The following is a 72,089-nucleotide window of genomic DNA, read 5'->3' on the forward strand; positions in this document are numbered from 1 at the left end:
GAAGACAAACATTGGGCCGCACGACGTTTGACAAACAACTCATAACATGACCAAACGAACCAAACAAAAAATTGCCCACCAAAATCTTGTGTCGGTGACTACCGTTCCAATGTTCCAATGTACGAACGATCTATTGTCTAAGAAAAAAAAATCTCTGAAGGGTTTACAGAGTCGTCTACATTGTGAATCATGTTGGTGCTCGCCCGTTCTGCCAGTTGGGCCTGGCTTCGCTTGCCTGTCCGCCAACTGGATTCCTGGGGACAGGCGACTTGATGTCCGTCATCATCATTGATGATGGTGAGGGCGTGGCATTCGTCACCTCTTGAGACATTTCCTCGATCCAGAGTGGCGTCGCTAAAAAGGGACGACAGGCCATGTAGTAGTCCTTCTAGGTGGTTGCCTCGCCGGAAGGTAACCCCATTTGATCAACACTTGAAGAGAAGACGTCGATCCCGGGTGGAAAAGTCGGCGTTGTCGGATCGCCATCGGTAATTTGTCGCAGCTAAATAAATCCGATAGAGGGAGATCTTTAAAGACCGGGAATTAACCTACAATAAATGGTTTCAATTGGAAAGCATGAAAAACTGGGTGCACCTGTACAATAGATGGTAAATACACGAGGTACGCCACTTCACCAATGCGCTCCAGAATTGTGAAATGCTTGAGCTATCTGTAAGATAGCTTGCGACATTGTCGATTGACCTTTCAGAAGAATTTGCTCCCCAACAACAAACAATCATTTTGTACACTTTCTACCAGCTTGAGCTTTCATCCGAGCTTGCACCTTGAAGAGGTGTGCTTTCATCAAGTTGATGTGCGGCTGGTAATCCGCTAATCTTTCAGCTACTAATGACATTTCATTGACAGTGATGTTTGGCATACCTCCAAAGTTTGGCTCTCTTTTGTATAAAGCTTGGAATGTGAACCACCCAAAGCATTTTGTGGTGATTGGTGTTATACCAGAACTTGACCATGGTTAATGTCTTGGTAAATTCCCAACAACACCCATTTCAATATGGCGAATGCGTAAGAGATCCGGATGGTGCACACGAGAACGATTTACGCAGGTCCAGGCCCTCGGGTCGATGTAATACCCTACTACCTGGTTGTTGTATTGCTGGTCTAGCATCGTATGAGAACTAGGTTTTTGTGTTTACAAGGGGGTTGATATCAATATCGTCTCGGGGCTGAAGCCTCACATGTCTTGATAGAATAAGGTGCTAGGCATTGCAGGCCTTGCCATATTTGGGTGGGATCTTACACAATGATGGCTTTGGCTACATGCATGTTGGATAAACTCGCAACTTCCTTATGAAGAGACAGATGTGTCCCCATTTAGGGCTTCCACGGCGATCTCCTGCATCGATTGAAAAGATGCTTCTTTATAGCATGACAACTTGACCCATGACGACCCTTCACTGTCGTTGTCCACATATTTTCGGTGTTCCATCACGTAAGGATAATACGGTTCGCAATAAACTACACAACTGGATTCACTCAGTGCACATTTTAACAGGCCAAAACATGTATGGTAGCTCACTGACTTGGTATCCATCATCAGTTCAGTGGCCCTAGACCCCCGAAGGGCAGACTCCGTCACCAGGCTCTTGAATGAGTGGAGGAAACTTCCAGGGATGGTCCTGAGATTTCGAGGGCCCATGGAGAAACTAGAACCCAAGCCCTTATAATATAAATATCAAAATAATAATCAATGTATTTGTAACAACCCAGATGCTGATAAGGACCCAAATATATGTGCTCGTACCTGAACCAATCCCTTGCACGTGACGCCCCACCACGTGCCACACCCATGCCCAGGCCTCCGAAGCTTACACCATGCACTTCCCCACCGGCGATAGTCGAGGCGACATGCATGCCATGGCCCTCGTTGTCTCTGGGAGACTTGTAGTTACTCTGTAGCACCTCATCACTGATGCCACAGCCATACCACCGCACACCGATGATCTTTCAGCTGCAAGTTGCCGCGTTGAACTCCTGGCTTGTCTAGCATTTCCGTTTCCACCGTGCCAATATAGGGCCGTACCCGTTGTCATCAAAGCTTGGTAATTCAGGCCATATGCATATAGAGAAGCATACATATGCATGGATTTTAAGATTGAGGGTTTCTCATGCATATAGGATTTCTGATGTTTTGTATTTAAGCTTGAGGGTGGGATTGCCAACCTAAGTCAATCACCCCGACGATGACATCTTCACCGTACTTTTCTCTTTTGAGGAGTGCGGCCGGTTGTTGCGGTGGTTGGTTATGGTCCAGGCCAAGGAAGTCCCAGCTCCGAGTTGTGTGCGGTTGGTGAAAAGTGTTAGGCTTCACAATGACAACTTTAGGAAATTCTACATTTTGAGAATATGTTTATTAGCTTCTGCCAACCGTGCAAGTAGGTATGAAGATAGCCGGGCCTAGGCTTGACAATTACTTGCAATTGCCTCAGCTTGAGATTCAGTGAGCATCGCCGCGAACCCAGAAAATCCATGCTTGTAACTATAAAGAATCGGTCTCAAGGCTTCATCCCTTCTGTTGCAAGTAAAATAAAAGTTGAGCAAATCACAATTATTTCTTGCTAATATGTCTATGATGCGGCATGAACTCGTGGCTAGTAGTGCCTCTCGAAAACAGTTGTTAGTATGTCATGGTGTGTCGTGATGACCACGGACGGGTCAACATGCTTCTTCTCCCCCCATATACACGATGTAGAGCCGAAACCCATACTGTCTCATAAGTTTTCAACAAACAGTTAATATCTCAGCAAGTGGAGATAATTTATTTTTAGGACAGTAAAACTGAGCCTAATCCCTGCCCTCACAACATTTCACGTTTTTGGCCGTTCGTTTTGCTGATCTAGACGTTTCTGGCCGTTAGATCCGCTGCCCTAATAGGCTGCTGCTCCGGAAGAAAAAACTGAGCTCTCTGGTAAACCGGGCCGATCGTGCCGACGCGTCGTCGGGTTGATGATCCACCCGTCAGGCGATCCGCATGCGAGGATCTATGGTGACACCTCGTGTTCATGGCAGCTTCAGGCGACATTGACATCCCACCTCCCATAGCGGCGCGTACTTGCCGTCCTCTTCTCTCTTCTCTCGCCGCCACTTGTGCGTAGTGACGTGGTTGCAGTCTACGGAGCAAACAGCTGAGCGGAAACATTAGCTTCAGATGGAGTTTGTAAAAGAAGTGGATTTTGGTGATTGAGTTGTGGTGTTCTGAATACAGAGTTTATCTCGCCAAAACTATGGTGTGCCCGGAGAAGAAGAGCCACTCCAAGGTGATTATGTGCAGCCTCTCCATGGTGCTCATGCAAGTCAACTGTCATGTTTTTTTGTAGGGTGTAACAGCATTGATATATTGGTGCAAGCCGTTACTCTATGCCACTTTATTGGGGTTTACTCGCATTATATGTGTCATTAGCTTATTTACTCGCTCTATGCCACTTCTATCTTAGAGTGTTAATTCATATCCTTGTCCCTTTATCTTCACAAACATGTTCTTGAATTTTTGAGAAAAATCAAGTTGTTGTTGTTGTTGTTGTAAAAATGCGGTATACGGCATAGCATCAGTGTATTTGGGCAGTCTGGTTGAAGCATTTTGAACACAACAGATGTTGATACAACGATGGGGAATTTGACAAACGTATTTGGATGATGTGATGGATATAGGGCTAGTTTGGTTGGAGTCCACAGCTCCGTGCCTGGGAAAAAGTTGAGCCTGGCTTCGGCCTGAAAATTTGAAAAAAGGTGCCTGGCCAGGCTAGCCTGGTTGGCGTGTTTGGATGGAGTCCCGAGCCAGGCCAGCAATAATTTAAGTTGTCATCCATAAAAAACTGTTGACCCATCACTTCATCAAGTAGCAACTGATGAAAAGTGGATTCTAGCATCCCAGGCAACCCCCAGGCGACCACTTTTGAGCGCCTGGGCCAGGCTAATGACCCTGCCTGGTACTCCAGCCAGGCTAATTATCATGGCATGCTCCAGGCCAGGCTTATTCAGGACACCAAGCAAACAACCTTCAGGCAGATCCCAGGCAAGGTCCAGGCCAGGCAAATTTCTGCGAGGCCTCCAACCAAACTGGCCCATAGTTTTCGAAAGCCATATGCCTTCTTCAATACAAAATTACCATTAACTTGGACCGCCTTGAAGACTTGCTGATTCTTCTTGCTTGAAATTTCAGGAATTAATTCAGCACCTAAAGCATTGTTTACCACATAGGGTAGCTCCAACAACATACTAAGAGAGCCTTCTTTCCATTGCTTTCTGTCGCCCTTTTCAATCGGCCATATTGTTTTCATACCAAATACAACTTGGGATGTTATTTTTTGTTTGGGCCAGATGCTAAAAACTTGCACGTATCCGCCCGAACAATAGTTTCCTTTCATTGTTGGAGATCTTTATCTTAATAAAGATGCAAAGACATTCAAGGTTAGTTATATCTGGTTTGCTCGGTCAAACTACATTTTATTTCCATGTTGCCATCTATAAATGTCCTCTTGGCATAGACAACTCCTTCAAGTAAATAATATTTGCATTAGAATTCTGGTGCCTGCTTTCAGATCTGATCATCTGATTCTCTAATTTAGTTGTGGTTTCATGATGTTGCCTTAGACGGTTGGACTATGTCCTACTTAGTATCTTGACATAATTTTGGGTCTGCTCTGACCGTCTTGATTACATATTTATCTGCATCACCATGGCTCACCAATAGACGAGTCTGAGCTATTATTGTTGAAGTGTTTTATTTACAAATGAAATGTCAGTCATGCATGTAAAAAGAATACATAAAAAGAGACACGAAGATGTTGAGTGCTTTTGAGGTTATTGTTTAGCAGTGCTTGAACACATTCAGACTGTTATTTCTTAACACATTCTTCAATCTTTTTGCCGCACAATTTGGGAATGTAATACCCAGGGTCCTCGCTATCTGATTCATGAAAACTGTTCTTAATGGACATGAGTGGTTTCCATAAACACTCAGACCTATTTCAATACAGGTTGCTACGGCATATCTAATTCCAACTGGAACTGGTAGTAAATTGCAAGGTTGCATAGATCAAATACATCTTATACGTACATAGCATCAATGAAAGACCAAAGTTGGAATCGGGTCTCTTCCTATTGTGGTATACCTTTGATGATATACATTTCCAATAGAAGATTTCAACTCAATTACCATTTTTTTAGAACCTTCTTTAGTTACCAATGCAAATTTTTCTTAGCATGGCCTTTGATACTTCATGTTCACATATTATATTGTCAAAATAGATGGGCGCGGCAACGCGCGCCATCAGCGATCTAGTCTGGAAAGAAAGCAGATAGAAAGAGGACTCATGTATGCATCTTCTTTGCTCGACGCGTTAGCTGAAAGAGGCATCAGTGCCACCAGTAGCAGGACACCGCATAATGCTGTTCTAGAATCCATGTCCGGTATGGGGGGAAGAGTGCTATGTTCTGTTGTGTTCCCTGGCTTGTGTGTATATATCAGCCATGATCAAACATGGAGGTACAAGAATATTTTAAACGAATTTGCCGTCTGCGTGTGTTTTTTCTTTTCCAGGGATTATTCATTCATTTATTTGCATGTGTTGTTAGGTCACACACTTGAGGAAGTAAGGCTGGATCTCCTTGACTTCTAGGAAGCATTTTTTTTATAGAAATGAAAGTGGTTTTTCTAATCTTTTTTTGTGGGAAAGGTTTTTCTAATCTTTTTAATCTAAATAGCTAGCGCAACTAACTATTTCTTTTAACATGTAAGCGTGCCACAACATGCAAAATGTATGAAAAAGGCCCAGCGTAACATGCAATCACACATAGAAAAAAGATCATCACAATGTAAACATGCATGATAATTTTCACACTATTACACTATTTATATTTAATTAATACTTTACAACTGCACAATAATCAATCATAATAAGTAATAAGTATTTTCATTTTCAACTCTTATACCATTACTTAAAATATTCATGTTCCATACAACAAAATCTCGTTAAAATTTCTGTAACAACATGTGAGCTATCGTCTAGTATTATAATGAAGAAACATCGTGCATTGATCAGGTCCGCCAGGATTAATGAACTAGCACCAAACATGATATATATAAATGTTCATTTTGGTATCTGGCCTAGGGAACTGATCAAATTTCAAACAAGCATCCGAGACTCGTCACTAGTTACGCACAATACCGGGTAGGCGGCTTGGACGCATGCCTGGACATATTCTTTCTGGAACTCTTCGCAAGAAAAAACTTATTAGAACTTTCTATAAAAATGCGGCGCTTGGTGGCACGTAACAGAAAACTTGACTAACGTGAAGGGAGTTGGTAGGCACATTCAAAATATTCAATGGTTAAAGATTGGTGTGGCCGACACGTTTCTCCAATTGGTAAACTATATAAATCCTGTCATAATCAATATTTCCTTTGTAAAGAAATATAAGAGCGTTTAGATCATTATTATTAAAGTTAACCAGAAGTAAAAAACATAATGAACATAATAGAATTTATATCAAGGTTCCTGGACCATCGAACACCAACTACCTCCGCTAGAACAAGCCTCTCACACAATCACTGTTGTCGCTCCCCGGCCGGAGCCGGCCTGACCTTATCGACGATAGCCGGGCAGGATTCGTACACATGCCTCTATGGACCAGCGCCTCATAGCCGTAGTAGTTGGACCTTTGAATTGATCTAAAGAGCCTGATACCAAATCTCGCCATGGTGCATGCACGTCGAGAAATTTTAACCTCCCTGCCCCAAGGAGATGATAGAAATCTATGTCGGAGCTTCGTCGACTATACCCCGATGTACCGGCTAGAGGATGATCAAATCTCGGAAGACCAACTCGAAGATGAAGTGTCACCATCCGCCCGGGCACCGCCCTTGCGATGAATAAAAATCCTAACCTAAAATACTAGCCAGAGCCAAGGCACCGGTATTCTCCTCCCTACCACGGGCCATCGAAGCGACATGACATGCGGAGGAGAGGTCATTGTGGCACCCCGACCAGTGTCGGACAGATGCATGCACAAGCCGCCCAGAACAGGTCCAGGTTCTGGCACACGCCAGATGCTCGATACAAAATTCCAAACATGATTTTATTAATAATACAGAGTATACAACATAATTGCATATGACTATGGGCGTGTTCTGGAGCCCTCCAGAGCCATGAAATCCATGACCCCATAGCGAGCAGCTAGCTTCTCGCCTAAAATCCTGGAGCGAGCTAACCTTTCGGTTCACTAGCTTCTGCCCCAGAGGTCAAATCGAGGTTGTTCTGCACTCTCACCTTCAGAGAAATAGACGAGGTACTCGAGGAGGCAGAGGAGCTCGCGGACAAGCTCATCGATGCAGCCTGCGTGCTCCGGTGGTTGGGGACGGCGGGGTCGATCTCCGGCCGGGGACTGCTTAAGAACTCCGGTCGGGACGATGGGGAAGAGCTCTGGTCGTGGATGGCGGGGAAGAGCTCCGGTCGAGAGGGAGGCGGAGGAGGGTGAGCACGGTGGTGGGAGGGCGGCCGTCGGTTCCCATGCCGGTTGGGTGCTCGTGGTGGCGCGCTAGGGTTCGTCGCGGGGTGGAGGGAAACGAGCGTGCAATGGATCGAGTCGAGGGAGGAGACGAGCACTGCCTCGAAGCGGTACCTATGGTCGCTTCGCGGTGGCAATCAGTTGTAAATTCAGCAACTCTCACTTTCCAGCTTTTGTGGAGCTCGAGTTTTCCAACTCCTCAACTCCAGCAAATTTGCACGTAGCGAATCGCTAGCTTCTCGCTCCATAGCCATGATTTAGACTGTTCGGCTCGGGTCCTGACCTGTAGTCAAGGAGTCGAGGACCTGGAGGGCTACCGAACACGCTCTATGGTGTATAATCCCACAATATAACAAAACGGAAGTGGAAGACTACGTCCGGAGATGTTAGTGGCTTGGCTGGGCTTCACAACTCCCAAGACTGGCTGGGGCGGCGGTCTAGCTTGCTAATCATCTTCTGAATCTTGCCATGTGCAAGACCAGGTAAGTACTTTGAATGTACTCGCAAGATAGTCAAATACATAGCATCCAAACAAACAAGTAACAAAGTAATAACTAAACTTAAACACAAAATTACTCTACAGTAACAACTGAGCATGGCATTACTATAACAATATCCATCAATACATACACACCAACGTACCTACCACTAGGCTAGAGAGTAACTACACTTACCTTCCATGGCGACTAACAATACATGAGTTGTTCCATCAATCAATTCATTGCCCCTTTTGGGTGACCACATGATTTACCGAGACTCCTTCTCGTGACCATGTCAGAACAACACCGTGACCTCTTCAGGCCATCAGAATCCAACTTACTACAACAACTACGTAACCAAACAATCCAAGTGCTATCACTAAAGTCATTCCCCAACTTCGATCATTACTAATACTAAAGTCAGCATAATCCAAATGATCGTAATCCAATTCATCGCAATCCAAGTGGCCTTATAGTAAAGTCAGCATAATCCACTTGGCCATACAACTCGTTGCAAACCAAATCCAAATACTCTTCAAGTTACCAATTATAATTAAGTGAATTATTTCATTAGTGAAACCGTGTGTTAGTTTGTTCTTATCGAGAAGCCAAATAGTGACTTAAACAAGACTTTTCCTTAACTGTGAAAGCGGCTATTCGAACAGATTTGACACTCTGCAGAGCTTGTACACTTTTTCCATAACATGGACAACACATCCAGCAAACCCTGTCTTATTTTTTGGTTGCTTTACATGTTAGTTTTTTTTAGATGAACGTTACATGTTAGTTTGTCCTAAAAGTGGCAACTTCCCAGCTGGTGGCCTGGGTTTGTAACCCAGTTGTGTGATTCTTTCTCTTGGGTGCATTTAGAAACCTCTTCATGAAGAAAGAGAGTTATGGGAGTTTTAGATCCGTTACTGTCCCTGAGTCTATTCTTCTCATTAATTGCAACTTTTGTAAAAGTTTGAGAAAAGAACCATCGTTTTGTAAAGAAGAATCATACTGTATTATTTAAGTAGAACATTTCCTATATGATGTACAAATTTTATACTCTGCGTTTCCCCTCCATATTTTGTGTGAACTACATAAATAAATACAAAAGGTGTGATAACTACATGTAAGTTTAGGACGTGTCCGCAACAAAGTCTTGTATCACAGTTCGTACCGCAACAGGAATTCTCACTGAGCGGGTACTTCCGTCTGACCATGTCAAGCTCCCAAAAGTGTATCCTCCTTGCACTCTCTGCCTTGTTGTGAATGTCACCATAAATGTCGCGCTTCTACTGTTGCCTTGGGTGAAACTGATCACAGATGGTTCCACCGACACATCTATCCCCGCTGGAGCTTCAACCACTAAATGATATGTTGCTTCTGCTGGCCCAACGTTAGTCACAGTGCGCCTAAGAATGACATGGCCCTTAAGGTCTGGCACAGTGATTGACGGGAGGTTGAGGTTAAGATTGTAGGACTTGCAACCGTCTGATAATCCTTGGGTGCAGTTCAAGAACTTGTTGTACTCCCTTGCGTCAAGGTCATAAACCAGGCCAGGGTCAACAGCTCTGTCAGGGTCCATATGGCCACCGCCAAAGTCGAAAGGGTCGGCTAGTTTCCTTGGGACTCCGTTTGCTTGGATCGGCATACCAAACTGATCGGTCACAGATGCTGCAACCAATGCCAAGGAAGTTTATTAAGTTAGTTTTATATTGTGATGAGTTGCATATTTTTTGGTATTTCTATGTTCATACCCGTGGTGACAATGGCAGACTTGATCATGGCAGGTGACCAGTTAGGGTGAACTGACTTGAGCAACGCCGTCACCGCAGAGACATGTGGGCATGCCATGGATGTCCCAGAATGGAACACGTAGGAGTCACGCTCCGCTGCCAAGATGCCGACGCCAGGTGCAGCAATGTCGGGCTGTTGAAACATGTATATTGAAAATTAGGTATGCAAGTCTTGAGTTCAAAACCTAGAGAGGTTAGGAAAATTTTAACTACAAGTCCCAAGCTAAGTAGCTGATAATGATATACCTTGAGTATGCGAGGGAAAGCAAGGCTCGGGCCTCTTGACGAGAATGAGGCGACATACGGTGACAACACCCCATTTCCAACAACGCTTACAGCTGGCGATATCTTCACCACCGGACTCCTAGCATAACACACATGACAACCGACATGAATTTTCCATTGCATAATTAAGGAGAAGGCACATATACTCTCAAAACAATGTGACAGATTCTTACTCAGTCATTTTTGAGTAGGAGGCGATTCTTTGTGCGATCTCGAAATCCACCAGTGCACAAGACATAAATCCCTCGCAGCTGGTCAGGATTTCGAGAAGGTTGACAGTGTATTGTGCGAAGATGAGGCCCTTTGCGCCGGCCTCGATAGTACGATTGATGAGAGAATGAAGTTCTGCCCTGGGTGGCGTGATGGCCGCCTGCGCTGGTGCATAACAGAGGACGGTTTTGCCAGTGACATTGCTCAATGATAGTGATTCTGTGTCGCAGCTGCGCAAAAGTTTAAAATTTTAACATGGCTGTACAAAGCGCATGACATTTACTATCGATCAAGTGTCATCAAGCGACTGGTTTCTTTCACTACCTCTGCACATGAACAAGGTCCTGAAAGCCGCTGTTGTTCATAGCTGCGTTGTAGTTTAGAGATTGCCCCTGCGTTTCAAATCAATCACAGATTAATGAGCAAGTTAATTCAGGAATACATCATGCTTGGTTGATGCTACATTTTAAGTTAATAAAAGTGTCCTTTATCGAAAAAGGAAGGCTTGTGCAGGATATGATATAGTTGGCCGGCCAGAGAAAAAGGAATCCAGCTCGCATATATATACTGAAAGAATTATAAGGAAGCTTAAAGGAGGAGCTAAACATTTTATTTTGAGTTTGATCATCTTCTTAGTGTGCGCGCGTATGAAAGCTTATGTTCGTGAGTTTGTGTACGCTAGAGGGCAACAGCAACTTGACCAATCATATTGATCCTACCATATCGGGTTTGGAGTACGTCTATTAATATTTAAAAAAATCACTTGTTTTTTCTATTAATATTTTCGCTGGGATCTTTATCCCTTGAGAATAGGCATGAAGACAACACTTTGCTATAACATTTCTCAGCAGATGACAAAAAATGAAAAATAATGTACACATACATCTAAAATAAAGGAGAGATCGGTACGTACCACGAGCTTTTCTTTGTTTCCCAGCGATATCAAGGTCGGGAAAGACCGGTCAATCGTGCTAGCGGCCACCGTCGTAACCCACGGCAGGGCATTACCCACAGTTTGCGGCACAGGTCCATCGTTCCCTCCACTGAACACAACAGAGATCCCTCTTTGCACAGCATGGAGCGTCCCAGGGAACTGCTGACCAGCCCCTCCAATCGAGAGCGACAAGACGTCCACACCGTCGTGTATGGCATCATCAACAGCCGCAAGGACAGCCGCACCAGAGCAACTCCCGCCCACCCAGCACGCCTTGTAGATACTAAGCCGCGCACGTGGTGCCCCGCCTCGTGCCGTGCCCATGCCCAGTCCTCCATAGCTCACGCCCTGCACTTCCCCGCCGGCGATAGTTGAGGCGACGTGCGTGCCATGGCCGTTGTTGTCCCGAGCCGATTTGTAGTCGCCCTTTAGCAACTCAGCGCTGATGCCTCTGCCATACCACCGTGCACCAATGATCTTTTTGTTGCAACTTGTGGCGTTGAACTCCTCGCCAGTCTCGCATTTCCCTTTCCACCGTGCCGGCACAGGGCCATAACCGTTGTCGTCAAAGCTTCGTGATTCAGGCCATATGCCTACAAAGAAGCATGCATATTCATGGGCATGGATTGATTCGGTATTGGGATTCCTCATATTTAGGATTTAACCTTTCTTTGTATCATTTAGTTAAAAAATCAATGCAAAATACGCAGTAGAGTCCTGCTGTATCCCTCAAAAATATATTTAATATTTAAGCTTGAGGGTGGGGTGGCTGTGTGCATCATATGATGGAGAGGCCGCAATTATCCCTTTTCGGAAAAAAAGCTTGAGGGTGGGATTGCGAACCTGTATCGATCACACCCACGATGACATCTTCACCGTACTTTGCTTTTCTGAGTAGTCCCGGCTGTTGTGCTGGTTGGTTATGGTCAAGGCCAAGAAAGTCCCAACTCCGAGTTGTGTGTGTTTCGTGAAAAATGTTAGGCTCCACAGTGGCAACTTCAGGGAATTCTACATTCAAAATATGCTGATTAATTCAAGTTGGTCATGCAAGTAGATACGGCGATAGCTAGGACTGACAATTACTTACTTGCAATTGCCTCAGCCTGAGACTCAGTGAGCATCGCTGCGAAACCAGAAAATCCATGCTTGTAACTGTAAACTATCGACCTCAAGGCTTCATCCTTGCTGTTGCCAAATAAAATGAGGGTGAGAAAATCACGACTAAATGACTAATGCGTTTACGATGCAACATTAACTCCTCGTTGTTTTTTGCTTTGAACAAATGAATTTGTAGCTAGTTATAGTACCTCCCAAAAACAGAGGTTAGCATGTCATGGTGAGACGCGGTGACCATGGACGGGTCATCGTGCTTCTTCTCCCCCATATACACGATGTAGAGCTGAAATTCATTTTGCCGCGTAAGTTTTCAACAACAACAAAAAATAGTATCTGAGAAATTAGAGCCAATCCGGAAAGAAAGCAAATTGAAAGAGGGGCCTCGCCGCCTCGGGTGTGTATCTTACTTTGCTCGACGCGCTAGCTGAAAGAGGCAGCAGTGTCACGAGCAGTAGCAAAGCGCCGCAGAATGCTGTTCTGGAATCCATATCTATGTTCTTGTGTTTGTGTTCCCTCGTTAGGTTTGTATGTTTATATAGCAGTCAGGAGCGATAACCATGGGGGTGCAAGAACAGTTCAAACCAATTTGTTTTGCGCGTTGTTTTTTCTCCTTCGGGGCGGATTCTTTCCATATGTTGTTAGGTGACAGTGACACACGCGTGAGAAAGAAAGACTAGATCCTTGTCTATATACCAAGCACCGCCACCGCGTGCTTTTTCTAATGAGGAAGAAGCACCATGCTTAATTTGATCAGGTCCTGGCGGCTATTAGCACCAAACTGGATATATAGATATTAATTAATTATGATCTTTGATGTACTAGTGACCCTTTTTTTGACTGGTCTGATGTAATGACCTGATCGTCTTTGCACATGCGTCTTAATCGTTCCACATATGTCTTAATTGTTCTAAAAGCGCGGCGGTAGGTAATACGTAACAAAGTTGACAAACGTGACACATTCAAATATTCCATGGGTACGTAAGGGATAATGACCCGCCAACTTTCCTGTTATCGCATGTACTCAAAGATGTAACTTTGCCTGTTTTCAAATAAAGTGCCAAGTGACTTTTTCTTCAAAAAAATATTTACACCATGGGCAGATTGGTTTTACTGATTCGTTTCTCAAGCTGTTAAAATTATATAAATCCGGTAATTCGAGCCGACATGATGTGTTGTGGTCACCTTTTTAGATAGAAGGCGATTGCCCGACCTTAGAATAAGACCCTTAAGGTCGCAACAAAGCAAGGTTCTAAGAAGCTGCAAAGCAGAAGAGCGGAAAAACAAAAAGTTTGATACAAGGCCCACAATGAGCCATCATGTGATGCAGTGCAAGTGAACCAATAACAATCAATTATTTCGAGCCGTGGTGTGGTGACTTCTGTGAGCCCGTCTCTCGACTTTCTTTTCTTTTATGTTCTTAGCAAGAAAATGATGTCAGTGCCAATTAGGTCCGAAGATTATAGGCAAGCCTACCTCCCAGGTCATGGTGGCGATTCAAGGATAACAACTGGTGGAAACAGTAGCGGTAAGGGTGTATCAGAATGATGCGGCTAGACATATTCGCGTAGGAGTATGTGCTTTGTTGTGGGCAATTTGGAACTGCAGAAATGATTTGGCTTTTAACAGAACAACAAATATTCATTTTTTGCAGGTTTTATTCCAAGCTACTGCGCTGATCCGTACGTATTCCGACGGAGGCCAGAGAGCGTTTGGTTACTGGATCTGTCCGGTGGGAGATGGTAGCGCGGGATATCTTCAACCGGTTTGGATGGCGGTCATGTAATAGAATAGGCGATTAGTTTACCTATCTTTGTTATGCCAGCCGGTTGTGGCTTTTGGGCCTTTTGTTTTTGGCGTTGTGGCTCTTTGTGAGCTTGCCGTTATTTTGCTTTCAGACTATAAGACCTTGTTGAACCTATTTATTTATTTATAAATGTTGCCGTATGCATCGTTCTGATGCAGAGGCAAATCAGAATGATGCAGCTAGAAAAGGTGGCCCACACATTGACACGTATAGCATTATCATGCAGTTGTCTCTCTGGGTTTAGTGACCTCATCTTGGTTGCGAGATTTGATCTGGTGAGGCATCTTAGTCCGATGGTTGTATCCCCCCACCGTGGAGCACGTCCAGTCTTTCTACAAATGCATTCACTGTGGATACACGTCGGACTTGGGCAGTTATTAATGTGTGAGACAAATCCTAACTGCTAATGTGTGAAACAAAACTCAACTGCTTATGAGGTCGGGTGTTTTTGTGGTTCTCGCATGTCTTTTTTTTCTTTCAAGCATGCCAACTTATACATATTTTCCCTTCCTTATGAAAAGACAGCGTTATGCCACTTGCTTGGAAAAACATTCAATACTCCCAAATTGCTATATGTATTTAGGCTGACGCTGAAGGTAAGCATGTATTACCATAATTGTCATGTGTTTCATTACTTTTTACCCGGCTAAGAACCATGTATAGAGGAGTAGAATCACATGACATTGGGTGGTGGGGACAAAGAAATGAGAAACTGTGAAAATAAGGATGTTGAATTCTGGACCCCAGGAACACCGATGAATGAAAATCACGATAGTACAAAGGAATTGTGCAAAATCTGATAACAATGTAAACATAAGTTAACTTCCGTGTAGTAACACGAGCATTTTAGACATTAGCAGCCATCCATGAATTCAATGATATTCTCCTAGCAAAGAAAATTCAATTGTGTTCATTTCTTTTCACTTCCGGTTCAACAACCTTTTCATTGAGACAGAAAGGTTTGTGAGCTTTAGATCCGTCATTGAGCCTTAGTCTAGTTCATGTCAATGATATATATGATCTGAGATTTTCTTATTAATTGCAATTTTGTACAAGTTTGTGAAGAAACCATCCCTTTACAAAGAAGAATCATATTGTTTCTGTATAAAAAATATATTTATTACATACAAATTTGATACTGAGTGTTTCTCCTACATTGTTTATGCGACCTACATGAATACACAAAGGTGTACAATAACTAGATATAAGTTTAAGCTGTATCTGCAACAAAGTCTTGTATCACAGTCCGTATCGCAATAGGAATTCTCACTGAGTGGGTACTTCCGTTTGGCCATGTCAAGCTCCCGAAAGTGTATCCTCCTTGTACTCTCTGCCTTGTTGTGAATGTCACCATAAACGCCGCCATTTTACTACTGCTTTGGGTGAAATTGATCACAGATTGCTCCACGGACACATCTATCCCCGCCGGAGCTTCAACCACTAAGTGATATGTTGCTTCCACTGGCCCAACATTAGTCACAGTGCGCCGAAGCATGACACGGCCCTTGAGGTTCGGCACAACAATTGACGGAAGGTTGAGATTGAGGTAGTAGGCCTCACAACCGTCTACATATCCAAGGGTGCAGTTGAAAAACTTGTTGTACTCCCTTGCATCCACATCATAAACCAAGCTAGGGTCAACGGCTCTATCAGGGTCAATGTGTCCACCACTAAAGTCGAAGGGGTCGACAAGTTTCCTTGGGACTGCTTCTGCTTGGATTGGCATGCCAAAACGATCGGTCACAGATGCTTCAACCAATGACAAGGAGAAATCAAGTCAGTAATATATTCTAAAGACTAGTTTTGATAAATTTTTAGTATTTCAATATATGTACCTATGGTGACGATGGCAGACTTGATCATGGCAGGTGACCAGTCAGGATGAACCGACTTGAGCAGTGTGGTCACCGCGGAGACATGCGGGCACGCCATGGATGTCCCAGAACTGAACACGTAGGAGTCGCCCTCTGCTGCCAAGCTACTGACGCGAGGTGCAGCAATGTCGGGCTGTTCAAGCATGTGTACCAAGAATTATATATGCATGTCTTCTGTTCTAGAAAACTAGAGAGGCTATAGGTAAAAACGATTAATGGCAACAACACTCTCAAGTTAGGAATTTGAGAATAATATGTACCTTGAGTATGCTAGGGAACAACAGGCTTGGACCTCTCGATGAGAACGAGGCGACCCTCGGCGACAACACCCCTTTTCCGACAACGGTCATGGCAGGTGACACCTTGACCACCGCATTACTAGCACGACACATGACAATGACATGAGTTTCCGGAGAACAAGAAAACCCATTCACTCTGTTTCGGACAACACGACAGGCACTCACCCTTTGTCCGACCTCGAATAGGAGGCAATCCGGTGTGCGATCTCAAAATCCACCACTACACAGAGCATAATGCCCTTACACAAAGGCAGGAAGTCGAGGAGGTTAGTAGTGTACTGTGCAAATATGAGTCCCTTGGCGCCAGCCATGATGGTGAGATTGATGGCTATGGGAAGTGCTTGTGGAGGCGGCATACTATTCGCGGCTGCCGGTTGATAGCACAGGATGATTTTACCAGTGACGTTGCTCAATGCCAGTGAAGATTCGGTGTCACAGCTGTGCAGAAGTTTTAATTCAGTATAATTGACAAAATCACCGAAACGTGGTTAAAAAAGTGGACAACTACAAAAAATTCGTCAAGTGATCACAGTTCAAGAAGTACAAAAGTTTTATTTCATTACCTCCCGGCATTAACAAGGCCTTTAAAGTCAGCGTGCATGTACCACCAGCTTTTATTTGTTTCCGAGCGATATCAAGGTCGGGAAAGACCGGTCAATCGTGCTAGCGGCCACTGTGGTAAACGATTGTAAGGGTATTGGATACTGTTTGCGGCACAGGGCCATCATCCATTCCGGCAAACACGACAGAGATCCCTCTTTGCACAGCATGCAGCGTACCGGGTAACTCGTGACCAGCCCCTCCAAGCGAGAGTGACAAGATGTCAACACCGTCATATATGGCGTCATCGATAGCCGCGAGGACTGCTGCTTCAGGGAAATTCCCACCCAACCAACAAACCTTGTAGATACTGAGCCGTGCACGTGGCGACCCGCCGCATTCCACGCCCATGCCTAGGCCTCCGTAGCTCACGCCCTACACTTCCCCGCTGGCGACGGTCGAGGCGACGTGCGTGCCATAGCCATCAATGTCCCTAGGTGACTTGTAGTTGTTATTTAGCACCTCGTCACTGATCCCGAGACCATACCAGCGCGCACCAATGATCTTTCTGTTGCAACTTGTGGCGTTGAAATCCTGACCAGTCTGGCATTTCCCTTGCCACCGTGCCGGCACAGGGCCATACCCATTGTCATCAAAGCTTCGTGATAAAGGCATATGCCTATAAAGAAGCATGCATATTCATGGGCATGAATTGATTTGGTATTGGGATTCCTCATATTCATGGGCACTACCTGAAGAAGCAGCTGAACCGCCAGCATAACTGGCAATGGAAATTCAATTTCGTCGACAAGATGAACAAGTTTCTACTCTACTAGAGCACACAGAATAAATGCAACGGCAAATTGGAGAGATGCATCAAGTTCTCTTTTCTCAAGGAATCAGAAATGTGGAAACACCAGATATTATTCTTGTCACCTTTTTTCCATGAGATGACACTGCTATGTTTCTGTTGATGCTTGGGTCAAGAAGACATAGGTTCAGAATGGGGAAAATGGTCCTCAGTTTGAACTAAAAACTATTATTTTTCTTTTGGGCCATCTTTGTATTTTTCTTGTCAGGTTTCATGCTTCATAACTAAACACATACAGTGCAGTTTGTAGTGTCATTATAAATAGACGATGCATCAGGCTACTAGAGTATCTAGTTTCTATCAGAAATAGATAAGAATTAAGGGCATGATAAGGTGATACTGAATATGGGTTATAGCGGAAAATAGAATGTTTGGTGCAATGAAGCCGTTGACATTGAATGAGCCTGGTGTCGATGCAGTACCTAGGAACCTTGGTAGCCTTGGTTTTGGCTTCTGAACCTGAGGCCTGTGCTCAACATGATAGTCAAACTGAGGTCCAGGAGCAGGCAGAGGAATTAGAATTGGCCATCTGACAGGAACAAGCTCGCCTTGGTAGAATGCATGCTCAATTGTGTGGGGCCTTGGAGGCGGAATAGGAGCAGTGGCATTAGCAGAGGCTTCAAGCTGCACATTCGTTGCAGGTGCATCATTGGCGTCATTCACATTGTTAACTTGAGGCACGACATTGGCTTTAGTCATGACAGCATCATTGGCTTCAGGACGATGTTGGTGGCCGCCTCAGTATTCTCAACCTCCACTTGAGGAGCTGGAGGGTTGGGCACAGACACGTTCTCCTCGAGAACAACTTCTTGGGTGGTAGGGGGAGTAACAAGAAGCTCTTCTTGTCTTTCTTCGGAATCTCTTCAGAAGCATTAGCTTCGGACACAGGAACCGCTACAGAAGGATTGTCTTCGGGAAACACTTGACGTGCCACTGAGCTGGATTGGTGTGAATCCTCTTCTGTGATGGTTGTCATGGAGACCGATGGCCTCTGGCCTTTGCGAACCCGTTGATACACGGGCGACGCTTTCGGGGATGGTGTGGTCTCCATGTAATTGTCGTCATTGACAATTGGACTGGGACCTTGCGTTGGTGAAGTATGGGGTGTACTTGTTGAGTCTTGAACTGGGGTTGCTAGTTGGGGGCGATCAACCCATGAGGCATCTTGTGAGATTGGCGTCAGAGGATGACCAATACTGATGGTTTTGCTGTTTGTGTGAACAGGCGATGATACCGTGTGGCGCTGAATCTGAGGAAGGACTTCATCATCTTCTACATTGTCTTGGGGACCAATGTCTTCAGTCGTGATGGGGTCAACGACTGGAACCTCTTGAGCTTCAGGAGCCTCTGTGGAAGCAGGCTCATGAACAATCAATCGACGCTCTTGATTTGCAGATGGAGAGGGAGCAAAAGCAATGGGTTCAACAACAAAGGGCTCTTTGGGAGCAACCCGATCTCTTTTCTTGGTCTTCCTCTTCTTGAGGGGTGGTGCATCATCTGTGGTGTTCTTGGTTTTGCGCTTTCTGGCTTCGGCTTCAGCTTCCTTGGTTTTCTGCTGTTCTGAAGCCACTGTGGAGAATTTAGGCTTCGAGCTTGTCATGCTGGCTGGGAAGACAATGTGAGGTTCTTCCCGCTGTGGAGCTTCAGTCCGGGCCACAGTGTGCTTCTTCTTTTGCTTGGCAGCCATCTTGGGGTCAATGCCAGGACGCCCAAGAGCCTTGCGCTTTTTAGCTTCGTTGTAAGCCAGAGCACACTTAGCAGCAAGAGTTTTCATGCGCTCTCTTGAGCCTTTGGCTTCCTCATGTTTCTTGTGAAACGCCCCCTTGAGGTCATTGAGCATCACCTTGAATTTCTGGACATCAGCCACACTCAGCTTGGCTACATGCTTCTTGAACTGTTCCTTCTCAAAATCAATCTTGTGCTTCAGTTCAACAATTCGCTGAGCCATAGCCAGCTCAGGAGCAATGGCGCCTTGAAAGGAGACGCTGATGCCAATGGGGAGTTGAAGATCATCAAAGCTGAGGTCTTGATTGTCGAACCATTCATCAATGAAATTGTGCAAGATGTTCACATCGAAGAGGGCAGATCATTGAAGATCTCCGCCTCTTGCTTGCTCTTGATTAGCTTCTCAAGGGCATCATTGCCAAATTCTTCATCTGAAGACAAATCAATGGCTTCAGATTTGTTCCTTAGAACGGCAGCAGGTGTCAGTGCTTGACTGTGTCGCTGAATAGGTTTCTTCTGTGGCTTCTCACGCTTCTTGGAGATGCGAGAGAGATCTTCTGAGGTGTTACTGGGAGCAGGAGGGGCAGTTGCCAATGGCTTTACTCATGAAGCTTTTGGAGCAGCAGATGACTTTGAAGCTTTAGTCTTCTTTTGCTTCTGTGGCTTTGGAGTAGGAGCTGGAGCTTCATGAGTGTCAGCACCATCATCAGAATGATCCACCTTGGCACCTTGGACAGAAATGTGGGTGATGAGGCCAGCAAGGTTGTAGAAGGGGCCGATCCTATTCTGATTGGCTTCGCAGGTGCCATTGTCTCGAGGTGAGGATGGACCAGGGTTGAAGTCGAGCCCTAGAGCCTTCTTGTTCTTCGCAGCTGAGTCTTTGGCGAACTGATAGTTGCGCTTGAACAGATGGTCTTCACGGCACCACAATAGAGAAGAAGGATCAGCGTTCTCTGGCTGTGGTCCGCGAATCATGCACGGATAGAATTCTCGTTGGATGGCTTCAGGAAGGGACTGGGGTTGAAGATTTTTGTACACAATATCTCCCCAGGGTCCCTTGATGGCATTCTTCTCTGCATATTCTTCAGTGACGAAGCGGTATTTGAACCATTCTTCTGCCCAATATCTTTGAATCCACTGGATTCGATTCTTGCGGCCGGTATAGGTTTCCTCAGGGTCTGTTTTGTACAGCTCGTGCAAATCTCGAGGCAAATCCTTGGAAGTGTTACCACGGTGCTGTCTACCTCCCTTTCGTGCTAACTTCTCAGTTGCCATGAAGTTTAAACTAAAGGGCTTCAGTACGTGCAATGGCTTCAAACGGCTGGTCAGACAAGAACTGGCTTCAGGTGAATTGATGTGACTCTGCAAGAATTCTGCAAACGAATGCAGACTATGAGAACCAAGGGATTCTCCCACGGACATGTACCTGTGCCAGAATTAGAGGTGCGAGGGAAGGGGAAGAGGTCATATGCATCTCAGAAGATTTTGAAGATAAATCAGTTTGAAGACATTGACCTCATAACGCGAAGACATTCACTTATATGATGAGAGTTGGTTCCAGAGTTGTACAAATCCAAGAATAAGTACAAGTGAGGAATCTAACTTGTAAAGAAGCATAAGTGAATAGACTAGGCAAAATATGAGATGCAGAATGAGATAGACTCAAGTTTGGAGATCTAGAAACCACTTCTGGTAAAGACGGATGAATCTATCAGATCGAAAAGACAGTAAAAAGTAAAATTTAATTACCACACAAAGAACTGCTAGACGGAACGAAGGTGGAGGTCGAGTAGTTCAATCTCCTGTGTCCTAACTTGGCGACGGAAGACACCTACGACGACGGTGGAGAGGACAAGGTCCACGACCGGCGTGAGGACGGCGTCGAAGAAGTCGCGGCAGCTAAGCGCTTCATCGTCGGCGTCGTCGAGAGCTAGCAGAGGCGCTAGGGTTTGCGAGAGGTGGCGAGGAGGAAGAAGAATTTTGGACCGAGATGTGATGGGTATTTATAAGGACAGAGACGACACAACACAATTATAAATGTTTGTCAGATTGACTCCAACTGACAAGGTCTCAGTAAAGACAATCGACAGTTTTCAATAGAATGCATATGACTTGGACAAATAGAGTTGAGGTAGAAGCATAGATAGGTTTAGGGTCCGATCTCATTCACTTAGTTCAAAATATTCAACACGAAGCCATGGCTATAAGTGAATGCTGTAGAGGACAGAAAACAGATATATATATATAGTACTAGTCCAATTCAACCAATTGAAGATAAACTTGAATGTAAGCCAATGATGAATATGAATCCAATATGAAAACTATGCAAACATAACGCCAAGAGAAACACTTCAAACGAGAATTTGGTGGTGGTGTTACCCACCGTATAGGAAGTATTAGACCCAGACACGGCGCACAATTATCGTGGCGCTCTGAAGTCAAATTCCACATTAATGTATTCACACTTAGAGTGTATGTCTTCATTGATTGAAGATATACATTACTTCATGTGTTTCACATCTAAGTCATCAAAATGCATAAGTGTTAGGATGTGTGCCCATTCACAGGACATTTGAGGATTCCAAGATATTTAGCTCACACCGCAACTTGCAAAACCTTTTCTCATCCAAGGGCTTTGTGAAGATATCAGCCAACTGTTCTTCTGTCTTGACGTGAATGATATCAATATCTTCCTTCATAACATGATCTCTGAGAAAGTGATGACGAATTTCAATGTGCTTTGTCTTCGAGTGATGAACTGGGTTGTTGGCAATCTTGATGGCACTCTCATTATCGCAGTAGAGAGGCACATTCTTCAGATGGATTCCATAGTCCTTGAGAGTTTGCTTCATCCAGAGAAGTTGAGCACAGCAAGATCTAGCAGCAATGTATTCAGATTCAACAGTAGAGAGAGATACACAGTTCTGCTTCTTTGAAGACCAACAGACAAGAGATCGTCCCAGAAAGTGACATGTGCCTGATGTGGACTTGCGATCAAAGTTGTCACCAGCATAATCAGCATCTGAGAATCCAACTAGATCAAACTCTGAGCCCTTTGGATACCATAATCCAAGTGTTGGGGTGTAAGCCAAATATCTAAGAATTCGCTTCACAGCTAAGTGATGTGATTCCTTTGGTGCTGCTTGGAATCGGGCACACATGCAAACACTAAGCATTATATCTGGCCTAGATGCACATAAGTAAAGCAAAGAACCAATCATGGAGCATATACCTTTTGATCGAACTCTTTACCATTGTCGTCGGGACCCAGATGACTTTTGGTTGGCATTGGCGTCGTGTATCCTTTGCAATCTTGCATTCCAAACTTCTTCAGGCAATCTTTGAGATATTTTTCTTGTCATATGAAGATGTCGTTGTGTTGCTGACGGATTTGAAGACCCAAAAAGAACTTCAGCTCACCCATCATGGACATTTGATATTGCTCTTGCATCACATGACCAAATTCATCACTGTATTTCTTGTTGGTGCAGCCGAAGATAATGTCATCCACATAGATTTGGCACACAAATAGTTCACCATCATATGTCTTCGTGAAGAGTGCAGGATCTAGTGAACCAGGTTTGAAGCCTTTGCTCTTCAGGAAGTCTTTGAGCGTGTCATACCAAGCTCGAGGGGCTTGTTTGAGGCCATACAGTGCCTTGTTGAGCTTGTATACCATATCAGGATGCTTCGGATCTTCAAAGCCTGGAGGTTGTGCGACATATACTTCTTCTTCTATCTTTCCATTGAGAAAAGCACTTTTCACATACATTTGATACAGAAGAATGTTCTGATGATTTGCATAGGCTAGCAATATGCGAATGGCTTCAAGTCTTGCCACCGGAGCAAATGTTTCATCAAGTCAATTCCTTCCACTTGAGTGTAACCTTGCGCAACGAGACGAGCCTTGTTTCTGACCACTTGACCATGCTCATCTTGCTTGTTGTGATATATCCATTTGGTGCCAATGATATTGTGCTTCCGAGGATCAGGACGCTTGACAAATTCCCACACATTATTGAGCTCGAACTGTTGAAGCTCTGCTTGCATAGCTTGAATCCATTTAGGTTCCATGAAGGCTTCATCGAATTTCTTGGGTTCAGAGATTGAGACAAATGCAAAATGTCCACAAAAGTTGGTTAGCTGTGTTGATCTTTGAGTTGCTTTTGAACAAGTGAGTGGACCAGGTGCATTCAAGCTGTCAATTATCTTCTCAATCTGAACTTCATTTTCAACACGAGGATGAGCAGGACGAAGATTTTGTTCTGGCTCATCAATGTCATCATTTGGGGGATTGTCTTCAGGCTGAGCATAGTCTTCAGGTTGATTAGGTGCAGAAATGACAAGTTCCTCTTTAGATTGACTCTCAGAGGGTATGATATCTCCAATTCCCATTTGCTTGATAGATTCACTTGGAGGTACTTCATCTAGCACATTTGGTAGGTGCTCTCTTTGCGAGCCGTTAGTTTCATCGAACCGCACATCCATAGTTTCAACCACTTTATTGTGAAAGAGGTTGAAGACTCTGTAGGAGTGCGAATCCTTTCCATAACAAAGCATAAAACCTTCATGTGCTTTCGGTGCAAATTTTGAAGCGTGATGTGGATCCCTGATCCAGCACCTAGCACCAAATACTCTGAAGTAGCCTACATTTGGCTTCTTACCAGTTAGGAGCTCATAGGATGTTTTCTTCAAAAGCTTGTGAATATAAACTCGGTTGATGATGTGGCAAGCAGTGTCAATGGCTTCAGGCCAGAACTTCTGTGGAGTCTTGTACTCATCAAGCATCGTTCGGGCCATCTCAATGAGAGTTCTGTTCTTGCGCTCGGCGATGCCATTCTGCCAAGGTGTATAAGGAGCAGAGAACTCATGTGTGATACCAAGTGTATCCAGATAGAGGTTGAGGCCAGTGTTCTTGAACTCAGTGCCATTGTCGCTTCTAATGTGCTTGATCTTGACGCCATAGTTCGTCATGGCACGATTGGCAAATTGTCTGAAGACATCCTGCACTTCAGTCTTGTAGATGATTATATGCACCCAAGTATATCTAGAGTAATCATCAACAATTATGAAGCCATAGAGGCAAGCAGTAGCATTGAGAGTAGAGTAGTGAGTAGGGACGAATAGATCCATGTGAAGCAGCTTGAAGGGTTGAGATGTAGTCATGATTGTCTTCGAGGGATGCTTGGCCCTAGTCATCTTTCCAGCTTCGCAGGCGCCACATAGATGGTCCTTCTTGAACTTGACGCCTTCGATGCCCACGACATGCTTCTTCTTCGCGAGAGTGTGCAAGTTCTTCATGCCAGCATGCCCTAGCCTTCGATGCCAGAGCCAACATTCTGAAGCCTTTGCTAGAAGACATACGGCTATCTGTGGTCCTGCTGAGAAATCTACCATATATAGATCGTCTTTCCGATACCCTTCAAAGACTAGAGACTTGTCAGGCATCGATATTTTCCAAATAGCACAATCATGTTTAAGTCACAAAGCATTGAGACAGACATTAAGTTGAAACCGAGGGATTCAACAAGCATCACTTTATCCATGTGCCGATCCCTTGATATTGCAACTCTGCCTAGACCCAATACCTTGCTTTTACCGGTGTCAGCAAATATGATGTGACTTTTGTCTGATGGACGTAGCGTTGAATCCATCAGAAGACTTTGATCGCCCGTCATGTGGTTAGTGCATCCACTGTCCATAATCCATTCTGAAGTACGAGGTGTCGTAGCCTACAATGCAGTTTGGGGGATAGGCTTCACCAAGCGAGTTGTGAAGCATAAACATTTGACGAACAAGTGGAACATGAAAATTCAGATCTTGGTTAGGATAGATAGGGTGAGTATCAAGGAATCCTGGAACAAAGTACATAGTAAGACCATTCGGGCATTTTATCTTGCGCCCCACAAGATGTTTAAGGTCCCCAGCATAAGTTTTGGACGCCTTTGATTTCCGGCTGGAGACCTTACCCTGCAAAAGAGAGTTATGTTTTCTTAACCACCCACATTTTTAGGGGTGGCTTAGAAGCAATGAGTCTAAGTGCAGCATCTGAGAATTTCGGCTTTGGATCCCTAGTAAATAGCCTTGCAGGAGGTGAATAATACTCATAGGAATAAGCAGAAAAATTCTTTGTTCTATGAACATAGCGGTTTGAGGAAACACGCTCATATTCATGGATCTGAGTATGATTTCCCTGCAAAACATTGACATTAGGGTGACTCAGATGAGTCTCGATCTGTATGAAGCTTTTGGACCATATGAAGCCTTAGGTATGGGGTTTGTCTTCTTCATGGGTGGTGTTATGATGACATTCATAGGAAGATTCTCAAGACAACTTTTGGGAACCCATATCTTCTTCAAAGGTGGCCCATTCCTGCAGTTAGTACCAATATACCCGGCAAACACTTCACCATTCTGATTCTTAAACAGTTTATAGTTTGCATTATAGGATTCATCAATGATAATGGGGTTAGCACAAGTGAAACCAGATAAGGTGGATGGATCAACTGGAGGTTCCTTTGCAGCAACCCATGTGGTTTTGGGGTACTGCTCAGGCTTCCAGTAAGACCCATCAACATTCATTTTCCTCTCGAACCCAACACCCTCTTTCCTAGGGTTTTGGTTTAGAATCTCCTTTTTGAGGACATCACATAATGTCTGATGCCCTTTGAGACTTTTGTACATCCCTGTCTCAAGCAGTGTCTTCAACTTGGCATTCTCATCAACAATAGTAGTGGTATCCTCAGCAGAGGGGTTAGTTACCACATCAGTAGTTGAAGATATTGCAACAGTAGCAGCAGTAGAACATTGAGCAACAGAGGCAGCGTTATCACGCTCAATGCATTTTAGGCATGGTGGTTCAAATCCTTCCTGAGCGGGACTGATCTGTTGGGCGCGAAGTGACTCATTTTCCTTTTGAAGATCTCCATGATCCGATCTCAATTTCTCAAGTTCCTGCTTCCTTTGAAAATAATCATATGAAAGCTTTTCATGTGACAGGTTCTCTTCTTGTGATCATAGGCAGAAGCTTCATCATTCCTTGAGCTGGATCGTGAAGACTTTCTGAAGCCTTTCTTCTTGGTGAATTTCTGGAACTTCTTCACAAGCATAGCAAGCTCCTTTCCAATGTCTTCAGGATCACCAGAACTGCAGTCAGATTCTTCTTTAGATGAGGAAGCAGCAACACTTTGCCTTCAAAGCTCGAGTTCGGCCATAGTTGGGGCCATAGATATCTCGTTTCTCAGATAGCTAGTACTCATGTGTGTTGAGCCTCTCAAGTATGTCAGACAGATCGAGAGTCTTGAAATCAGGGCGTTCTTGTATCATCAGGCTAAGGTGTCAAATGAGCTGTCTAGAGATCTTAGTAGTGTCTTCACCATCTCATGCTTCGTGATCTCAGTGGCGCCGAGTGCTTGGAGCTCATTTGTGATATCAGTGAGGCGATCAAATGTGAGCTGGACATTCTCGTTGTCGTGTCTCTTGAAGCGGTTGAAGAGGTTACGGAGAGTACTGATACGTTGATCTCGCTGAGTTGAGACGTCTTCATTGACCTTGGAGAGCCAGTCCCAGACTAGCTTCGACGCTTCCATAGCACTCACACAGCCATACTATCCTTTGGTAAGGTGACCACAGATGATGTTCTTGGCAGTAGAGTCCAGTTGAATGAACTTCTTGACATCAACAGGGGCGACACCTTCACTAGTCTTGGGAACGCCGTTCTTGATGACATACCATAGATCGACATCAATGGCTTCAAGATGCATGCGCATCCTATTCTTCCAGTAGGGATATTCAGTGCCATTGAAGATGGGGCACGCATCGGAGACTTTGATTATCCCTGCAGTCGACATAGCTAAACTCTAGGCGGTTAAACCGAATCACACAGAACAAGGGAGCACCTTGCTCTGATACCAATTGAAAGGACTAGTTATCGACTAGAGGGGGGGTGAATAGGCGATTTTTATGAAAGTCTTCAAAACATGGGAGTTTCGAAGACAAACAATGTAAACAACACTATTCAAATGCGGCGGAAGGTAGACTACACTAGACAAGCCATAGTCAAGAATTCAATGGAGTGAAAGCATGAAGACTAATAGCAGCTAGGTAGTAAAGATCAAGATGGAAGATAGTATGAAGCCAATCAGAACAGATAGTCACACAGTGAAGTCAAACAGATAATGCAAGCAGGCAATGACTTCACGAAGACAAACTGTAAGTAAAGAGAGGTAAGAGATAGAACGAGTGGCTTCAGAAGGACAGGGATTTGTTCGACCAGTTCCAGTTGCTGTGACAACTGTACATCTGGTTAGGGAGGCTGAGATTCAACTCATAAGACCGCATCTTCACCTTATTCCCCTTGAGCTAAGGACACTTAGTCCCCGCCCAATCACTCTGGTAAGTCTTCAAGGTAGACTTCCGAACCTTCACAGACTTCATTCACCGGCAATCCACAATGGCTATTGGATGCTCAAAACCTGACGCCTAACCGACTGGAGGATTCACAGTCCTCAAGTGTAATAAGTCTTCAGATCATGCGGACGGAAAGACTTCAGTGATGCCAAACACTCTTTGGGCTCTGGGTGGTTTGGGCTTTGTCCTCGCAAGGATTCTCTCTCGAAAGCTTCGGCGCTGGGCTGCTCTCAAACGACAAAAGCCGTGTACTAACTCTGAGCAGCCACCAATTTATGGTGTCGGGGGTGGGCTATTTATAGCCACTGGGCAACCCGACCGGATTTGTCTGAAATGGCCCTGGGTCACTAAAGAACTGACACGTGTCACAGCCGTCAGATTTCAAACGCATGCGGCAGCTTGACTTGGGCTACAAGTAAAGCTGACTTATCCGACACAGGATAAGATTTGCTCTCATTGTCTTCGCTCGAAGACATAGGATTTGGTTTGAGCATCACTTCAGTCACTCTGACTTTGTTCACTTGAACCCACTTAACAGTGCGGTGGTTCCTATGACTCAACAAAGAAGAAAAGGAAACAACGAAACAACTAAGTCTTCGCGCTCGATAGTCTTCACTCAATGTCTTCTCGTGTCATAGTCTTTAATGTGAATATCTTCACAGACCACCATTGTCTTCAATGTCTTCACACATTTTTAGGGGTCATCTCCGGTAGGTAAACCGAATCAAGGAGGGACTACTACTTGTGTTATCCTGCAATTCTCAAAAACACATTAGTCCCTCAACCAGGTATGTCGTCAATACTCCAAAACCAACTAGGGGTGGCACTAGATGCACTTTCAACTTGTCGCGTTGAACTCCTTGCCTGTCTGGCATTCCCGTTTTCAACGTGCCGGTATAGGGCCATACCCGTTGTCATCAAAGCTTGGTGATTCAGGCCATATACCTATAGAGAAGCATACATATGCATGGAGTTTAAGATTGAGGGTTTCTCATGCATATGGGATTTCTGATGTTTTGGATTTAAGCTTGAGGGTGGGATTGCCAACATGAGTCAATCACCCCGACGATAACATCTTCACCGTACTTTTCTCTTTTGAAGAGTCCGACCGGTTGTTGCAGTGATTGGTTATGGTCCAGGCCAAGGAGGTCCCAGCTCCGAGTTGTGTGTGGTTGGTGAAAAGTATTAGGCTTCAGAGTGACAATGTCAGTAAATTCCACATTTTGAGAATATGCTTATTAGCTTATGCTGACTGTGCAAGTAGGTATGCAGATTGTTGGGCCTAGGACTTCTAACCGAATGATTTATGGAATTCATGTGCGATTCCTAGTATTCAAATAAAAGAATAATGGATTACATATAATGGTTGAAAATTACTTGCAATTGCCTCAGCTTGAGATTCGGTGACTGTCGGTATCAAAACCAGCGGATCTCGGGTAGGGGGTCCCGAACTGTGCGTCTAGGCGGATGGTAACAGGAGACAAGGGACACGATGTTTTACCCAGGTTCGGGCCCTCTTGATGGATGTAAAACCCTACGTCCTGCTTGATTGATATTGATGATGTGGGTATTACAAGAGTAGATCTACCACGAGATCAAGGAGGCTAAACCCTAGAAGCTAGCCTATGGTATGACTGTTGTTATGTCCTACGGACTAAAACCATCCGGTTTATATAGACACCGGAGAGGGTTAGGGTTACACAGAGTCGGTTACAATGGTAGGAGATCTACATATCCGTATCGCCAAGCTTGCCTTCCACGCTAAGGAAAGTCCCATCCGGACACGGGACGAAGTCTTCAATCTTGTATCTTCATAGTCTTGGAGTCTGGCCGATGATGATAGTTCGGCTATCCGGACACCCCCTAGTCTAGGACTCCCTCAGTAGCCCCTGAACCAGGCTTCAATGACGACGAGTCCGGCGCGCATATTGTCTTCGGCATTGCAAGGCGGGTTCCTCCTCCGAATAATTTATAGAAGATTGTGAACACCAGGATAGTGTCCGGCTCTGCAAAATAAATTCCACATTCCACCGTAGAGAGAATAATATTTACACAAGTTCAATCTGCTGACGTATTTCATGGCGTGACGTCACACCACAACCAAGCCTTTACTTGAATCGTTCTTATTATACCACCTCAGCGCATTTAGCGAAGCGGTTTCCTTGGCACGTCTTGTCGATGCACAAATCGTGTTCCCCTTATTCCGGGATTCCCATCAATACAGACGTGGGTAACCCAACCGCGCCCGTTGCCACACCCCCTCCATCGAAGGCGAGTTCCAAACAGTCACGGGGACGGCTCTTGGTATTCTCCCTCTTTATAAGGAGACCAAGGCCCGCTCCTTTTCTTCAATCCTCAATCAAATCCGCCCCTCGCCCCGAGTTCCAACACCCAGGGCTCCAGATTCGGGCACTTCGGATCTTCGACAATGTCCGGCTCTGACCTATAGGGCGGTGGATGCCCTCCTCCGTCACGGAAGAGGACGTGCTAAAGCTGAGAGATGCCAGGTACCTAACCTACGAGATTTCGCATAGGTTGCCTGCCCAAGGGCAAGTCATTCCTACTCCTGAGCCTGGCGAGAGTGTCGCGTTCGCGTCTCACCTCCGTCGGGGTTTAGGCTTCCCGATGGATCCCTTCGTGAGGGGGCTCCTGTTTTACTACGGGCTGGAATTCCACGACTTGGCTCCGGAGTCTATCCTCCACATCTCATCATTTATTATCGTCTGCGAAGCCTTCCTCTGCATTACCCCTCACTTTGGTTTGTGGCTCAAAACCTTCAATGTGGAGCCGAAGATGATTGAGGGGCGTCAGGCAGAGTGCAGAGGGGCAGTTATAAGCAAGAGGGCCGATGCTCCATGGCCCGAGGGCTCTTTTCAGGAGGAGCTTGGCTTGTGGCAACAAGAGTGGTTCTATATCACCGCTCCCAGGGGCAGCAGGCAGAGGCCGCCGCTCGCCTTTCGCCCGGCCCCTCCACAACGGCCGACCTTGTGGGTCAATAAAGGGTTCGACTGGGGGCCGTCCAAGGACGTACCCCTATTGTAGGGCCGGATTCGAGACCTCCAAGAGAGGGAGATCAATCTGGTCGTAGTGACGCAGGTTATGCTGATTCGGCGTCTTCTTCCCTGCAAATGTCGCCCCCTCCGCCTGTGGGAATTCAATCCGGAGGGATCATGAGCTCTCCAACACTTCATGGGTACAAAACCCGTGCAGATGTACAAACTGTTCTTCGGATCACAAGAAGTGTGTCCGGACTTGACCAAGGACGCTGGCCTAAGCTGCAATCGCCCGGATACTCAAGTAGGTAGCCCTGTGACCGGACATATCATTCGTTTATTTATCATGGTTTTGCCTTTTAACCGGCTATTCTTTGAACAGGAGTGGATAGCGCAAGCAAAACTGATACGGTGTCCGGCTCCCCTCCCTGAGACCACGCCGGATCCCGTGTTAATCAAAATGTTGGAGGTAGCGCCTTTGGAGGAGGGCAAAGGGGAGAACAGGGAAACTACCACCTCCGTTAAGGAGGCTCTCAGTAAGGGGGGAATCAAGAATCCCTTCCTCCATGGGGAGAAGAGGACCGCTTTCGAAAACCCGGAGGCCAAAGCCTCGAAGCGGGGAAAGAAATCTGCACCGGAAGGTCCTGTGCCGGGAGGAGTCCCGGCCGCACAGTCTCCCCAAAGGAATCAGCCCTCCAGCGAGCCGTAAGTAGAAAAAAGGGAAGTTTTATAATAAGGGACATCCCTATTTTATTTCTAAGGATAACCGAAGTTTTTAACTTGTAGTTCGGATCTCAGCCCTTCTCAGCAGAGCTCATCCTCGCGGGACCTTCATCCGGAGATGATGGAGAGCGAAACGCCTCCATATGCCGCCCCGTCAGGCGGGGCGGACGACCCTGAGGTGTCGTCACGGAGGGTCTCCCCGAGTCCGGCAGGGCCTGGGAGTTCGGCACCCACTGGAGTACGGCCGGTGGAGCTGCAGGGTTAGCTCGAGAGGACGTCTCTCTCAGAAGATCACCATGCATTAATGAGTGCGGTGATTGAAAGGATCTCATCCGCCAAGAGCGGGTTGCATGAGGCCGTCGGAAGTTTACTGACGGGGTTTGAGGTACGCAAAAAATGACATACCTTTTGACAGTTTTGCACATAGAGTGCGCCCTGTATAGATAGTAGCCCCTGAGACCCGGTATGTTGTCGAAAGCGACAGCGTGCCGAGGATCATAATCTCAGTTACGAAATGTCTCCTTTCCTATGCAGGTGGCGGAAAGTTCGGTGGCCAGCTGGACTGATAGAGTTGCCAAACTGAAGAGGCAACTCGACGTTGCGGATGCGGACATCGCGCTGGTCAATAAACGACTTGACGAGTCTCAAGGTAGGTGGTGTTTCTGCGGTCACCTGGTAAGGGAGCTGATGCCCACTCCTTACAACATGCATGCTTGATGCAGATGGTGCCGCTGCTGTGGAAGACCTTCGGGCGGAGCTTGCTCGAGCCAAGGACCAAGCCAGAAAAAGTGATGCGGCTGCCTTGAAGGCAGCGGAGGAGCTAAAAGCCAAAAAGGCTGCTCACTGCCGAAGCAGGGAGGAAATGGCCGTAATGGCCGTGAAATTAAAAGATGCTACCGACCGCTATGAGGTTCTTGAAAGAGAGCGCCAAGCGGAGCAGGACGGCCTGAAGAAGGCCACCGCCGAAGCCAAGGATGCTCGTTCTGCAATGCGGGTTATAAAGGCGGAACTGCGTCAGGCCGGAGACATTGCGGCTGGAAAGCCCTTTCTGTTGCGTAGGAAGTTCACGGATCCGAAGTATGCTCAGTTGGGCCAGTTGTGGAGTGCGGAGGATCCTTATCTGGATTTGGCGGCGAGTGCGGCGGACGCAGTTGGGCACTTTCGAAGTCAGAAGGATCATGAATTGGAGGAGCTGTTTTGGTCTCAATTCCATAGTCTGGAGCGTCCACCTCCGTTGACCGGTCGGTTGGCTGAGTGGGCTGAGCTGAATAGATTGTCCGGACTTGCCATGACGAATGTGGTGGCTCATCTGTGGCCGGAAAGGCCCAAGCCGAAGAATTATTTTGGTTTATTGCAGCAATTCCTTGGGGCGGTGCCGCATATCAAGGCGATGTAGCGGTCGGCCTGCATAGAGGGTGCACGGATGGCTCTTGCCCGTGTTAAGACATACTGGGCGGAGATGAATGCCACCGATGTTGCGTCCCGGGGTTCGGACGAGAGCCGATTACCCACCGAGCACTATTTTGAGGAAGTCCTGCAGGGCGCTCGTTTAATAGAGTCGTAGTGCTCGAAAAATGTCATGTTCAAATGACATGCATGATTTGTGAGATCATATTTATAGTGTAATGACTTTTTATACTTGTGCGTTCAAGTATTGAAATATCTCCTGTGCGGCCGTTAATGTATATGTATTTATAACCTGAAAGATGGCAGTCTTTGGCTTCAGCCCCCACGCACAAAGTGCGGGGGTGTTTGCAAAAAATAAGCGCATTTTCACATTTAATCCAACGTCTTGGTCCTTTAAAGGAGGTGATAGCATAGCAAACTAGGCAACCGGACTATAATGCTTTATCACTTTCACTTAGCCATAGGAGCTCGATGGTGGGGCTACGATATAGCCCCTAGAGGCACCGCGCTCTCCGAACTCGGGGCGCGTGTGTGCCTAACCGGGAAGCGGTCCTTCGTCAAAGCGGAGGAATTCTAAACATTCTAATAGTCGATCGAGTGGTTGACCAGTCTCTCGCTATATCATGACAGTCAGTTTTCGGCTTTCTCTATTGAGGTGCTCGCCCGGCCGAACCGGGGCACAATCGCAGTAGTTCTCCTGGTGCCGCGTTAGCCGATGGAGCGGAACGTAAGGCAGCAAAACACAGGAGCCGGGCAAACCCAACATTTGACCAAAGACATGATTCGGAGCTGATGCATCTGCGTGCTGACTCCCCGGGCTGTTGAGTTATGTGACTTAAATCGTCTGCATCCGGAGGGCGGACATAAGTTCCCTGGAAATTTGCTCGAAACGCATCCTCAAGCTCTTCCCAACTTCCGATGGTATTTTCTGGGATGCTTTTGAGCCAATGCCGAGCTGGCCCTTTGAGCTTGAGGGGTAGGTATTTTATGGCATGGAGATCGTCTCCTCTAGCCATATGTATGTGTAGGATATAATCCTCAATCCAGACTCCGGGGTCTGTTGTTCCGTCATATGCCTCTATGTTTACGGGCTTGAATCCCGCTGGGAATTCATGATCCAGTACCTCGTCGGTGAAACATAGTGGGTGTGCGGCGCCCCTGTATTTAGGTGTGCCGTTATCTTCGAACACTCGGCGGGTTGTGTTGCTTCCTGGAGCCTTCTTTTTTGGCCCATAGATGGACCTGACCGGGCCATCCTTTTTGCGAGGATCCTTATTTGGATCGTGTGCCGGAGTATGTGCGGCGCCCCTTGCCGCTTTTAGACTGTTATCTGGTCGTCTATCCGGCCAGGCGGCCTCTTTCTTTTTTGACTGTGGGGGCTCTACGGCCTCGTCGTCAAATTCGGGCAACAACTTGCGCTTCGGGTAGCTCTTTGCTTGGTGACTATCGCCGTGTTTATCTGCGGTCTTGAGTACTTTGCTCCATCTCATTCTGAGTACGTCTTCCGCCGTTTTAAGCTTCCTCTTTTGCTTCTTCAAACTCCTTGCAGTGGCGACAAGCCTTCTGTGAAGGTTCTTATGCTCCGGTGATGTGTCCGGCGTGAGATCGTCTAGACTATTGTTTTTGCCGGGAATGGGTTGCTCGTCCACTGGTTCGCCCTGCTCTACGGCCGGGTCAGTATGGGTGCCGTTGTTATCGAGGCGGGACTTCGGGCGGCGCTTGCGTCGCCGTTTTTGTTGTTTTTCGGGGGAATTATCCTTCGCCGCGTCCCGTTGTTCCTTGTTATCGCTTTCTTTTGGTGTATCCATCATGTATACGTCGTGAGTTGAGGTGGCTTTCCAATGCCCAGTAGGCGCTAGTTCTTGGTCGTCTCCGGCATCATCGTCCATACCATCGATGTCTTCGGAGTCGAAGTCTAGCATGTCGGTTAAATCGTCGACAGTGGCTACTAAGTGGGTGGTGGGTGGGCCTTGAATTTCTTCGTCGTCCGCATCCCAACCGTCCTGACTGTAGTCCGGCCAGGGCTCTCCTGATAACGAGAGATGCTTTAGCGAACTCAGGATGTCGCCAAAAGGTCAGTGTTGAAAGATGTCCGCAGCGGTGAACTCCATGATCGGCGCCCAATCGGATTCGATTGAAGGGGGCGTGGGAGGTTCGGAGTCCGGCAAGGAGTCTGGCACCTCGGAGTCACGAGCTTCACAAGGGACAAGGTCAGTATTCGACTCTATCGCCGTAGAGGTTGCAGCCCCCGAGGCGATGTCTAACCACCCGTCCTCGATCTGTATAGCCGGCTCCGAATCGAGGGTCGGAGCGGACTCGAGTGCGGCCTCTAGGGCACTGTCCGGCAGCAGAGCTAAATCATGCCCATCGTGACAGTGCGGCGTGCTCGGCTGTGGCTCGAATCCATTGAAGATCAAGTCTCCGCGGATGTCAGCCGTGAAGTTCAGACTTTCAAATCTGACCTAACGGCTAGGGGCTTAGCTTTCGATCTGCTCTAGATGGCCAAACGAATTGGCCCGCAGTGCAAAGCCGCCGAATACGAAGATCTGTCCGGGGAGAAAAGTCTCACCCTGGACCGCGTCATTGTTGATGATTGAAGGAGCCATCGAGCCTATCGGTGACGACACAGAGGAACTCTCAATGAAAGCACCAATGTCGGTGTCAAAACCGGCGGATCTCGGGTAGGGGGTCCCGAACTGTGCGTCTAGGCGGATGGTAACAGGAGACAAGGGACACGGTGTTTTACCCAGGTTCGGGCCCTCTTGATGGAGGTAAAACCCTACGTCCTGCTTGATTGATATTGATGATGTGGGTATTATAAGAGTAGATCTACCACAAGATCAAGGAGGCTAAACCCTAGAAGCTAGCCTATGGTATGATTGTTGTTATGTCCTACGGACTAAAATCATCCGGTTTATATAGACATCGGAGAGGGTTAGGGTTACACAGAGTCGGTTACAATGGTAGGAGATCTACATATCCGTATCGCCAAGCTTGTCTTCCACGCCAAGGAAAGTCCCATCCGGACACGGGACGAAGTCTTCAATCTTGTATCTTCATAGTCTTGGAGTCCGGCCGATGATGATAGTTCGGCTATCCGGACACCCCCCAGTCCAGGACTCCCTTAGTGAGCATCGCCACGAACCCAGAAAATCCATGCTTGTAACTATAAAGAATCGATCTCGAGGCTTCATCCTTGTTGTTGCAAGTAAAATAAAAAGGTGAGCAAATCACAATTGTTTCCATGATGCGACATGAACTCGTGGCTAGTAGTACCTCCCGAAAACAGTTGTTAGCATGTCATGGTGCATTGCGATGACCACGGACGGGTCATCATGCTTCTTCTCCCCCCATATACACGATGTAGAGCCGAAACCCATCTTGTCTCATACGTTTTTAACAAACAGTTAATATCAGAGCAAGTGGAGCTAATTTAGGAGAAAAAAAACTGAGCCTAATCCCTGCCCTCACATCGTTTCACATTTCTAGTCGTTCGTTTTGCTGATCTGGACGTTTATGGCGGTTAGATCCACTGTCCTGAAGGGCTGCTGCTCCGAAAGAAAAAACTGAGCTCTCTGGTAAACCGGGCCGCTTCACACAGTCCAACTATCTAACCGAGCGCAGCCAACCTATTTATGTATCGCTGCGCTCCCTCCCTTCTCCGTAAAAGAACTGTTCGCTCGAGAGAGAAACAAGTCGGGGGTGCTCGAAACAGAGGAGGCGGGCGGGCCGGCCGGCGGTGGATACTGCGGGCGACGCGGGCGGATCGTGCCGACGCGTCGTCTTCTGAATGGATGTAGCCAACGATCGCGGGGGGATCCAGCTGACGCAGGGGTTGATGATCCAGCCGTCGGGCGATCAGCATGCGAGGAGATCAATGGCGACACCTCGTGTTCATGGCAGCTTCAGGCGACATTGACATCCCACCTCCCATAGCGGCACGTACTTGCCGTCCTCTTCTCTCTTCTCTCGCCGTCACCCATGTGTAGAAACATTAGCTTTAGATGGATTTTGTAAAAGAAGTGGATTTTGGTGATTGAGTTGTGGTGTTCTGATTACAGAGTTTATCTCGCCAAAACCATTGTGTGCCCGGAGGAGAAGAGCCCCTCTAAGGCCATTATGTACGGCCTCTCCATGACGCTCATGCAAGTCAGCTGCCATGCTTTTTGTAGGGTGTAACAACATTGATATGTTGGTGCAAGCTGTTACTCTGTGCCACTTTATTGGGGTTTACTCGCATTATATGTGTGATTAGCTTATTTACTCTATGCCACTTCTATCTTAGAGTGTTAATTTATATCCTGGTCCCTTTGTCTTCAGAAACATGTTCTTGAATTTTTTGAGAAAAATAAAGTTGTTGTTGTTGTTGTTGTTGTTGTTGTAAAAATGCGGTATAACGGCATAGCATCAATGTGTTTGGGCAGTCTGGTTGAAGCATTTTGGACACAACAGATGTTGATACAACGATGGGGAATTTGACAAACGTATTTGGATGATGTGATGGATATAGTTCTGGAAAGCCATATGCCTTCTTCAATACAAAATTACCATTAACTTGGACCGCCTTGAAGACTTGCTGATTCTTCTTGCTTGAAATTTCAGGAATTAATTCAGCACCTAAAGCATTGTTTACCACATAGGGCAGCTCCAACAATATACTAAGAGAGCCTTCTTTCCATTGCTTCTGTCGCCCTTTTCAATCGGCCGTATTGTTTTCATACCAAATACAACTTGGGATGTTATTTTCTGTTTGGGCCAGATGCTAAAAACTTGCACGTACCCGCCCGAACAATAGTTTCCTTTCATTGTTGGAGATCTTTATCTTAATAAAGATGCAAAGACATTCAAGGTTAGTTATATCTGGTTTGCTCGGTCAACCTACATTTTATTTCCATGTTGCCATCCATAATTGTCCTCTTTGCATAGACAAGTTCTTCAAGTAAATAATATTTGCATTAGAATTCTGGTGCCTGCTTTCAGATCTGATCATCTGATTCTCTAATTTAGTTGTGGTTTCATGATGTTGCCTTAGACAGTTGGACTATATCCTACTTAGTATCTTGACATAATTTTGGGTCTGCTCTGACCGTCTTGATTACATATTTATCTGCATCACTATGGCTCACCAATAGACGAGTCTGAGCTATTATTGTTGAAGTGTTTTATTTACAAATGAAATGTCAGTCATGCATGTAAAAAGAATACATAAAAAGAGACACGAAGATGTCGAGTGCTTTTGAGATTATTGTTTAGCAGTGCTTGAACACATTCAAACTGTTATTTCTTAACACATTCTTCAATCTTTTTGCCGCACAATTTGGGAATGTAATACCCAGGGTCCTCGCTATCTGATTCATGAAAACTGTTGTTAATTGACATGAGTGGTTTCCATAAACACTCAGACCTATTTCAATACAGGTTGCTACAGCATATCTAATTCCAACTGGAACTGGTAGTAAATTGCAAGGTTGCATAGATCAAATACATCTTATACTACTTTTTCATTTGTTTTTAGTATTTTACATAGCATCAATGAAAGACCAAAGTTGGAATCGGGTCTCTTCCTATTGTGCTATACCTTTGATGATATACATTTCCAATAGAAGATTTCAACTCAGTTACCATTTTTTTAGAACCTTCTTTAGTTACCAATGCAAAATTTTCTTAGCATGGCCTTTGATACTTCATGTTCACATATTATATTGTCAAAATAGATGGGCGCGTCAACTCGCGCCATCAGCGATCTAGTCTGGAAAGAAAGCAAGTAGAAAGAGGACTCAGGTATGCATCTTCTTTGCTCGACGCGTTAGCTGAAAGAGGCATCAGTGCTACCAGTAGCAGGACACCGCATAATGCTGTTCTAGAATCCATGTCTGGTATGGGGGGGGGGGGGAGTGCTATGTTCTGTTGTGTTCCCTGGTTTGTGTGTATATAGCAGTCATGATCAAACATGGAGGTACAATAATATTTTAAACGAATTTGCCGTCTGCATGTGTTTTTTCTTTTCCAGGGATTATTCATTCATTTATTTGCATGTGTTGTTAGGTCACACACTTGAGGAAGTAAGACTGGATCTCCTTGACTTCTAGGAAGCATTTTTTTTATAGAAATGATAGTGGTTTTTCTAAACTTTTTAATCTAAATAGCTAGCGCAACTAACTATTTCTTTTAACATGTAAGCGTGCCACAACCAGGTCCGGTCCTGGGGAGTGGCGAACGGGGTGGCCGCCCCGCCCCCCCCCCCCCCCCCCCCCCCCCCCCCACAAAAGTCAGGGGCCCCCTCCAGGTATACGTACGTAGAGGCATACAGGTCTTAGAGTGGAAAAAAAATTGGAGTCAATCTCAGCGCCTCGCTAAGCTACTCGCGTGCTAGCCTAGGAAATTAAAAAAGATATGGTGGGCCTCCTGGTACATGCATGCACGTGGAGACCGGAGAGAAAAAGGAATGGTTTGATTGGCTAATCACGATTTCTTTCCTTCAAAAAAACTAAACATGATTCCCTGTAACTTCGGATGGGTCTTTCCCTGCCCGCCCTTTTGGTTGTTGTGCTGTTCCTACGTTGGGGTTTGATGATTTGCCCAGGCTTGTTGTTAGGGTAAAAGATTCAATTCCTCGGTTAACAGGGAATTATTGTTAGGGCGCTCAAATCATTACGCACAGGTAACGAGATTAGATTACCGAGAGAAGGTACTACACTATGCCCAAGCAGATTATCATTCGTTAGATGATTTTCTATACAATATTTTAATTAGCTTTGCGCTAATTTGTTCCTTTCAATTTCAGCTGGGGTCATGTCGAGTTCAGGTAGAAGGAGGCGGATGAGGAGATAGAAGAATTGAGAGGATCTCTTTTTAAATATTAAGAGAGCGATACAAGCACTCCAAGAAATTCAGAATAGTTGGCGATAGTTCTTGTGGGTGACCAAAAACTAATGTCAATCAGGAAGATGATGGTCATACTCCTATAGAAGGCAATGTTGACGTCAACATGGATGATAGCAATGCGAGTGATCATGAGCTCATATTTATTTCTATTCCATTTCGGATTTTCTTTACTATGCTTGTGAAAGAAAGTTTTTCAAAGTTAAAATTGTTGAAGAACTACCTGAGATCTACAATGTCGCAAGAGAGGTTAAATAGCTTGGCAACTTTATGCATTGAGAAAAAATTGCTTGATGAAATTGATATTGATACTATCATTAGCGATTCTGCATCTCAGAATGTTAGGAGAAATTTTCGAAGGCAATATGTAACACATTATGTGATATGCACAATCATTTTGTATGCACTTAATTATTTTCTTTGATAAAAATTATATCTACATATGATGATTACCAATTAGACATTTATATTAAAGGCCCCGAAGGACCCGGGATTGTAGTTTCGCCCCGGGCCCCCAAAATCTCAGGACCGGCCCTGGCCACAACATGCAAAATGTATGAAAAAGGCCCAGCGTAACATGCAACAACACCTAGAAAAAAGATCATCACAATGTAAACTTGCATGATAATCTTCACACTATTACACTATTTATATTTAATTAATATTTTACAACTGCACAATAATCAATCATAATAAGTCATAAGTATTTTCATTTTCAACTCTTATATCATTACTTAAAATATTCATGTTCCATACAACAAAATCTCGTTAAAATATATTACAAAACATTTCTGTAACAACATGTGAGCTATCGTCTAGTATTATAATGAAGAAACATCGTGCATTGATCAGGTCCGCCAGGATTAATGAACTAGCACCAAACATGATATATATATATATATATATATATATATATATATATATATATATATATATATATATATATATATATATATATATATATATATATATATTGGTATCTGGCCTAGGGAACTGATCAAATTTCAAACAAGCATCCGAGACTCGTCACGCGTTATGCACAATACCGGGTAGGCGGATTGGACGCATACCTGGACATATTCTTTCTGGAACTCTTCGCAAGGAAAAACTTATTAGAACTTTCTATAAAAATGCGGCGGTTGGTGGCACGTAACAGAAAACTTGACTCACGTGAAGGGAATTGGTAGGCACATTCATCAAAATATTCAATGGTTAAAGATTGGTTTGGCCGACACGTTTCTCCAATTGCTAAACTATATAAATCCTGTCATAATCAATATTCCCTTTGTAAAGAAATATAAGAGCGTTTATATCACTATTATTAAAGTTAACCAGAAGTAAAATACATATTTTTTTTGAACCGGGCATTACCCCTTTCCATTACTGCGACATAACGAAAATACATCAAATGTCCAGAGAGGGGGCGGGAAAGGGGAAAGCGAGTTCAAGCATCGCCGGGAAACCCACTGTAAGAGTAAATACATAATGAACATAACAGAAATTATATCAAGGTTCCTGGACCATCGAACACCAAATACCTCCGCTAGAACATGCCTCTCACACATCACTGTATCACTGTTGTTGCTCCCCGACCGGAGCCGGCCTGACCTTATCGACGATAGCCGGGCAGGATTCGTACACATGCCTCTAAGGACCAGCGCCTCAGAGCCGTAGTAGTTGGACCTTTGAATTGATCTAAAGAGCCTGATACCAAATCTCGCCATGGTGCATGCACATCGAGAAATTCTAACCTCCCTGCCACAAGGAGATAATAGAAATCTATGTCGGAGCTTCGTCGACTATGCCCCGATGTACGGGCTAGAGGATGATCAAATCTCGGAAGACCAACTCGAAGATGAAGTGTCACCATCCGCCCGGGCACCGCCCCTGCGATGAATAAAAACCCTAACCTAAAATACTAGCCAGAGCCAAGGCACCGGTATTCCCCTCCCTACCGCGGGCCGTCGAAGCGACATGTGGAGGAGAGGTCATTGTGGCACCCCGACCAGTGTCGGACAGATGCATGCACATGCCGCCCAGGACAAGTCCATGTTCTGGCACACGCCAGATGCGCTCGATACAGAATTCCAAACATGATTTTATTAATAATACAGAGTATACAAAGTAATTGCATATGACTATGGGCGTGTTCTGGGGCCCTCCTGAGCCATGAAATCCATGACTCCATAGCCAGCAGCTAGCTTCTCACCTAAAATCCTGGAGCGAGCTAACCTTTCAGTTCACTAGCTTCTGCTCCAAAGGTCAAATAGAGGTTGTTTTTCACTCTCACCTTGAGAGAAACAGACGGGGTACTCAAGGAGGAAGAGGAGGTCGGGGACAAGCTCGTCGATGCAGCCACCGTGCTCCGGTGGTTGGGGACGGCGGGGTCGATCTCCGACCGGGGACTGCTTAAGAACTCCGGTCGGGACGATGGGGAAGAGCTCTGGTCGTGGATGGAGGGGAAGAGCTCCGATCGAGAGGGAGGCGGAGGAGGGCGAACACGGCGGTGGGAAGGGCGGCCGTCGGTTCCCACGCCGGTTGGGTGCTCGTGGTAGCGCGCTAGGGTTCGTCGCGGGATGGAGGGGAACGAGCGTGCAATGGATCGAGTCGAGGGAGGAGACGAGCACTGCCTCGAAGCGGTACCTACGGTCGCTTCGCGGTGGCAATCAGTTGTAAATTCAGCCAACTCTCGCATCCTAGTGTTTGTGGAGCTCGAGTTTTGCAACTCCTCAACTCCAGCAAATTTGCACGTAGCGAATCGCTAGCTTGTTCGGCTCAACTCCTCAACTCCTCAACTCCCATAGCCATGATTTAGATTGTTCGGCTCGGGTCCTGACCTGGAGTCAAGGAGTCGAGGAGCCGGAGGGCTACCGAACACGCTCTATGGTGTATAATCCCACAATATAACAAAACGGCAGTGGAAGACTACGTCCGGAGATGTTAGTGGCTTGGCTGGGCTTCACAACTCACAGGACTGGCTGGGGCGGCGGTCTAGCTTGCTAATCATCTTCTGAATCTTGCCACGTGCAAGACCAGGTAAGTACTTCGAATGTACTCGCAAGATAGTCAAATACATATCATCCAAACAAACAAGTAACAAAGTAAGAACTAAACTTAAACACAAAATTACTCTACAGTAACAACTAAGCATGGCATTACTATAACAATATCCATCAATACATACACACCAACGTACCTACCACTAGGCTAGAGAGTAACTACACTTACCTTCCGCGGGGACTAACAATACATGAGTTGTTCCATCAATCAATTCATTGCCCCTTTTGGGCGACCACATGATTTACCGAGACTCCTTCTCGTGACCATGTCAGAACAACACTGTGACCTCTTCAGGCCATCAAAATCCAACTTACTATAACAACTACGTAAATAAACAATCCAAGTGCTATCACTACAGTCATTCCCCAAAATCGATCATTATAAATACTAAAGTCAGCATAATCCAAATGATCGTAATCCAATTCATCGCAATCCAAGTGGCCTTATAGTAAAGTCAGCATTCCAATTGGCCATACAACTCGTTGCAAACCAAATCCGAATACTCTTCAAGTTACCAATTATAATTAAGTGAATTATTTCATTAGTGAAACCGTGTGTTAGTTTGTTCTTATCGACGAAGCCAAATAGTGACTTAAACAAGACTTTTCTTAACTGTGGAAGCGGCTATTCGAATAGATTTGACACTCTGCAGAGCTTGTACACTTTTTCCATAACATGGAAAACACATCCAGCAAACCCCTGTCTTATTTTTTAGCCGCTTTACATGTTAGTTTTTTTAGATGAACGTTACATGTTAGTTTGTCCTAAAAGTGGCAACTTCCCAGCTGGTGGCCTGGGTTTGTAACCCGGTTGTGTGATTCTTTCTCTTGGGTGCATTTAGAAACCTCTTCATGAAGAAAGAGAGTTATGGGAGTTTTAGATCCGTTACTGTCCCTGAGTCTATTCTTCTCATTAATTGCAACTTTTGTAAAAGTTTGAGAAAAGAACCATCGTTTCGTAAAGAAGAATCATACTGTCTTATTTAAGTAGAACATCTCCTATATGATGTACAAATTTAATACTCTGTGTTTCCCCTCCATATTTTGTGCGAACTACATAAATAAATACAAAAGGTGTGATAACTACATGTAAGTTTAGGACGTGTCCGCAACAAAGTCTTGTATCACAGTTCGTACCGCAACAGGAATTCTCACTGAGCGGGTACTTCCGTCTGACCATGTCAAGCTCCCAAAAGTGTATCCTCCTTGCACTCTCTGTCTTGTTGTGAATGTCACCATAAATGTCGCGCTTCTACTGTTGCCTTGGGTGAAACTGATCACAGATGGTTCCACCGACACATCTATCCCTGCTGGAGCTTCAACCACTAAATGATATGTTGCTTCTGTTGGCCCAACGTTAGTCACAGTGCGCCGAAGAATGACATGGCCCTTAAGGTCTGGCACAGTGATCGACGGGAGGTTGAGGTTAAGATTGTAGGACTTGCAACCGTCTGATAATCCTTGGGTGCAGTTCAAGAACTTGTTGTACTCCCTTGCATCGAGGTCATAAACCAGGCCAGGGTCAACAGCTCTGTCAGGGTCCATATGGCCACCACCAAAGTCGAAAGGGTCGGCTAGTTTCCTTGGGACTCCGTTTGCTTGGATCGGCATACCAAACCGATCGGTCACAGATGCTGCAACCAATGCCAAGGAAGTTTATTAAGTTAGTTTTATATTGTGATGAGTTGCATATTTTTTGGTATTTCTATGTTCATACCCGTGGTGATGATGGCAGGCTTGATCATGGCAGGTGACCAGTTAGGGTGAACTGACTTGAGCAACGCCGTCACCGCAGAGACATGTGGGCATGCCATGGATGTCCCAGAATGGAACACGTAGGAGTCACACTCCGCTGCCAAGATGCCGACGCCAGGTGCAGCAATGTCGGGCTGTTGAAGCATGTATATTGAAAATTAGGTATTCAAGTCTTGAGTTCAAAACCTAGAGAGGTTAGGAAATCTTTAACTACAAGTCCCAAGCTAAGTAGCTGATAATGATATACCTTGAGTATGCGAGGGAAAGCAAGGCTCGGGCCTCTTGACGAGAATGAGGCGACATATGGTGATAACACCCCATTTCCAACAACGCTTACAGCTGGCGATATCTTCACCACCGGACTCCTAGCATAACACACATGACAACAGACATGAATTTTCCAGTGCATAATTAAGGAGAAGGCACATATACTCTCAAAACAATGTGACAGATTCTTACTCAGTCATTTTTGAGTAGGAGGCGATTCTTGTGCGATCTCGAAATCCACCAGTGCACAAGACATAAATCCCTCGCAGCTGGTCAGGATTTCGAGAAGGTTGACAGTGTATTGTGCGAAGATGAGGCCCTTTGCGCCGGCCTCGATAGTACGATTGATGAGAGAATGAAGTTCTGCCCTGGGTGGCGTGATGGCCGCCTGCGCTGGTGCATAACAGAGGACGGTTTTGCCGGTGACGTTGCTCAATGATAGTGATTCTGTGTCGCAGCTGCGCAAAAGTTTAAAATTTTAACATGGCTGTACAAAGCGCATGACATTTACTATCGATCAAATGTCGTCAAGCGACTGGTTTCTTTCACTACCTCTGCACATGAACAAGGTCTTGAAAGACGCTGTTGTTCATAGCTGCGTTGTAGTTTAGAGATTGCCCCTGCGTTTCAAATCAATCACAGATTAATGAGCAAGTTAATTCAGGAATACATCATGCTTGCTTGATGCTACATTTTAAGTTAATAAAAGTGTCCTTTATCGAAAAAGGAAGGCTTGTGCAGGACATGATATAGTTGGCCGCCCAGAGAAAAAGGAATACAGCTCGCATATATATACTGAAAGAATTATAAGGAAGCTTAAAGGAGGAGCTAAACATTTTATTTTGAGTTTGATCATCTGCTTAGTGTGCGCGCGTATGAAAGCTTATGTTCGTGAGTTTGTGTACGCTAGAGGGCAACAGCAACTTGACCAATCATATTGATCCTACCATATCGGGTTTGGAGTACGTCTATTAATATTTAAAAAAATCACTTGTTTTTTCTATTAATATTTTCGCTGGGATCTTTATTCCTTGAGAATAGGCATGAAGACAACACTTTGCTATAACATTTCTCAGCAGATGACAAAAAATGAAAAATAATGCACACATACATCTAAAATAAAGGAGAGATCGGTACGTACCACGAGCTTTTCTTTGTTTCCCAGCGATATCAAGGTCGGGAAAGACCGGTCAATCGTGCTAGCGGCCACCGTCGTAACCCACGGCAGGGCATTACCCACAGTTTGCAGCACAGGTCCATCGTTCCCTCCACTGAACACAACAGAGATCCCTCTTTGCACAGCATGGAGCGTCCCGGGGAACTGCTGACCAGCCCCTCCAATCGAGAGCGACAAGACGTCCACACCGTCGTGTATGGCATCATCAACAGCCGCAAGGACAGCCGCACCAGAGCAACTCCCGCCCACCCAGCACGCCTTGTAGATACTAAGCCGCGCACGTGGTGCCCCGCCTCGTGCCGTGCCCATGCCCAGTCCTCCATAGCTCACGCCCTGCACTTCCCCGCCGGCGATAGTTGAGGCGACGTGCATGCCATGGCCGTTGTTGTCCCGAGCCGATTTGTAGTCGCCCTTTAGCAACTCAGCGCTGACGCCTCTGCCATACCACCGTGCACCAATGATCTTTTTGTTGCAACTTGTGGCGTTGAACTCCTCGCCAGTCTCGCATTTCCCTTTCCACCGTGCCGGCACAGGGCCATAACCGTTGTCGTCAAAGCTTCGTGATTCAGGCCATATGCCTACAAAGAAGCATGCATATTCATGGGCATGGATTGATTCGGTATTGGGATTCCTCATATTTAGAATTTAACCTTTCTTTGTATCATTTAGTTAAAAAATCAATGCAAAATACGCAGTAGAGTCCTGCTGTATCCCTCAAAAATATATTTAATATTTAAGCTTGAGGGTGGGGTGGCTGTGTGCATCATATGATGGAGAGGCCGCAATTATCCCTTTTCGGAAAAAAAGCTTGAGGGTGGGATTGCGAATCTGTATCAATCACACCCACGATGACATCTTCACCGTACTTTGCTTTTCTGAGTAGTCCCGGCTGTTGTGCTGGTTGGTTATGGTCAAGGCCAGGAAAGTCCCAACTCCGAGTTGTGTGTGTTTCGTGAAAAATGTTAGGCTCCACAGTGGCAACTTCAGGGAATTCTACATTCAAAATATGCTGATTAATTCAAGTTGGTCATGCAAGTAGATACGGCGATAGCTAGGACTGACAATTACTTACTTGCAATTGCCTCAGCCTGAGACTCAGTGAGCATCGCTGCGAAACCAGAAAATCCATGCTTGTAACTGTAAACTATCGACCTCAAGGCTTCATCCTTGCTGTTGCCAAGTAAAATGAGGGTGAGAAAATCACGACTAAATGACTAATGCGTTTACGATGCAACATTAACTCCTCGTTGTTTTTTGCTTTGAACAAATGAATTTGTAGCTAGTTATAGTACCTCCCAAAAACAGAGTTACTAGCACGACACATGACAATGACATGAGTTTCCGGAGAACAAGAAAACCCATTCACTCTGTTTCGGACAACATGACAGGCACTCACCCTTTGTCCGACCTCGAATAGGAGGCAATCTGGTGTGCGATCTCAAAATCCACCACTACACAGAGCATAATGCCCTTACACAAAGGCAGGAAGTCGAGGAGGTTAGTAGTGTACTGTGCAAATATCCCTTGGCGCCAGCCATGATGGTGAGATTGATGGCTATGGGAAGTGCTTGTGGAGGCGGCATACTATTCGCGGCTGCCGGTTGATAGCACAGGATGATTTTACCAGTGACGTTGCTCAATGCCAGTGAAGATTCGGTGTCACAGCTGTGCAGAAGTTTTAATTCAGTATAATTGACAAAATCACCGAAACGTGGTTAAAAAAGTGGACAACTACAAAAAATTCGTCAAGTGATCACAGTTCAAGAACTACAAAAGTTTTATTTCATTACCTCCCGGCATAAACAAGACCTTTAAAGTCAGCGTGCACGTACCACCAGCTTTTATTTGTTTCCGAGCGATATCAAGGTCGGGAAAGACCGGTCAATCGTGCTAGCGGCCACCGTGGTAACCCATGGAAGGGTATTGGACACTGTTTGCGGCACAGGGCCATCATCCATTCCGGCAAACACGACAGAGATCCCTCTTTGCACAGCATGCAGCATACCGGGTAACTCGTGACCAGCCCCTCCAAGCGAGAGTGACAAGATGTCAACACCGTCATATATGGCGTCATCGATAGCCGCGATGACTGCTGCTTCAGGGAAATTCCCACCCAACCAACAAACCTTGTAGATACTGACCCGTGCACGTGGCGACCCGCCGCGTTCCACGCCCATGCCTAGGCCTCCGTAGCTCACGCCCTACACTTCCCCGCTGGCGACGGTCGAGGCGACGTGCGTGCCATAGCCATCAATGTCCCTAGGTGACTTGTAGTTGTTATTTAGCACCTCGTCATTGATCCCGAGACCATACCAGCGCGCACCGATGATCTTTCTGTTGCAACTTGTGGCATTGAAATCCTGACCAGTCTGGCATTTCCTTTTCCACCGTGCCGGCACAGGGCCATACCCATTGTCATCAAAGCTTCGTGATAAAGGGCATATGCCTATAAAGAAGCATGCATATTCATGGGCATGAATTGATTTGGTATTGGGATTCCTCATATTCATGGGCACTACCTGAAGAAGCAGCTGAACCGCCAGCATAACTGGCAATGGAAATTCAATTTCGTCGACAAGATGAACAAGTTTCTACTCTACTGGAGCGCACAGAATAAATGCAACGGCAAATTGGGGAGATGCATCAAGTTCTCTTTTCTCAAGGAATCAGAAATGTGGAAACACCAGGTATTATTCTTGTCACCTTTTTTCCATGAGATGACACTGCTATGTTTCGATTGATGCTTGGGTCAAGAAGACATAGGTTCAAAATGGGGAAAATGGTCCTTAGTTTGAACTAAAAACTATTATTTTTCTTTTGGGCCATCTTTGAATTTTTCTTGTCAGGTTTCATGCTTCATAACTAAACACATACAATGCAGTTTGTAGTGTCATTATAAATAGATGATGCATCAGGCTACTAGAGTATCTAGTTTCTATCAGAAATAGATAAGAATTAAGGGCATGATAAGGTGATACTGAATATGGGTTATAGCAGAAAATAGAATGTTTGGTGCAATGAAGCCGTTGACATTGAATGAGCCTGGTGCCGATGCAGTACCTAGGAACCTTAGTAGCCTTGGTTTTGCCTTCTGAACCTGAGGCCTGTGCTCGACATGATAGTCAAACTGAGGTCCAGGAGCAGGCGGAGGAATCAGAATTGGTCATCTGACAGGAACAAGCTTGCCTTGGTAGAATGCATGCTCAATTGTGTGGGGCCTTGGAGGCGGAATAGGAGCAGTGGCATTAGCAGAGGCTTCAAGCTGCACATTCGTTGCAGGTGCATCATTGGCGTCATTCACATTGTTAACTTGAGGCGCCACATTGGCTTCAGTCATGACAACATCATTGGCTTCAGTGACGATGTTGGTGGCCGCCTCAGTATTCTCAACCTCCACTTGAGGAGCTGGAGGGTTGGGCACAGACACGTTCTCCTCGAGAACAACTTCTTGGGTGGTAGGGGAGTAACAACAAGCTCTTCTTGTCTTTCTTCGGCTGATGCAGCCGGAATCTCTTCAGAAGCATTAGCTTCGGACACAGGAACCGCCACAGAAGGATTGTCTTCAGGAAACACTTGACGTGCCACTGAGCTGGATTGGTGTGAATACTCTTGGGTGATGGTTGTCATGGAGACCGATGGCCTCTGGCCTTTGCGAACCCGTTGATACACGGGCGACGCTTTCGGGGATGGTGTGGTCTCCATGTAATTGTCGTCATTGAAAATTGGACTGGGACCTTGCGTTGGTGAAGTACGGGGTGTACTTGGTGAGTCTTGAACTGGGGTTGCTGGTTGGGGGCGATCAACCCATGAGGCATCTTTTGAGATTGGCGTCAGAGGACGACCAATACTGATGGTTTTGCTGTTCGTGTGAACAGGCGATGATACCGTGTGGCGCTGAATCTGAGGAAGGACTTCATCATCTTCTACATTGTCTTGGGGACCAATGTCTTCAGTCGTGATGGGGTCAACGACTGGAACCTCTTGAGCTTCAGGAGCCTCTGTGGAAGCAGGCTCATGAACAATCAATCGACGCTCTTGATTTGCAGATGGAGGAGGAGCAAAAGCAATGGGTTCAACAACAAAGGGCTCTTTGGGAGCAACCCGATCTCTTTTCTTGGTCTTCCTCTTCTTGAGGGGTGGTGCATCATCTGTGGTGTTCTTTGTTTTGCGCTTTCTAGCTTCGGCTTCAGCTGCCTTGGTTTTTGCTGTTCTGAAGCCACTGTGGAGACTTTAGGCTTCGAGCCTGTCATGCTGGCTGGGAAGACAATGTGAGGTTCTTCCCGCTGTGGAGCTTCAGTCCGGGCCACAGTGTGCTTCTTCTTTTGCTTGGCAGCCATCTTGGGGTCAATGCCAAGACGCCCAAGAGCCTTGCGCTTTTCAGCTTCGTTGTAAGCCAGAACACACTTAGTAGCAAGAATTTTCATGCGCTCTCTTGAGCCTTTGGCTTCCTCATGTTTCTTGCGAAATGCCTCCTTGAGGTTATTGAGCATCACCTTGAATTTCTGGACATCAGCCACACGCAGCTTGGCTACATGCTTCTTGAACTGTTCCTTCTCAAAATCAATCTTGTGCTTCAGTTCAACAATTCGCTGAGCCAGAGCCAGCTCAGGAGCAATGGCGCCTTGAAAGGAGACGCTGATGCCAATGGGGAGTTGAAGATCATCAAAGCTGAGGTCTTGATTGTCGAACCATTCATCATTGAAATTGTGCAAGATGTTCACATCGAAGAGGGGCAGATCATTGAAGATCTCCGCCTCTTGCTTGCTCTTGATTAGCTGCTCAAGGGCATCATTGCCAAATTCTTCATCTGAAGACAAATCAATGGCTTCAGATTCGTTCCTTAGAACGGCAGCAGGTGTCAGTGCTTGACTGTGTCGCTGAATAGGTATCTTCTGTGGCTTCTCACGCTTCTTGGAGATGCGAGAGAGATCTTCTGAGGTGTTATTGGGAGCAGGAGGGGCAGTTGCCAATGGCTTTACTCATGAAGCTTTTGGAGCAGCAGATGACTTTGAAGCTTTAGTCTTCTTTTGCTTCTGTGGCTTTGGAGTAGGAGCTGGAGCTTCTTCAGTGTCAGCACCATCATCATAATGATCCTCCTTGGCACTTTGGACAGTAATGTGGGTGGTGAGGCCAGCAAGGTTGTAGAAGGGGCCGATCCTGTTCTGATTGGCTTCGCGGGTGCCATCGTCTCGAGGTGAGGAAGGACCAGGGTTGAAGTCGAGCCGTAGAGCCTTCTTGTTCTTCACAGCTGAGTCTTTGGCGAACTGATAGTTGCGCTTGAACAGATGGTCTTCATGGCACCACAACAGAGAATAAGGATCAGCGTTCTCTGGCTGCGGTCCGCGAATCATGCACGGATAGAATTCTCGTTGGATGGCTTCAGGAAGGGACTGGGGTTGAAGATTTTTGTACACAATATCTCCCCAGGGTCCTTGATGGCATTCTTCTCTGCATATTCTTCAGTGACGAAGCGGTATTTGAACCATTCTTCTGCCCAATATCTTTGAATCCACTGGATTCGATTCTTGCGGCCGGTATAGGTTTCCTCAGGGTCTGTTTTGTATAGCTCATGCAAATCTGGAGGCAAATCCTTGGAAGTGTTACCACGGTGCTGTCTACTTCCCTTTCGTGGTGACTTCTCAGTTGCCATGAAGTTTAAACTGAAGGGCTTCAGTACGTGCAATGGCTTCAAACGGCTGGTCAGACAAGAATTGGCTTTAGGTGAATTGATGTGACTCTGCAAGAATTCTGCAAACGAATGCAGACTATGAGAACCAAGGGATTCTCCCACGGACATGTACCTGTGCCAGAATTAGAGGTGCGAGGGAAGGGGAAGAGGTCATATGCATTCTCAGAAGATTTTGAAGATAAATCAGTTTGAAGACATTGACCTCATAACGCGAAGACATTCACTTATATGATGAGAGTTGGTTCCAGAGTTGTACAAATCCAAGAATAAGTACAAGTGAGGAATCTAACTTGTAAAGAAGCATAAGTGAATAGACTAGGCAGAATATGAGATGCAGAATGAGATAGACTCAAGTTTGGAGATCTAGAAACCACTTCTGGTAAAGACGGATGAATCTATCAGATCGAAAAGACAGTAAAAAGTAAAATTTAATTACCACACAAAGAACTGATAGATGGAGCGAAGGTGGAGGCCGAGCAGTTCAATCTCCCATGCCCTAACTTGGCGACGGAAGACACCTACGGTGACGGCAGAGAGGACGAGGTCTGTGGCCGGCGTGAGGACGACGTCAAAGAAGTCGCGGCAGCTAAGCGCTTCGTCGTCGGCGTCGTCGAGAGCTAGCGGAGGCTCTAGGGTTTGCGAGAGGTGGCGAGGAGGAAGAAGAATTTTTGACCGAGACGTGATGGGTATTTATAAGGACAGAGACGGCACAACACAATTACGCAGGTGCCCCTGGCGGTTCACATCTGACAGACACGTGGCAAGCATGCAACACCTTGGGAGTTGTTCCATGTTCCGGCGCACGCCTGGATTGTCGGGGTGGTCGTTCTGAATTCTTCGGGTTTCAGGCAAAATGGATAAAGCATTAAAAACAGATATACATGTTTGTTAGATTGACTCCAGCTGACAAGGTCTTAGTAAAGACAATCGACAGTTTTCAATAGAATGCATATGACTTGGACAAATACAGTTGAGATAGAAGCATAGATAGGTTTAGGGTCCGATCTCATTCACTTAGTTCAAAATATTCAACATGAAGCCATGGCTATAAGTGAATGCTGTAGAGGACAGAACACAGATAGATATATATATATATATAGTACTAGTCCAATTCAACCAATTGAAGATAAACTTGAATGTAAGCCAAGGATGAATATGAATCCAATATGAAAACTATGCAAACATAACGCCAAGGGAAAAAATTCAAACGAGAATTTGGTGGTGGTGTTACCCACTGTATAGGAAGTATTAGACCCAGACATGGCGCACAATTATCGTGGCGCTCCAAAGTCAAATTCCGCATTAATGTATTCACACTTAGAGTGTATGTCTTCATTGATTGAAGATATACATTACTTCATGTGTTGCACATCTAAGTCATCAAAATGCATAAGTGTTAGGATGTGTGCCCATTCACAGGACATTTGAGGATTCCAAGATATTTAGCTCACACCGCAACTTGCAGAACCTTTTCTCATCCAAGGGCTTTGTGAAGATATCAACCAACTGTTCTTCTGTCTTGACGTGAATGATATCAATATCTTCCTTCATAACATGATCTCTGAGAAAGTGATGACGAATTTCAATGTGCTGAACTGGGTTGTTGGCAATCTTGATGGCACTCTCATTATCGTAGTAGAGAGGCACATTCTTCAGATGGATTCCATAGTCCTTGAGAGTTTGCTTCATCCAGAGAAGTTGAGCACAGCAAGATCCAGCAGCAATGTATTCAGATTCAACAGTAGAGAGAGATACACAATTCTGCTTCTTTGAAGACCAACAGACAAGAGATCGTCCCAGAAAGTGACATGTGCCTGATGTGGACTCGCGATCAACCTTGTCACCAGCATAATCAGCATCGGAGAATCCAACTAGATCAAACTCTGAGCCCTTTGGATACCATAATCCAAGTGTTGGGGTGTAAGCCAAATATCTCAGAATTCGCTTCACAGCTAAGTGATGTGATTCCTTTGGTGCCGCTTGGAATCGGGCACACATGCAAACACTAAGCATTATATCTGGCCTAGATGCACATAAGTAAAGCAAAGAACCAATCTGTAACACCCCGGATGTAACCTTCCATATTTGTAACTCCAACTCTTGCCATTTTCGGCTACGTGCTATGATATTCCCTCCGTGGTTGGGTTTTGTTTTTTTCGTTTTGCATTTTATTCATGTCATGCATATCATATCATGTCATCATGCACATTTCATTTTGCATATGTGTTGGTCTCATGCATCCGAGCATTTTCCCCGTTGTCCGTTTCGCAATCCGACACTCCCACATGCACCGGCGCACCCCTCTTGTGTCTTTTCGTGTGCGGGTGTTGAACGTTCTCGGAATGGACTGAGCCTTGCCAAGTGGCCTTGGTACACCGCCGGTAGACCACCTGTCAAGTTTCGGGTCATTTGGAGCTCGTTTGGTACTCCAACGGTTAACCGCATAACCGCAAAGGCCTCTTTTGAGTTGCAGCCCAACACCCCTCCAAAACAGCCCAATAACCCATCTAAGTCACTTCCATGCTCTCCGTCGTCGGATCACGATCGTGTGGGCGAAGACCGCACCTCATTTGAAAACTCCTAGCTCCCTCTACCTATAAATATGTGCACTCCCCCGAATTTCCGGATCCCCAAACCCTAGCCCGCTCCTCCTCCGCCGCCGGACACGTCCGGGCGAGCCGGACGCGTCCGCCCCGTTGCCCGCGTCCAATCCGGGCTCGACACGTGGCCTCCGCCGCGCCCCCGCGCCGCCGGTCCGCCGGGCCCAGGCAGGGCCCTCCCAGCCCACGCGCCCGGGCCGCGCGCCTGCTGCCGCTCGCCCGCGCAGCCGCGGTCGACGCCGTCGCCGGCCTCCGCCCGCCTTGCCGCCGGCCTCTCCTCTGCCCCGTCGCCTCCCGTGCCGCGCCCGCCGCCTCGTCCAGCCGCCGCCCTCGCCGGCGAGCTCCCGCCGCCGTCCGGCCTCGCGCCACCCGGCCGGCCTCCGTCAACTCCGGCGACGCGCGCGCCCGTGGAGGAGCTCGTCTCCGGCCGCCTCCTCCTCTGCCCTCGGCTCCTCTCCGGCCGTCCTCCTCCCCTCCAGCTCCAACTCCAGCGAGGTTCCGGCCCGCCTTGGTTTCCGTTCGAGCCAGACCCGATCTGGATCTGGGATTAGGTTGACTTTCTTCTCCCCCCGTTTTTCGTCTAAGTCATATTCCGCCATTAATTTGTTGCATGTTCATCGCATCACATCTTTGCACCCGTGGCTCCGTTTTGTGCATGTAGCACACCGATTTGTTCGTCTCGAAGAGTACATCATTTCATTCCATTGCATCATTTACATTTGAGCTCATCTTGATGCCCGAAACGCTGTTGGAAGAGGGCTTTGTGATGTTAGTTTCTGTTTCTTAACAGAACTTGCACTTTTGTCATTTTTGACATGATTAATGTGTGCATCTTATGTACTTGAGCCCTACATATGTTTTGATCTATGCCATGCCAGCTTTACAAGGGTTAATGCCATGTATTTTTGTGATCAATATGGTGACTAGCACAAGAATGCAAACTAGGCTTCGTGATATTGCTGATTTAGTCCCTGTTCTGCTGTCATTGTGATGCATATAAACATGTTGCTACAGAGAGATCCATGCATATTTTGAGATACTTCAGTAAGGGTGTTTTGAACATATGGTTATGCTCTATCCATTCATGCCCCTGTTTGGAATTATGGAGTAGTCTAGAATGTCATTTTCGTGCTCGACTTTTGCTACAAAATGTTTCCTGGCAGATTGTTTGCATGATATTCAATTTTTACGAGGTTGTTGTACTTGATCCGTGTATGTTATGATGTTGTTCTTGCCATGTATAGCTTCTATGCCATGTCTTCTTGATGGATGTATGCTTAGTTTATCATGAGGTGCTCTTTAGTGAGAGCATCGAGCTCACGAAGGTGCCTTCGTAATTCTGTCAATGCCATGCTTTGTTTGCTGAAACTGTTAACGAAACTTGCTATGTTTACGTGGGTGCCATCATATTTTCTGATCCTTTTTGGCTTATGGTCAGTAACGGACTTTTGATCTATGCTTTGAGTAGATTCATGCCATGCCTTGTTTTTCTATTATAAGTTTCTGCAGCTTGTTGATAACTTGCTCTGAACATTGCTTCCAATGCTGTTTATGCCATGTCCAGCCTGATGTTTTTTTGCACTTCCACCATGCTTGTTTGAACCTGTTATGATGTGTTTTAGCCGTAGCTCAGTGTTCCTCTTTTGTTAAGCATCTCCTGTAGACCACTGCCATATGTTTTGTTTTTATGTTGGGGTGCTGTAGCATAGTTTCTTGTTGCATGCTAAGTAGCATCGTGCTGTTAATCGCAGATTTGTGCCATTATTGTTTTGCTTGCCATTTGCAAACCGTGCATCCGATTCCGGTGATCTTTATATAGATTTCAACTGAAATCATCTCATCTTTCCAGCGGCATACTTGGTTTGCCAAGTTGATGCCTTGTCCATCCTTTTTCCTCCCGGATCACGCATATGCATTGCATATCACATCTCGCATATCATGACATGTATTGCATCATGTTGCTTGTGCATTGCACCGTGATTTATTGTGTTCCATTGCTTGTGTTCTTGCTTTGGGTAGAGCCGGGAGACGAGTACGTGAACGAGGAACCTGTTGAGAACGCTTACGAGGATCAAGCCTTCGACAACTCTGAGAACTTTGCAGGCAAGATGACCATACCTTCGATATCACTTCTATCTTTGCTTGCTAGTACTCGCTCTATCGCTATGTTAGCTCTACCTGCCATTGTTTACCATGCCTCCCTATTGCCATGTAAACCCTCTAACCACCCTGTCCTAGCAAACCGTTGTTTGGCTATGTCACCGCTTTTGCTCAGCCCCTCTTATAGCGTTGCTAGTTGCAGGTGAAGATGAAGTCTGTTCCTGGTCGGAACATGGATATTTTGGGATATCACAATATCTCCTGTTTAAATAATGCACCTTATATATTTGGTAAAGGGTGGAAGGCTCGGCCTTATGCCTGGTGACTTGTTCCACTCTTGCCACACTAGTTTCCGTCATACCGGTGTTATGTTCCTTGATTTTGCGTTCCTTACGTGGTTGGGTGATTTATGGGACCCCCTTGACAGTTCGCTTTGAATAAAACTCCTCCAGCAAGGCCCAACCTTGGTTTTACCATTTGCCACCTAAGCCTTTTTCCCTTGGGTTTTCGCGAGCCCGAGGGTCATCTTTATTTACCCCCCGGGCCAGTGCTCCTCTGAGTGTTGGTCCAAACTAGAGCACCGTGCGGGACCATTCCTTGGCAACTTGGATTACGTCGGTACTTGTACGCTTAGCTTATCCGGTGTGCCCTGAGAACGAGATATGTGCAGCTCCTATCGGGATTTGTCGGCACAGCCGAGTGGTCTTGCTGTTCTTGTTTTACCATTGTCGAAATGTCTTGCGAACCGGGATTCCGAGACTGATCGGGTCTTCCCGGGAGAAGGTTTATCCTTCGTTGACCGTGAGAGCTTATGATGGGCTAAGTTGGGACACCCCTGCACGGTATATAATCTTTCGAAACCCGTGCCAGTGGTTATGAGGTAGATGGGAATTTGTTAATGTCCGATTGTAGATAACTTGACACTTGACTTCATTAAAATGCATCAACCGTGTGTGTAGCCGTGATGGTCTCTTCTCGGTGGAGTCCGGGAAGTGAACACGGTTTGAGTTATGTTTGACGTAAGTAGTTTTAGGATCACTTCTTGATCGCTTCTAGCTTCTCGACCGATGCGTTGCTTCTCTTCTCGCTCTCACTTGCGTATGTTAGCCACCATATATGCTTAGCGCTTGCTGCAGTTCCACCATATTACCCCTTTACCTACCTATGAGCTTAAATAGTCTTGATCTCGCGGGTGTGAGATTGTTGAGTCCCCGTGGCTCACAGATTCTACCAAAACAGATGCAGGTGCCGAGGATACCAGCGCAAATGGCGCAACCGAGGTCAAGTGGGAATTTGATGAGGCCCTTGGTCGTTACTATGTATCGTTTCCAGATGATCAGTAGAGGTGCCCAGTCGGGACGATCGGGGATCTGTGTAGCATTTGGGGTAGTCTTCTTTTATTTTGGTTCCGTAGTCGGACCATGAGTGTAATCTGGATGATGGATGTTTATTTATGTATTGTGTGAAGTGGCGACTGTAAGCCAACTATGTATCTTTTTCCCTTATGTATTACATGGGTTGTGCGAAGATTACCTCACTTGCGACATTGCTTTCAATGCGGTTATGCCTCTAAGTCGTGCTTCGACACGTGGGAGATATAGCGGCATCGAGGGCGTTACAAGTTGGTAATCAGAGCCATCCCCGACTTAGGAGCCCCCTGCTTGATTGTTTGCTGGCGATGTTGAGTCTAGAACAAAAATGTTTTGTGTCTTAGGATTATATATATCGGAGAGTAGGATTTCTTTTTACTCCTCAGTCCCTTCATCGCTCTGGTGAGGTCTCCTGACGTAGATGTTTTGACTTTCCTCTTCTCAAATTTCACTAAAAAAAATTTTAGGATCACGCGGGTATCTTGGAATCGTTCCGATGGTTTTGTGACGAGAACATTGTTCTTGGTGCCTCCTGACATTTAGGGGTTGTGGCAGTGTCCCAGGGAGTTGAGCTCCGAGGTGTTGTTGTCACAATTTTATCATTGGAGTTCTGGAATACCTGAGCTTTGCCGACATCGAAAATCTCTTTTGTACAGTTGTTGGTGAGATAACCCCGATAACCCAGTACTGGGGCGAGCTCGGGAGTATTGGCATGACTCGTATAACGGATGCTTTTCGAAGGTTGAGGTACACGATTTCCAAAGGTTTCTTGGTTATGTGTTGAAGGATGGATACAGCTGGATGTAGGGATTGTTAGTTTGGGTGAGATATATTGCCTCCCCTGTATCCCCAACACCTGATTGCATAACCGGAAAGTTTTGGGAGTTTATAGGTGGGATTCAAGTAGCTCTAGCATTTCTTCCCGCAGATATTTGGTTTGTGATTGGGTAATCCTTACCACTTATTTGTTCCATCCGTACCTTGCCTTTTAATTTTCTTTCATAAATATCTTTTCAAGTGGCTTCTCACCTTAATGGACGTGATGTTTACTTTGGAATTCATTCGTTCATCCTTGTTCGAATGTTTATTGTGAAGACTACATGTTGCAATTTCTATCCGTTGATTCAACTTGTCTATCTGTCTATCAAGATGCTAACGGATGTCACCCTCTTCAGGATGGCTCCGCCAATGCGTCAGAATCCGGAACGCAGTGATGGCAGTCAGGCGAACCCTCCACCTCCACCTCCGCCTCCGGAGGCATGGCAAGCTTTGATGGCAGCCTCAAACGCCCATGCCCAGATGATGATTCAGCTAATGCAAGAGCACAACCAAGGCCAAGGCAACCAAGGGAATCAAGGTCAAGGGCAGTTCAATCATCAGCCTCAGTTTCCTACCCTCAACCAATTCCTTGCAAATCAGCCGAAGTCTTTCAGCTACTGTGCCGAGGCCACAGACGCCGATGATTGGCTCGTGGATATCAACAAGCATTTTGATTGCAGCAATGTTAGGCCTGAGGACTATGTCAAGTTCGCTTCTTTTCAGCTCAAGGATCAAGCAGCTGATTGGTTCCAGCAATACAAGGATTCCAGAGGTGGTCGAGTGATTACTTGGACTGATTTCTGTCGGGACTTTAAAGCTCACCATATTCCTATCAGTGTTGTTGAGAGCAAGCGTGAGGAGTTCCGCAATCTCAAGCAAGGCAAGATGACAGTGTACGAATACAACAAGCAGTTTCAGAAACTTGCTCGCTTTGCTAAACAAGACGTTCCTGATGAAAAGAGTATGATCTATCAATTCAGAGGTGGCCTTAGAGAGGATCTGCAGTTAGCTCTTGTTCTTGTTGAGCCTACTCAGTTTGATCAATTCTACAATATGGCCCTCAAGCAAGAAGGTGCTCAGCTCAAGTGTGAGGCTTCTAAGAAGAGAATCAGGGATGCAGTTCAGTCTTCTTCTTTCTCTCAAGTGGCAGCTAAGCAGCAAAAGTTCTACCTTCCTCCTCCTCCGTTTCGTCAGCCTTACCAACAGAAGAACTCAGGTGCTCGTGGATCTTCCCACCCACCCAACCCAGGCTATCAGTACAAGTCTCAGCCTCAAGCTCCAAGGGCAAATGCTCCTTATCACCGTCCGCTCTCAGAAGTGACTTGCAACAAGTGCCAGCAGAAAGGTCACTACGTGAACAAGTGTTTCAATCAAAGGCTCCTTCCTCCTCCTCCTCCTGTGAGATCTTCAAGCAATGCAGTGGTCAAGCATAATCCCAAGTCTGCTAAGGTGAACATGATGAATGCAGCGCAAGACGAGGATTCTTCTGATGTGATAATGGGTAATCTCTCAGTTAATGATACTCCTGCAAAAGTTTTATTTGATACCGGTGCTTCGCATTGTTTCATGTCTAGATCATTTGTTGCAAAGCATGATTTCATTTCGGAAATGTTGGAAAAACCCATGGGAGTTGTTTCTCCGGCCTCTTCTATGAGGGCTACAACAATGATTCCGGATGTTTCTATCAAGATGGGTAACTATAAGTTTCTATCTAAACCATTTGTTTTTGGTGACTCGGATATTGATCTAATTCTCGGGATGGACTGGCTTTCTCAGCACAAGGCTCAGCTTGATTGTGCTGCCAGACAAATTCAATTGACACACCCCTCTGAGGATGTTATCATCTATGCCGCTCGTGATGAAACCATTCGGTTGTTCTCTCTCAATGAGAAGGGCGAGTTGGATGCTATCTCTCAAATTCCAGTCGTTTGTGAGTACCAAGATGTCTTTCCGGAAGAGCTTCTGGGTATGCCTCCTCATCGGCCAGTCGAATTCGTTATTGATCTTGAGCCTGGAACTAAACCTGTTTGCAAGTGTCCTTACAAGCTTGGACCCAAGGAGCTGAAGGAATTGAAGAAACAGCTCGATGAACAAGAGCGTCTGGGCTTGATCAGACCGAGTTCATCCCCATGGGGTTGTGGAGTTCTTTTTGTCCAGAAGAAGGATGGCACGGACCGACTTTGCGTCGATTACCATCCATTGAACAAGAATACAATCAAGAACAAGTATCCACTTCCCAACATCAACGAGCTTTTCGAGCAACTCAAAGGTGCTAAAGTATTCTCCAAGCTTGACCTTCGTATGGGTTATCATCAGATTCGCATTCGTGAACAAGATATCCCCAAGACAGCATTCAGAACAAGCTATGGTTCTTATGAATATACTATCATGTCTTTCGGCCTTGTCAACACTCCTCCAACTTTCTCTCGCATGATGAACTTTATCTTCAACCCCTACACAAATGAATTCGTCTTGGTGTATCTCAATGATATTTTGGTCTTCTCCAAGAACAAGCAGGATCATGCCAAACATTTGCGATTGGTGCTCGACAAGCTCAGAGAGCATCAATTCTATGCGAAGTTTTCCAAATGTGAGTTCTGGCTTGATGAAGTTCTTTATCTTGGTCACATCATCTCCGCCAAGGGAATTGCTGTTAATCCGGCGAAGGTGTCTGCAGTTGTGAATTGGGAACCTCCTCAGAATGTCAAGCAGCTCCGCAGTTTTCTTGGTCTTGCAAGCTATTGCCGAAGATTCGTTGAGAACTTCTCTAAGATTGCAAAGCCTCTTTCCAACCTCCTCCAGAAGCATGTCAAGTATGTCTGGACGCCTGAGTGTGACGTTGCTTTAAACACCCTCAAAGAGAAGCTAGTCACAGCTCCTGTCTTAACTCCTCCTGATGAATCCAAGCCATTCGAAGTGTTCTGCGATGCTTCTCTTCAAGGTCTCGGTGATGTGTTAATGCAAGAGAAGAAAGTTGTGGCTTATACCTCTCGCCAGTTGAAGCCCAACGAAAATAACTACCCCACTCATGACCTTGAATTGGCGGCAGTTGTCCATGCATTGATAACATGGAGACATCTCTTATTGGGAAGGCAAGTGGACATTTTCACCGATCACAAGAGCCTCAAGTATATCTTCACTCAACCAAACCTCAACCTCAGGCAAACTCGATGGGTCGAAATGATTCAAGAGTACAATCCAAGTATTGAATATACTCCTGGCAAGGCGAATGTGATTGCAGATGCTCTGAGCAGAAAGGCTTATTGCAACAGTCTAATTCTCAAGCTATTTCAACCGGATCTTTGTGAAGCTTTCCGCAAGCTGAATCTTCAAGTTGTTCCTCAAGGCTTTCTTGCCAACCTCATAGTCTCTCCTACTTTGGAAGATCAAATTCGTGAGGCACAACTCCTGGATACCATGGTGAAGAAGGTGAAACGTGGTATTGACAAGGGCATTTCCAAATACAAGTGCTATCGCTTGGATGACAAAGATACCCTTTTCTTCGAGGATCGAATTGTGGTTCCTAAAGGCGATTTGAGGACAGTCATCATGAATGAGGCACAATTCCCTCCTATCCATTCATCCTGGAAGTACGAAGATGTACCATGACCTCAAGCAGTCGTATTGGTGGACTCGAATGAAGCGAGAAATTGCTCAATTCGTGAATGAATGTGATGTCTGCAGAAGGGTGAAAGCAGAACATCAAAGACCAGCTGGCCTCCTTCAACCTCTTGCTATTCCAGAATGGAAGTTTGATCACATCGAGATGGACTTCGTGACTGGTTTTCCTAAGTCCAAGTGTGGAAATGATGCTATCTTCGTTGTCATTGACAAGCTTACTAAAGTGGCTCATTTTCTTCCTATCAAAGAATCTATCATAGCAGCTCAGCTGGCAGAGCTATACACCTCCAGAATTGTCTCCTTGCATGGCATTCCACAATTGATCTCTTCACACCGTGGAAGCATCTTCACTTCTAAGTTCTAGGACTCCTTTCAGAAGGCCATGGGCACCAACATTCGTTTCAGCACAGCTTTCCATCCTCAAACAAGTGGCCAAGTTGAGCGAGTCAATCAAATTCTTGAAGATATGCTCAGGGCTTGTGTAATCTCTTTCGGTATGAAGTGGGAAGATTGCCTTCCATATGCCGAGTTCTCCTACAACAACAGCTTCCAAGCGAGTTCGGGCAAGGCCCCATTCGAAATTCTCTATGGCAGAAAGTGCCGTACTCCTCTCAATTGGTCTGAGACAGGTGAACGCCAACTTCTTGGCAACGACTTGATCACAGAAGCCTAAGAAATGTGCAAAGTCATTCGTGAGAATCTCAAAGCCGCGCAATCGCGCCAGAAGAGTTACTATGATAGCAAGCACCGTGACTTGGCTTTTGAAATCGAAGACCATGTCTACCTCCGCGTCTCTCCAATGAAAGGCACTCGTCGCTTCGGTATCAAAGGGAATCTTGCCCCTAGATACGTGGGTCCTTTCAAGATCATTGGCAAAAGAGGCGATCTCGCCTATCAACTTGAGCTTCCATCCAACTTTGCAAACGTGCACGATGTGTTTCACGTGTCACAACTTTGCAAGTGCTTCAAGACTCTTGAGCGCACTATCAACTTTGAAGAGATTGACCTCCAAGAAGATCTGTCCTATCATGAGCACCCCGTTGCTATTCTTGAAGAAACCGAGCGCAAGACTCGCAACAAGTCAATCAAATTCCTGAAAGTGAAGTGGTCACACCATTCCGATCGAGAAGCCACCTGGGAGCGCGAGGATCACCTCCGTTCCGAATATCCGGAGTTCTTTCAGTCCTAGATCTCGGGACGAGATCCTCTTGTAGTGGTGGAGTGTTGTAACACCCCGGATGTAACCTTCCATATTTGTAACTCCAACTCTTGCCATTTTCGGCTACGTGCTATGATATTCCCTCCGTGGTTGGGTTTTGTTTTTTCGTTTTGCATTTTATTCATGTCATGCATATCATATCATGTCATCATGTGCATTTCATTTTGCATACGTGTTCGTCTCATGCATCCGAGAATTTTCCCTGTTGTCCGTTTCGCAATCCGACACTCCCACATGCACCGGCGCACCCCTCTTGTCTCTTTTCTTGTGCGGGTGTTGAACGTTCTCGGAATGGACCGAGCCTTGCCAAGTGGCCTTGGTACACCGCCGGTAGACCACCTGTCAAGTTTCGGGTCATTTGGAGCTCGTTTGGTACTCCAACGGTTAACCGCATAACCGCAAAGGCCTCTTTTGAGTTGCAGCCCAACACCCCTCCAAAACAGCCGAATAACCCATCTAAGTCACTTCCATGCTCTCCGTCGTCAGATCACGATCGTGTGGGCGAAGAACGCACCTCATTTGGACACTCCTAGCTCCCTCTACCTATAAATATGTGCACTCCCCCGAATTTCCGGATCCCCAAACCCTAGCCCGCTCCTCCGCCGCCGCCGGACACGTCCGGGCGAGCCGGACGCGTCCGCCCGGTCGCCCGCGTCCAATCCGGGCTCGACACGTGGCCTCCGCCGCGCCCCCGCGCCGCCGGTCCGCTGGGCCCAGGCGGGGCCCTCTCGGCCCATGCGCCCAGGACGCGCGCCCGCCGCCGCTCGCCCGCGCAGCCGCGGTCGACGCCGTTGCCGGCCTCCGCCCGCCTCGCCGCCGGCCTCTCCTCCGCCCCGTCGCCTCCCGTGCCGCGCCCGCCGCCTCGTCCAGCCGCCGCCCTCGCCGGCAAGCTCGCTCCGCCGTCCGGCCTCGCGCCACTCGGCCGGCCTCGGTCAACTCCGGCGACACGCGCGCCCGTGGAGGAGCTCGTCTCCGGCCGCCTCCTCCACCGCCCTCGGCTCCTCTCTGGCCGTCCTCCTCCCCTCCGGCTCCAACTCCGGCGAGGTTCCGGCCCGCCTTGGTTTCCGTTCGAGCCAGACCCGATCTGGATCTGGGATTAGGTTGACTTTCTTCTCCCCCCGTTTTTCGTCTAAGTCATATTCTGCCATTAATTTGTTGCATCTTCATCGCATCACATCTTTGCACCCGTGGCTCTATTTTGGGCATGTATCATACCGTTTTGTTCGCCTCGAAGAGTACATCATTTAATTCCATTGCATCATTTACATTTGAGCTCATCTTGATGCCCGAAATGCTGTTGGAAGAGGGCTTTGTGATGTTAGTTTCTGTTTCTTAACAGAACTTGCACTTTTGTCATTTTTGCCATGATTAATGTGTGCATCTTATGAACTTGAGCCCTACATATGTTTTGATCTATGCCATGCCAGCTTTACAGGGGTGTATGCCATGTTTTTTTGTGATCAATGTGGTGACTAGCACAAGCATGCAAACTAGGCTTCGTGATATTGCTGATTTAGTCCCTGTTCTGCTGTCATTGTGATGCCATATAAACATGTTGCTACAGAGAGATCCATGCATATTTTGAGATACTTCAGTAAGGGTGTTTTGAACATATGGTTATGCTCTATCCGTTCATGCCCCTGTTTGGAATTATGGAGTAGTCTAGCATGTCATTTTCGTGCTCTACTTTTGCTACAAAATGTTTCCTGGCAGATTGTTTGCATGATATTCAATTTTTACGAGGTTGTTGTAGTTGATCCGTGTATGCTATGATGTTGTTCTTGCCATGTATAGCTTCTATGCCATGTCTTATTGATGGATGTATGCTTAGTTTATCATGAGGTGCTCTTTAGTGAGAGCATCAAGCTCACGAAGGTGCCTTCGTAATTCTGTCAATGCCATGCTTTGTTTGCTGAAACTGTTAACGAAACTTGCTATGTTTACGTGGGTGCCATCATATTTTCTGTTCCTTTCTGGCTTATGGTCAGTAAGGGACTTTTGATCTATGCTTTGAGTAGATTCATGCTATGCCTTGTTTTGCTATTATAAGTTCCTGTAGCTTGTTGATAACTTGCTCTGAACATTGCTTCCTGATGCTGTTTATGCCATGTCCAGCCTGATATTTTTTTGCACTTTCACCATGCTTGTTTGAACCTGTTATGATGTGTTTTAGCCGTAGCTCAGTGTTCCTCTTTTGTTAAGAATCTCCTGTAGACCACTGCCATATGTTTTGTTTTTATGTTGGGGTGCTGTAGCATAGTTTCTTGTTGCATGCTAAGTAGCATCGTGTTGTTAATCGCAGATTTGTGCCATTATTGTTTTGCTTGCCATTTGCAAACCGTGCATCCGATTCCGGTGATCTTTATATCGATTTCAACTAAAATCATCTCATCTTTCCAGCGGCATACTTGGTTTGCCAAGTTGATGCCTTGTCCATCCTTTTTCCTCCCGGAGCACGCATATGCATTGCATATCACATCTCGTATATCATGACATGTATTGCATCATGTTGCTTGTGCATTGCACCGTGATTTATTGTGTTCCATTGCTTGTGTTATTGTGTTCCCCCCGGGCCAGTGCTCCTCTGAGTGTTGGTCCAAACTAGAGCACCGTGCGGGACCATTCCTTGGCAACTTGGATTATGTCGGTACCTGTACGCTTAGCTTATTCGGTGTGCCCTGAGAACGAGATATGTGCAGCTCCTATCGGGATTTGTCGGCACAGTCGGGTGGTCTTGCTGGTCTTGTTTTACCATTGTCGAAATGTCTTGCGAACCGGGATTCCGAGACTGATCGGGTCTTCCCGGGAGAAGGTTTATCCTTCGTTGACCGTGAGAGCTTATGATGGGCTAAGTTGGGACACCCCTGCAGGGTATATAATCTTTCGAAAGCCGTGCCCGCGGTTATGAGGCAGATGGGAATTTGTTAATGTTCGGTCGTAGATAACTTGACACTTGACTTCATTAAAATGCATCAACCATGTGTGTAGCCGTGATGGTCTCTTCTCAGCGAAGTCCGGGAAGTGAACACGGTTTGAGTTATGTTTGACGTAAGTAGTTTCAGGATCACTTCTTGATCGCTTCTAGCTTCTCGACCGATGCGTTGCTTCTCTTCTCGCTCTCACTTGCGTATGTTAGCCACCATATATGCTTAGCGCTTGCTGCAGTTCCACCATATTACCCCTTTACCTACCTATGAGCTCAAATAGTATTGATCTCGTGGGTGTGAGATTGTTGAGTCCCCATGGCTCACAGATTCTACCAAAACAGATGCAGGTGCCGAGGATACCAGCGTAGATGGTGCAACCGAGCTCAAGTGGGAATTTGATGAGGCCCTTGGTCGTTACTATGTATCGTTTCCAGATGATCAGTAGAGGTGCCCAGTCGGGACGATCGGGGATCTGTGTAGCATTTGGGGTAGTCTTCTTTTATTTTGGTTCCGTAGTCGGACCATGAGTGTAATCTGGATGATGGATGTTTAATTATGTATTGTGTGAAGTGGCGACTGTAAGCCAACTATGTATCTTTTTCCCTTATGTATTACATGGGTTGTGCGAAGATTACCTCACTTGCGACATTGCTTTCAATGCGGTTATGCCTCTAAGTCGTGCTTCGACATGTGGGAGATATAGCCGCATCGAGGGTGTTACACGATCATGGAGCATATACCTTTTGATCGAACTCTTTACCATTGTCGTCGGGACCCAGATGACTTTTGGTTGGCATTGGCGTTGTGTATCCTTTGCAATCTTGCATTCCAAACTTCTTCAGGCAATCTTTGAGATATTTCTCTTGTGATATGAAGATGTCATTGTGTTGCTGGCGGATTTGAAGACCCAGAAAGAACTTCAGCTCACCCATCATGGACATTTGATATTGCTCTTGCATCATATGACCAAATTCATCACTGTATTTCTTGTTGGTGTAGCCGAAGATAATGTCATCCACATAGATTTGGCACACAAATAGTTCACCATCATATGTCTTCGTGAAGAGTGTAGGATCTAGTGAACCAGGTTTGAAGCCTTTGCTCTTCAGGAAGTCTTTGAGCATGTCATACCAAGCTCGAGGGGCTTGTTCGAGGCCATACAGTGCCTTGTTGAGCTTGTATACCATATCAGGATGCTTCGGATCTTCAAAGCCTCGAGGTTGTGCGACATATACTTCTTCTTTTATCTTTCCATTGAGAAAAACACTTTTCACATACATTTGATACAGAAGAATGTTGTGATGATTTGCATAGGCTAGCAGTATGCGAATGGCTTCAAGTCTTGCCACCGGAGCAAATGTTTCATCAAGTCAATTCCTTCCACTTGAGTGTAACCTTGCGCAACGAGACGAGCCTTGTTTCTGACCACTTGACCATGCTCATCTTGCTTGTTGTGATATATCCATTTGGTGCCAATGATATTGTGCTTCCGAGGATCAGGACACTTGACGAATTCCCACACATTATTCATCTCGAACTGTTGAAGCTCTTCTTGCATAGCTTGAATCCATTTAGGTTCCATGAAGGCTTCATCAACTTTCTTGGGTTCAGAGATTGAGACAAAATGCAAAATGTCCACAAAAGTTGGTGAGCTGTGTTGCTCTTTGAGTTGCTTTTGAACGAGTGAGTGGACTAGGTGCATTCAAGCTGTCAATTATCTTCTCAATCTGAACTTCATTTTCAACACGAGGATGAGCAGGACAAAGATTTTGTTCTGGCTGATCAATGTCATCATTTGGGGGATTGTCTTCAGGCTGAGCATAGTCTTCAGGTTGATTAGGTGCAGAAATGACAAGTTCCTCTTTAGATTGATTCTCAGAGGGTATGATATCTCCAATTCCCATTTGCTTGATAGATTCACTTGGAGGTACTTCATCTAGCACATTTGGCAGGTGCTCTCTTTGCGAGCCGTTAGTTTCATCGAACCGCACATCCACAGTTTCAAGCACTTTATAGTGAAAGAGGTTGAAGACTCTGTAGGAGTGTGAATCCTTTCCATAACAAAGCATAAAACCTTCATGTGCTTTCGGTGCAAATTTTGAAGCGTGATGTGGATCCTTGATCCAGCACCTAGCACCAAATACTCTGAAGTATCCTACATTTGGCTTCTTACCAGTTAGGAGCTCATAGGATGTTTTGTTCAGAAGCTTGTGAAGATAAACTCGGTTGATGATGTGGCAAGCAGTGTCAATGGCTTCAGGCCAGAACTTCCGTGGAGTCTTGTACTCATCAAGCATTGTTTGGGCCATCTCAATGAGAGTTCTGTTCTTGCACTCGGCGATGCCATTCTGCTGAGGTGTATAAGGAGCAGAGAACTCATGTGTGATATCAAGTGTATCCAGATAGAGGTCGAGGCTAGTGTTCTTGAACTTAGTGCCATTGTCGCTTCTGATGTGCTTGATCTTGACGCCATAGTTTGTCATGGCACGATTGCCAAATCGTCTGAAGACATCCTGCACTTCAGTCTTGTAGAGGATTATATGCACCCAAGTATATCTAGAGTAATCATCAACAATTACGAAGCCATAGAGGCAAGCAGTAGCATTGAGAGTAGAGTAGTGAGTAGGGACGAATAGATCCATGTGAAGCAGCTCGAAGGGTTGAGATGTAGTCATGATCTTCGAGGGATGCTTGGCCCTAGTCATCTTTCCAGCTTCGCAGGCTCCACATAGATGGTCCTTCTTGAACTTGACATCTTCGATGCCCACGACATGCTTGTTCTTCGCGAGAGTGTGCAAGTTCTTCATGCCAGCATGCCCTAGCCTTTGATGCCAGAGCCAACATTCTGAAGCCTTTTCTAGAAGACATACGGCTATCTGTGGTCCTGCTGAGAAATCTACCATATATAGATCATCTTTCCGATACCCTTCAAAGACTAGAGACTTGTCAGGCATCGATATTTTCCAAATAGCACAATCATGTTTAAGTCACAAAGCATTAAGACAGACATTAAGTTGAAACCGAGGGATTCAACAAGCATCACTTTATCCATGTGCTGATCCCTTGATATTGCAACTCTACCTAGACCCAATACCTTGCTTTTACCGGTGTCAGCAAATGTGATGTGACTTTTGTCTGATGGACGTAGCATTGAATCCATTAGAAGACTTCGATTGCCCGTCATGTGGTTAGTGCATCCACTGTCCATAATCCATTCTGAAGTATGAGGTGTCGTAGCCTACAGTGCAGTTTGGGGGATAGGCTTCACCAAGCGAGTTGTGAAGCATAAACATTTGACGAACAAGTGGAACATGAAAATTCAGATCTTGGTTAGGATAGATAGGGTGAGTATCAAGGAATCCTGGAACGAAGTACATAGTAAGACCATTTGGGCATTTTATCTTACGCCCCACAAGATGTTTAAGGTCCCCAGCATAAGTTTTGGACGCCTTTGATTTCCGGCTGGAGACCTTACCCTGCAAAAGAGAGTTAAGTTTTCTTAACCACCCACATTTTTAGGGGTGGCTTAGAAGCAATGAGTCTAAGTGCAGCATCTGAGAATTTCAGCTTTGGATCCCTAGTAAATAGCCTTGCAGGAGGTGAATAATACTCATAGGAATAAGCAGAAAAATTCTTTGTTCTATGAACATAGCGGTTTGAGGAAACACGCTCATATTCATGGATCTGAGTATGATTTCCCTACAAAACATTGACGTTAGGGTGACTCAGATGAGTCCTCGATCTGTATGAAGCTTTTGGACCATATGAAGCCTTTGGTATGGGGTTTGTCTTCTTCACGGGTGGTGTTATGATGACATTCATAGGAAGATTCTCAAGAAAACTTTTGGGAACCCATATCTTCTTCAAAGGTGGCCCATTCCTGCAGTTAGTACCAATATACCTGGCAAACACTTCACCATTCTGATTCTTAAACAGTTTATAGTTTGCATCAAAGGATTCATCAATGATAATGGGGTTAGCACAAGTGAAACCAGATAAGGTGGATGGATCAACTGGAGGTTCCTTTGCAGCAACCCATGTGGTTTTGGGGTAGTCCTCAGGCTTCCAGTACGACCCATCAACATTCATTTTCCTCTCGAACCCAACACCCTCTTTCCTAGGGTTTCGGTTCAGAATCTCCTTTTTGAGGACATCACATAATGTCTGATGCCCTTTGAGACTTTTGTACATCCTTGTCTCAAGAAGTGTCTTCAACTTGGCATTCTCATCAGCAATAGTAGTGGTATCCTCTGCAGAGGGGTTAGTTACCACATCAGTAGTTGAAGATATTGCAACAGTAGCAGCAGTAGAACATTGAGCAACAGAGGCAGCGTTATCACGCTCAATGCATTTTAGGCATGGTGGTTCCAATCCTTCCTGAGCGGGACTGATCTGTTGGGCGCGAAGTGTCTCATTTTCCTTTTGAAGATCTTCATGATCCGATCTCAATTTCTCAAGTTCCTGCTTCCTTTGAAGATAATCATATGAAAGCTTTTCATGAGAAGTTGTGAGCGATTCATGTCGACCTTCAAGTTCCTGGTACTTAATATGAAGATTTTTTATGTCTTCAATTAAGGACTGAGACTTGATCATTTTTGCGTCCAACATGTCATCGCTTTTGTCTAACAGTTTTTGAGTATGTTCCATAGCTTTCTGTTGTTCAGTTGCAATTTTAGCAAGTGTTTTGTAGCTAGGTTTGGATTCACCATCAGAGTCATCTTCACTAGATGTTTGAAAGTAAGCATCGCATGATAATAATAATAATAATAATAATAATAATAATAATAATAATAATAATAATAATAATAATAATAATAATAATAATAATAATAATAATAATAATGGTAGCAAGAATAATTATGCAACAAGCAGCCATGCAACGTTTGTATCGGGAAAGATCAAGGAGTTAAGCTAAAACTCCTCATTCAAGACAAGACCCTTCATCCAAGTTGCGTGAAGACAATATTCAGCCATGCATGGATGACCCATATCAGGGTGCATGCAAGGCATGGAAGTATAAATCATGGCAAGAGTTGCAATGAAGACAAGAGCTTCAGTCTGGACAAAATCATCTGTCAAGACAAAGATTCCAGTCAAGACAAAAGTTCCAGTCAAGACAAAATTCACGGTCAAGACAAATATTCCAGTCTGGACAAAATTCCCAGTCTAGACAAAGTTCTCAGTCTAGACAAAAATATCAATCTAGCATCGGAGTCACGCAAGGCTTGATGTCGCAAACACTAAGGCACTTCAGCGGTGCATAAGGCGTGTCAAGCTACGAGATACCCCGGCCTCCAGCTATGACACATAAGAATAAAAGAGGGGAGCATCCAGCATCCCTCGCGCACTATAAAAGGAGGAGGACTGAGTGCGGACACACACAGACAACAACATTCTACACAACACCAGTCTCCAGAGCATCGCAAGCACCAGAGCACCACTTCCCTCACTCTCCTCAGTACTAGTAGTAGTAGTAGCCATCTCCAGTTTGTAATAAGCCTTTGAGGCATTGTATCATCCAGTGGTGGAGGTAGGCAGAAGGTAGTCCTCTTTTTCTCTTTGTAATCCCTTCGGGGTCTCCCGAAAGGGAAATCCATATGTAAATTATGTTGTCGAAGTGAAGT

General features: G+C 45.8%; 1 protein-coding gene and 2 pseudogenes across 1 annotated transcript; all 3 read right to left on the reverse strand.

Moving 5' to 3' along the window:
* Positions 1-8,994: 8,994 nt before the first annotated feature.
* On the reverse strand, positions 8,995-12,824 carry LOC123160516 (subtilisin-like protease SBT3.9). Its single transcript, XM_044578330.1, has 10 exons — positions 12,743-12,824; positions 12,527-12,618; positions 12,307-12,404; positions 12,063-12,227; positions 11,199-11,812; positions 10,610-10,677; positions 10,249-10,515; positions 10,037-10,154; positions 9,752-9,923; positions 8,995-9,668 (listed from the first exon to the last, which is right to left on the reverse strand). Exons 1-10 carry the CDS (start codon positions 12,821-12,823, stop codon positions 9,130-9,132), a joined length of 2,214 nt encoding a protein of 737 aa, XP_044434265.1. The 5' UTR covers position 12,824; the 3' UTR covers positions 8,995-9,129.
* Positions 12,825-15,349: 2,525 nt separating this feature from the next.
* LOC123162970 (subtilisin-like protease SBT3.9) lies at positions 15,350-38,851 on the reverse strand (annotated as a pseudogene).
* A 5,165-nt stretch (positions 38,852-44,016) lies between these two features.
* LOC123157552 (subtilisin-like protease SBT3.13) lies at positions 44,017-48,297 on the reverse strand (annotated as a pseudogene).
* Between the last annotated feature and the right edge of the window lie 23,792 nt (positions 48,298-72,089).

This window comes from Triticum aestivum, chromosome 7B (assembly GCF_018294505.1).
Source record: "Triticum aestivum cultivar Chinese Spring chromosome 7B, IWGSC CS RefSeq v2.1, whole genome shotgun sequence".
Taxonomy (NCBI): Eukaryota; Viridiplantae; Streptophyta; class Magnoliopsida; order Poales; family Poaceae; genus Triticum; species Triticum aestivum.

Excerpts from the sequence above, each read along its gene's own strand:
- LOC123160516 (XM_044578330.1), bottom strand. The coding sequence starts at position 12,823 with ATGGATTCCAGAACAGCATTCTGCGGCGCTTTGCTACTGCTCGTGACA. Across the intron at positions 12,405-12,526 it reads CTAACCTCTGTTTTTGGGAG|CAAGGATGAAGCCTTGAGGT; the intron begins GTACTATAACTA and ends ATTTGGCAACAG. Across the intron at positions 9,669-9,751 it reads GTCTGCCATTGTCACCACGG|CATCTGTGACCGATCAGTTT; the intron begins GTATGAACATAG and ends CATTGGTTGCAG.